This window comes from Brachyhypopomus gauderio, unplaced genomic scaffold, assembly GCF_052324685.1.
Source record: "Brachyhypopomus gauderio isolate BG-103 unplaced genomic scaffold, BGAUD_0.2 sc268, whole genome shotgun sequence".
Classification (NCBI taxonomy): Eukaryota; Metazoa; Chordata; class Actinopteri; order Gymnotiformes; family Hypopomidae; genus Brachyhypopomus; species Brachyhypopomus gauderio.
The window spans coordinates 1-62,500 of NW_027507089.1; the positions used below are offsets into that span (position 1 = coordinate 1).

Sequence of the window (62,500 nt, forward strand, 5' to 3'; positions counted from 1 at the left end):
GATAGCACACAATATCGTCCTTCGAAAGAGGGGGGAGGAGAGAGAGAGAGAGAAAATACATTTCAAACCCTGCACACTGATAGAAACTGCAGCTTTTTTTTAATTGCCTCAGAAACAGACAGGGAAAGTACATCTGCCCCGTTCCCCCCTGTAGCCCACCACAGAGTGAGTTCACGTTATGAGGGACGTCATCTTGTATTATTTTAATGATTCTGTACCACAGTAATTTTGTTTGTGCCGGATTTTCCTCTCATACTTGACGTTATAAAACATTGCTTGCGTGCTCATGATTGATCTAATTCATTAACTCATCGAGCCAACCATGTGACGTCTCCATTCGTGCTCCCGTGACAACCGCAGACAATGGGCTCCCTTTTAATGTTTAATCACAGCTGTTTTCTAATTGGTCAGAGAATGCCTGGTAGACACAATGGGCTCTGTTAGGGCACAGACCCCCCCCACCCCCCAGCCCCTGACAGTGGATCTGCCTTACCGTGGCTGGAGCTGACGTTCGATTACACAAGGTTACTTGGGGCGGGTGGAGTCGCTCGGGTGGTGCTTGTTAACAGCCAGCTGGCTGGCTCGCCATCTCTCTCGGTCGTCTCGCACGCCGGCCAAGTGAGCAGGGCCTCCTCCGCATTATTCACCCGGGTCAGCTGATCGAAGCCCAGCTCAATAGCACTAAACCAGCCCGTGCCCCGAAGACTTGTCTTACAAAACCTCGAAAACTGCTCTGAACATCCATACATTGATTTTTGTTGGCGGGGATCTCCAGGGCTTTCATGTAGAGACGGTCTCCATGCGGGAGGTGAGGAGAGGGCTTTCCCCCACTGCAGTGCACTCTGGGAGGGTGTATGTGTGTGTGTGTGTGTGTGTGTGCGTGTGTGTGTGTGTGTGTGTGTGTGTGTGTGTGTGTGTGTGTGTGTGTGTGTGTGTGTGTGTGTGTGTGTGTGTTGGGGGGGATTCCCTTTCAGTAGCCCAGCCAAAAGAATTAGCAGAGTGTAAAACCACTGAACCCCAGTCGTTTTGAGAGGGCTTCCTCACAACCCGTCCGCACCGTTTGGCCATTGGGACGGAGCTCTACACACTCCCAGACCGAACGCCTCTGTTGGTTCTGCCCAAGGCCCAGCACGCCTCCGTACGTACCCCTCCGTCCCTTCTAAAGTTCTGGCCGCTCGCCACGCTCCGTCTCCGCTGCCCCCGCCAGAACTGTGCGGCAGGCACACGCCTCCCTGATGGGCAACAAAGGCCCGTGGCCCACATCACGTGGAGCGCTGGATGTTAACGCGCCCGCCGCTCCGGCGTAAGACGTGAGCTACACCTGTGGCACGCAGCACGTCACAGCCGGTGACCTCGCTCGGTCGCCGATGAAATTATCAAAGCACCCGTCGATGTGGGAACGGAAAAAGACAAATAAACAACAGCAACACAAAAAAATAAAACACCAAAACAAAACAAACCAAAAAGCGAATTGTGCACGCCTCCACCAGCATTCACAAAGTTCCGTGTACAGCTCCGCCTCTTATTTTTGTCCCTCCCTTTGACATCCAAGCAAATGTAACCTTCCTCCTTTCACTCCTCCTCCCAGCGCCTTTGATGTGAGAAGGAAGTGTTAAATCAAAGGGAAGCCTAATTGCATATCTTGGGACTGGCTGGGTTGAAGTCATTGTTCATATTGTTAGGCGCTGTGGTGGGAGGGAGGGCTGTGTGTGCGTACATGCTTGCGTGTGTTTGCACGCAGGGGTGTATGTGTGTGTGTGTGTGTGTGTGTGTGTGTGTGTGTCAGCAGCAGAGCAGACAGGCTGGCAGCTGCCAACATGGTGCCACCTGCCATACATCTCCCTATTAGCATAATCATCTCTCCAGCAAATGGCAATAATGGTGTCACACACCTATGCGTAATTGCTACTGTCATAATATATGCCAAATGATTGTGTTGTACGATTAGAAGATGGGGAAGTGGAGGTCCCCCACGTCACATTCACACTCGAGTGTCTTTATTTGTAGGCGATGCGAAGAGTCCCGGGTGAAGAACCCTCCACCCACCCCCATCAACACCCCCACCCGCTCTGTCATTCCAAATGCAAATGCAGAAATGATCACTCACATTATTTGCAAATTTGACTGCCCCAGTATGGTTTGTTGTTTTCACAGAAGGTCATGTGGCTAATGCATGTTTGCTCATTTCTTCAACACGTTCATACCTGACTGGGGCTTTAAAATACCCTGCTAGAGTTTGTTCATTGTGGAGTGTTAATCAGAGACGTAGTACGATGTTAAATAGTCATTATGGCGCTCTATAGCATGTAAAGAGTACTTAAGGTTTTAGCTGTGTTAAAAGGATGGACTTCCCTTTTCACAGCTTGAGGACGGATTCTGGGCGTTGAATATTTGAACATTAAAAACGTGGCTGGGTATTATGAAAAGAGGGAGGGGGGGGCGGAGGAGAGGAGGAGAGGAGAAATCGCAGGCCTTCGCCAACGCTAACGTTTTACATAATTAGCCCACTCGCACCCCCCCTCAGAGGAGCAGCCCAGGCAAGCCAATGAATAGGCGATGATTGGAGTGGCCAGGGGCCGTCGGGCCGCGGGGTGACTGGCTGCCGTCACGGCCGAGCTGATGGCTGCGGTGCCCTAATTGGGTTTGGTGGGGGGAGGGTTGGAGGGAGGGTGGGACCGGCCAATCAGCAGTGGTCGACCCTAAACGGGGACCCTGATGGGCGGGGATTCTCCACGTAGCACTTTGCTCTGGTGGGTTTGGCACGGGAGGAGAGCGTGAGTGGATCTGAACAGACGCCCGGCGTACGGCCGCCCCGCCCCATCAGTCCCAGCCGGCCGGCGATGCCACGTCACAGCCGTGTCTCTGCGGCACATCCGGATGCTTGTTGTTGTGTGATCTTGGCGCTTCTTACATTGTTGCCTCTCGGTGCTCACAGGTGTCTGCGTGCATGAACACGCAGCGACACGTAAGGTGGCGTGCACGCCTTCGAGGACGCCAGCCACTCTCATCCTCCTGACTCTGGTGGCGAACGATCCGGCCCCTTCCTAATCGTCCGGAGCAGGGGGAAAACACACTGCCTTTTTAGAACGGCCGTGTCTTAAGACACCATTGATTAAACGTTAACTGATATACTCCAGTTGCAATCTTGTTAGGGCTTCCAGTAGCAAAGATAGACAGTTTAGAGGACCCAGCTGATCAATATTGCAGATAAAGATTTCATCCATCATTGAAACCCCCCCCCCCCCCCCAGCCAAAAACAAAAGGTGTGTGTTACCTGATGAGGTCCTCGGGGGGCTGCTACCCCCTGCAGCTGTTCTGTACACACACAGCATAAGAGTTTCAGTCGATTGGCTGCAAACATGGGGCACTGCGTAATTACCGAGCCAGACCCTCCTGTAGATAACGCGCTTTTGACTTAGCTCCGCATAAAGGTTAATCTCCCTCTCTGTGTCCGGCGAGATGACTCCTGGACTTATATATTTATTTAGGAGCAGAACGCGGTTCCATGGTGCCTGTGCCCGTTAGCGCGGTACCTGTGCGGCGCAGTTAGACCCCAGCGCATACTAATGCCAGCGCAAACGACTGAATCGATGTTGAAATGAGCTCTACTGATCGAGGGTATCAATAAATGTTCCTTTATTTTATCCTCGATGGATAAGTGTCGCTGTTAAAAATCTGCTGCATGTCTTAATTGAAAGTTAATTTTAAATCAATAAAAAGGGTCATTTAAATATTGATTCCTGCTCTTCGCCTAAACTGGTTATATGTCACAAATCCCCGCACCGACATGCCCACCACAGGCTCCCTGCATTTCCTTACTGCTTTGCAACAGGTTTGTTCTAAATGGGCCAATAATTAATTAATTAATAATTGATTAATATGTTGTGAACAAAAAGAAATCGACAGTTTGAGCTAAACATACCTGCTGGGGTGTTTTGTAAGGCATTGAAAGGACGCCTGCACTTAACATCACATTAGCTGAGCCAACACTCCATGTTCTAGTGTTAGACTGATAAAACATGGAAATATGTAAGCAGTGTGATTTGATACATTAGTATTACAGTCCCAGTGTCAGCAGTCCTTCACAGGTCCCCAGCTAGCTGACCACCACGCCTGAGCACCTGTTCTGAAGCGTAACTGCTCTCCCTGCCTTTGCTTTATATTAGCAGCCTGATTCAGGGCCTCAGCAGTATTCCTGTTCTTCCTGGTGTCTGACAATGAGGGGAGAGAGAGAGAGAGAGAGGGAAGGGAGGGAGGGAGGGAGAGAGAGACAGGCCAGGGAACAATGTCCATGGCTTCTGCCTATCAGCCCAATCTTATTTATTTAAAGCATATGTCTGCTGGGCCTCCTTTGTCAGGGTCTATTAGGAGCTGCTGTGGCCCATGTGACATTGTTTAAAGAGTAATGAAACAGACATTGTTTGCATGTTTGTATGGCGGGTCTGTTCCGCTCTTTTCTGTCCACGTATGCCGTCTCCCCACAGTTGACAGTAGATGTCCCCCCCCCTCATATCTCCCCACCATTGTAAACTCCAGCCGGTGAGTTTGGCCTGAGTCGTGGCCCAAGCAGCCCTAATTACTTCATGCTTGTTGTTGTTGTTGTTTTCCTCTCCACTCCCCCTCTTTTTCCTCCCTCTTTCTCTTTTGTAAATTGGAGTCAAAGCTGCTGCTCTCCCGTAGCCTGAACCTGCCGACCCCTCCGTGTCCCTCCGCGGCCCAAACCACCTTCGACGTCACGGCACCCGCCGGGCCCGCCGTCCTAACCGCCGTGGTGACCTCCTCCATTCCGACACTCCCGCTCGTGGGAGCGTTGGCGTTCGTCCGCGGCCGTCTGCAGCCCGGGGGGGGGGGGGGGGGGGGGGGGGCAAACGCAGGCCGCTGCGATCTCACCGCCGGGGTCCGGTGGTCTCGGGGCAGACGGGTGACAGATAGGTCTTATTTGTCTGATGGAGCAGAGCCAGGAAACGGAGCTACAGCTGGTTACTTCATTAGGTCCTCACATTGATTGAACCCCCCGCCGTAGTGATGCCGCCGCCTTCACCGATAACTGCTGGTAATAGAACAAAATGAATTCTTATCACAGAGATTGGAAAGGCCATTAACCCTGGCCTCCAGTGCTTTTTAGAAGTCACAGACAGGAAGCCAAGCAGTGAACAGGAGAGAACGGGGGGAAAAAAAGAGAAGCCAGGAGAAGAGGAAAGGGGGGAGAGAGGAGCGTGCTCCGTCGGGGCCGAGGTCACGTTGCCGGCCGCGTGTGAAGTTTCCAGGCCTCTTGGCTCCCGTGCGGATGAAGCGGCTACCCAGACAGATGTTTATAATCACGTCTTGAATAAATATTGGATGGAGAGAAAACTGAGAGACGAAGTGGGAGTGGTGATGGGGGGGGGGGGGGGGTCTTGGACGAGCACGAGTCCATTTAAATTATTTTCGAATAGCGCAATGCACCGGGCGGAGTGGCGTTTGATTGGCTGGCTGGGCCTCAGGACCTGGAGGCACAGCTGGTGGGTCCAGGTGCAAGATTCCTCGTCCCGCCTTTGAAGACGCACCTTTTCCTTTTTCATGGTGTTCGTGGCATCAGTTGACAGGGAGCGTTAATACTTTCCCTCACGCCGGCGGGGTGAGACACCAAACCCGCCACAAACTAGACGGGCAAAAATTTCAGTCGGCACAGCAGAAGGTTTCGAATCTTCATCATGTTTATTCATACTGTGGGTGGAAATAAGTTTGGGTGTGTCATCCATTCTGGCATCGGGGCTTGGGGCGGGGGGGGGAAGCTTCCTCACACAAAAGTCATTGAGAACAAGAAAGAGGATCCGTGCGAGTGCAGATAGCAGCCTTTCTCTGCTCCTACAAGTTTATGTTTCTCGACTCCTTTGATGGGTTCTGTGGGAGGGTGGAAAAAAAAAGAGAAAATGCTCTAGATTTTCTCCCTTGGGTTCGTTTTCACTTAAGAACACACTGTCATAACACACTGTTGTTCGGGATCGCGGTGAGCGGAGCTCCGCGCTGGCTTGCGAGACAGTGTCCTTATAACCTTTAGTGCTTCGGTGCTGAGGAACAGTTGGGGCCAAATGGCTTCAGTATGTGTCCCGGGGCGCATGACGTCAGGACTGCTTTCCCAGCGTGCGGGGTAGACTCTTGCTTTGTACTGGCCGGTTCACCCCAGACCTGCCCCGGCGGGGTGCCGTGTTTGTGTAGGCCACACTACAGAGGGCCACACTACAGAGGGCCACGGCTGCTGCAGAGCCACAGCGAGAGACTGTCGCAATGCTTTCGTTTCTGCTTAAGGGTGCCGCTTGGCTTCGACCCGCCGCTCATAACGCAGCAGATGAGCATCGGCACCGCGGCGGAGGGAACGCAGAGGAGCGCAGGGGAACGCAGAGGAACGCAGGGGAACACAGGGGAGCGCAGGGGAACACAGGGGAACGCAGGGGAACGCAGAGGAACGCAGGGGAACACAGGGGAGCGCAGGGGAACGCAGAGGAACGCAGGGGAACACAGGGGAGCGCAGGGGAACGCAGAGGAACACAGGGGAGCGCAGGGGAACACAGGGGAACGCAGGGGAACGCAGAGGAACGCAGGGGAACGCAGGGGAACGCAGGGAAACGCAGAGGAACGCAGGAGAACGCAGGGGAACGCAGGGGAATGCAGGGAAACGCAGAGGAACGCAGGGGAATGCAGGAGAACGCTCGCTCCACAGCTGAAGGAGGCCGTGAAGAGCCATGAGTAATGTTTTTACAAGTGGGCTGTTTGTTGTAAAACTGGCCTTGTGCACGTCATGTCAAAGAGTCTCTTACCCAAAAGAGGCAGTTTTGGAATTAGTGCGGGAGGATGTCAGAGAATCTCTTGGATGGATCATCCGGCCTGTAGAACAGCATGATGCAGCTTGTGCTCTGCTGCTTAGATGTGTCCTCAGCAGTTGTAGTTCCTGCTAATGATATTTTGAGTGCTGCTGTCTTGTTCGTGTGAGTCTGTGTGCGCATGTGTGTGTGTGAGAGGGAGAAAGTGGGTGTGTGTGCGTGCGTGTGAGCATGTGTATGCGTGTGTGTGTGTGTGTGTGTGTGTGTGTGTGTGTGTGTGTGTGTGCATGTGTGTGTGTGCACATGAGCGTGTGCATATATGTGTGTGCGTGCACGTAAGCGTGTGTGTGTGTGTGTAGGTGTGTATGTGTGTGTGTAGGTGTGTGTGTGTGTGTGTGTGTGTGTGTGTGTGTAGGTGTGTATGTGTGTGTGTAGGTGTGTGTGTGTGTGTGTGTGTGTGTGTGTGTGTGTGTGTGTGTGTGTGTGTGTGTGTGTGTGTGTGTAGGTGTGTATGTGTGTGTGTGTGTGTGTGCGTGTTCTCCCAGACTTCTCAGCAGTAGCTCCGTGGAGAGAGCATGCCCATTCACTGCGTTGATGTTTAGGATTTTAGACATGGTACATTAACGGCATCTGGTTAAAATCTAAATGCTTGTTAAATCCGACGAAATTTTGAAAAAAAGAGGCATATAAGGTTGGGGAGGGACCATGCTGAAGGCTCAAGGGGGGTGGGGGGTATCAGCTAGTCAGTAAAGGTTATTATCCCGAAAGTATTACAACTGGCCCCTAACAAAGTGGTGTGGGGTTTAGGATTTCAAAGATCCCTTTAACACAGAGAGACCAAATGAAAACCACGCGGGCAAAGAATGTGACATCACAGAGAGCACAGCCTGTAGGGAGGGGTGACCCCCCCCACCGCGCACAGCCTGTAGGGAGGGGGGAACCCCCCCCCCACCGCGCACAGCCTGTAGGGAGGGGTGACCCCCCCCCCACCGTGCACAGCCTGTAGGGAAGGGTGACCCCCCCCCCCCCCCCCCCCACCGCGCACAGCCTGTAGGGAGGGGTGACACCCCCCCCCCCCCCCCCACCGCGCACAGCCTGTAGGGAAGGGTGACCCCCCCCCCCCCCCCCCCCCTCAACGCGCACAGCCTGTAGGGAAGGGTGACCCCCCCCCCCCCCCCATCACTGGTGCACACACCTCAACTAGGAGACAGGCCACAAATGAAAAACATATCCATACTGCATTCCAGAAAACAGCAACTTTGCAAAGGCATTAAAAGGCTTTTATTTAAATTATAAAAATAACAATAATAATAACAGGAAGAAAATTATTATTATTATTATTGTTATTATTGTTATTGCTATTGGGCTAGAAAGGAGGAAGGCACAGATGTTTGATGTGTATAGTATGTGAAGTTGGAGGACCAACAGAATCTTAGTGGAACCTGTGGTGAACTCCACGCAGTGCCTGTCTCCTTTACCAGGCAGGTAATGAGCAGGTGGTGGCGGGGGTGGTGAACCCCGCGGGCAAGCGCCTGCATCCCGGCCTTTGTGCTGCCTGTGCTACCACGGGGATGAGGATGGGTACCACGGGGATGAGGATGGGTACCACGGGGATGAGGATGGGTACCACGGGAACCACACAACCTCACATGCCCGGCTCCTGCCGACTCGGGAAACCTGCAAGTGGCAAGAATGCTGATTGCCCTGCACTGCAGTGAGAGGTTTGGAGTAAAGGGCAGAGTATAGGGGGAGGTGGCACTGGGGGGGGGTTGTTGGGGGGGGAGGGGTTTGGGAGGGAGGGGTTTGGGGGGCCTGGTTGAGTTAGAGGCTCGTCAGGGCTGGGTGGGGAAAGCATTCATGATGCTGGTGGAAAGGTGCAGTAAAGTTGTCCATGGCTGTGCTGTTAGCCATTAAGTTTGATGGGTAAAGACTACAGATCCCCCCCCCCCCCCCCCCCCCCCAAACACACACACACACACACACACACACACACAATCACACACACACACTGCTGACATGCAGTCTCTGTAGCGCATGCAGATTACTCAAACTGTTGCTAGGGTCAGGCACGGGGCAGACACCGCCATGATGTATAGGAAAGCGTGTCTGGGAATTTCTCTTGCTCGTGAAACAGATACCAGAGAATCTGCAGAACACCCCACCTAAAGGAGAGGGGGGGGGGGGGGGGGGGGCGTGAGGGGGGGGGGGGCGAGCTGCGGAAAAAAGCCGTCTGATGGGAGCCAGATGATAGCAGCTTGTCTGTTTTTGCCCCTCCTCTCTCCCTTTACTACCTTCATAATTTGCCCTTTTCTTTTACTTGACACACCATGTTTTATTAATGCATTCCATGATAGCCTTAAAAATGTGATGCCCCCCTGGAGGTGGAGACACTCGCTGGAGCTCTGACACTTCATTTCCCAGCCAGAGGGAATGGGTCAGTAAATCCAGCCAGCAGAACAGAGTTCCATACTCTCAGGTCAGCCAGGGGAAGAAAAGGAGGGAGAGAGACAGAGAGAGAGAGAGAGAGAGAGAGAGAGAGAAATGGACAGGACAGACAGACACATACAGAAAGGAGGAGAGGAAACTAGGGACAGAGGGGCGGGGCAAATGGGAGGTGCCACAGATCTGCCCTATGTCCTTGATTGTACAACATTGTGCTTTTGTGTGTGTGTGTGTGTGTGTGTGTGTGTGTGTGTGTGTGTGTGTGTGTGTGTTAGAAAGGGAGAGTGGGACTGTGCGTCTTCTTTCTTATCTGGCTGGAGATCTGGTTGTGCTGAGAGGTTGTAAGGCTCCGTCTGGCTTCAACACCCCAGCAGGGCCCAGACCCGTCTGCCCCGGTGTGTCTGAGAGCCTCTCTCTGTCTCTCCCTCTGCCTCCCGATTGGGCCTCTGCACTAACACAGGCGGAGCCTCTCCTAGGCCCCGCCCACCTAGGCCCTGCCCACCCCAGAGCCTCAGCAGCCCGCCCTCCCTCGTCGGATTTACAATTCACTCACTCACACACACACACACACACACACACACACACACACACACACACACACACACACACACACACACACACAATGACGAGAAGCACTCTGTTATGACCTTGCATTTTTTTCACGCTTATCTATCATTTCACAACGGGGAAGGAAGCAGCGTTAACGTTGGTGCAGTTTGTAACTTCTGCAAATGTTTTGAGACAGCATGTGTAGTATGTACAACTTAAGAAACCCCACAACTACACTACACACATACACAATGCATTCATAAATGCATACACATACTGTGTATGGACACACACACAAACACACGCACGCGAGTGCATATGCGGAGACGCTGCCTTTGTTACAGGATGAATTAGAATACACCAGCACTGCACAAGCACCAAAATAGCTATTTTTGCCGGCAGCTGCCACCAGTGACAGGAGATATTTCATCCTGTTGTCAGAATATTATTAATAAAACATCAGGACTGGAGTGCTGCACAATTTCTCCTTTCAATCACTCCCAGCATCTGCCATGAAAATTTCATGCTGTATGTAATTTCCACTTAATGTGTTGCACTTAAAATGTCGGTGCGGGCTCTTGGGTGGGGATTTTGAAAGGGTTAATTATATCATGTATCCTCCAAGCAGAGGACCTCTGCTTACCAAACAATGACTTGAGTGATTGTATGCAAATGGGCCTCTGACCTTTATGCCACATCGCGGTCAATTTATATGGTTATTAAGGTTTCTGAAAACGGATGAGCGCAGCACTTTGAGGGGACCCCCACCCCACCACCCCCCACGCCTATTTATTTATTTCATTCCTTGCAGGATCGTCCAAAAATACTTGCAGTTTTCTGTACTTATAGCCCCCACCCCTCCACCAATCTCCCACAACCCCCCACCCTCACCCACCCCCACCCAGCGCTGGCCTACGCCCTTCTCCGCCCTGACATGCTGCGTGACGGCAGCAGCGTGGGGTGGGGTGAGTGAAGATGGGAGGCTGGTTATCTGGCAGTACTCGGCCTGCTAAAAATTCATTAAAATGTGACATCAGCGCTGTGAGAGACAAATGATCTGTGGATGAAAGGGAACAGTGGGCCTTTCAAGGATTAGAGGAGCACAGCCTCGACCTAGCGGCTAACAGCATAAACAGATTAATCCAGCAGCGGCATAGCAGAGATCTGCGGAATTATTAAACATGGACGCGGGGGGGAGGGAGCAGGTGTGGGGGGGGGGAGTGTAAGCACCAGGAAGAGTTCTGCGTAATCTACAAGCAGTCTGGGGGGGGGGGAGTTGTGATGTAGCCTTTGGTGGAGAATATCTGTCTTATGGGGTCCACCCTGATCTCCAGATCCGCTTGAGCGCTCACAGAGCAGGTTTCGTCGGGACGTGTGGACTCCGCCTCCAGACGTGCGGTGGGTAACGTCTGGGTCCTTCCTGTGCTCTTCTTGTAGACGAAGGCGTGGAGGACGCCGGGGGACCCCCACGGGCACCCTCACTGTTCGCCAGTGACGACACGGACGCGGGCGCCAGGGAGAGTCACGAGGGCAAGAGGAAGGAGAAGGACCAGAGTAAGACCTTCAGTTTCGGTCTTTTTCCTCCAGTACCCCTCCCCCTCTCACTCACTAACCCCGCCCCATTCTTCTGCACGCGTGTGCGACGTTCGGGCTCCCGCCTCACCCACGTCCCCTCCCCACACAGGTTCTGTTTCATCTCCGCCACGGGGCTTCCCCCCACCCCCCTCCCGCCTGCCTCGGCCGCCTGCGTGGGTTGCATGTGAATGCTATCAGTAGCCTTACATTGACCCATTTTAATCATAACCATCTGACAGCAGAGATGCGGATAAGTTAAAGAATATTACAGAATGACCACTGAGATTATTATTTTTTTTTATCAAATCAGTTTGCGTGCTTGTAATTTTTAAGCGCCTTTCATTAATCTTTGCTGTACTTGTGATTCCTCTGATGACATATTAATTTTGCATAAGCATTGGATTAGATAGCATCCATGTATATATTTAAAATATTGCAGTGTGCCCTTGTAACCCTTAAATTAGTTTTTTCTTCCCTTCTGTCTTTCTACCCTCCCCACGTTTTGCGGAGTAGTACAGCATCACGCTACACTCTCCACACTCTGCTTTAACTGCAAATCTACATATATGTGTGACTGGTAGCACATTAAGCCAGGCAACAATCCTTACAAAACAGTGCTGCGTGGAGATCAGGGAACAGCCCGGAGCTAGCATCTGGCAGAGCTACCTCCGCCTTTGTTACATTTGCCTTGCCAAATAAGAATTCATACATGCTTTTTATGTATGAGATGGAAATCTGTGGTCAAAATGAATATTACATTGGATGTCTTTCCATGCACGCCATACCTACCTACATAATGTTGGGTTCAATGGTGCAGAAGAAATGCTGAAACAGGGTGAAGACGATTAGTTTAGCTAGTCATCTATCTTTCACCCGCACACCCATGACAGGTCTGTCTCAGGCAGTGGCTGGAATTTGCACTTCGTATTATACGCAGCATCATTTAACAGCGGTGGGAACGCACCTCACCATCAGGCCAAACCTGCTCCTGTTGAAGCCTGTTTTTGCTTCGGTACTTTTAAGGATGCAACACTTGTGTCAGGATTAGACCCAAAATGGCTGCTGTTTTGATTTATTAAGAGGTTAATCTGTGACGTGGCATTAGAAGAGTCACCGTGGATAAAGAACGGGGTTTAGGGGTTTTCTAGTGTGGTCTATATTTTACCTATAATAAAATGCTGTAATTTTTCCAGACGTACACAACAATAGCAGGAGTTGTGATTTTGTGATTACACAGGGAGATATTCTCGAGCATTAGAATGCTCGAGAATATGCATTCTAAGACCTTCACACACAAGATCCTTCCAAACAAGCCATTTCCTCCCAGCTTAATTTACTTTGTCATTTTAATCTACTGTCACCATGGATTAATTATAATCCAAATTGCATTTTCCATGCAAATGTCTTAATCTGGATCAACTCCCGATTACTTTGTGCTTTGTTGAGATGTAGCATGTCAGTGCAATGACTTAGAGGTATAGAAATAAGACATTAAACAGTAAGAGAGATGAAAATTAGCTGTCATTACTACTAAGAACATTTCCTGCATACCTGCTCAAAATTTAACAAGGAATGTAGACATTGTTCTAAATTAAGATTTATATATATATATATATATATATATATATATATATATATATATATATATATATACACACACACACACACACACACATTTTTGTGTGACATTCGGATTTTGTTAAAGGCAGTTAACGAAAAGTATACAAAGCAAGCCCAGTGTTGGCTATTTTTACATTAGCATTTGAGTACCATTGCATGTTCTCCAGATTAAACATGAACATTACTCAGTCACTGCCTTTTGAGATCATCACATTAAAATATATTAAAGTCATTAACATATTTAATTGAGGCCCTGCGGCTATGTGTTCTCTTGCTGGTCTTGCCGTTGGACTGTGCGGTAATGATATGAAGTCCACCGGTCCCATGCCTGTTCCTGTCACATCTGAAACGCATGGCAAAGCAGATGAATTTTGGGGAGTGGGGGTTACAGGAGGAGGGGCTCTGTGGGGGTGGTTTTAAAGCGTGGATCCAGCGTGGGAGATGGAGGTTCACTGTGTGGCATTCAGACGTTATCAAGTGAACCATAGGTCACACTAATGCGTGACCTTAACCCAGAGTCCCCGTAAATCACTAAAGTAACTCCAAGAGTCCCAGGGCTCCTGGTTATTTATAGCCCTGTAACCTCAGCCAGACTGGCGGGTCCGAGAGCCCAGGAAATTGAATAGTAAATTCATGATGCCTTTATCAAGCAGCTTCTGTATAATTGACATTTTCTGGAAGAGTAAATGTGGAGATGTATTATACTGCTGTGTTCTCGTGATGTTTCCCTTGCACTCTGCATTACGGCCCTTTTATGTACCTGCTGTGGCTAAATGCGTGTGGCTGCCGTAAATGGAACGTAGTGCTGCGAATATACGAAATAGAGAAAACAGATCGAGGATGCGACGCATGATGGCGAGTATGCAGGCGGGGAATTATGGGAGAGTTTGTGTGACACCTGCCGGTACTCCTTTGAGGAGAAACGCAGCCAAACGGTCAGAAGTGTTTAAAGAGGCCATGTGGAGGCAGCGTGATTATACGATCGCCATTGACAGTTGTAAATAAAGATGGGTGGCCAGTCCGCAGCCCTTGGCTCTTACAATGCATACAGCTCGAATGTCATAAATCACTTTTTGATTTATCTAATCAACCAAGGTCCTGCTTCTCAAAGGCGTTTGTCATTGGGGGATGGGGACTGTGTCACAATTATTTTATCTACTGCTTCATTGCTTTGTCTGAAACCAAAGAACAAAGGGCGGTTTCATTTAATGGGATACACACACACACACACACACACGTTTGTATATATACATTTATATATATACATACACACACACGCACACTAAACCAAAGGCTTGTCTGAAAAACATTAGCTACCCAGGACATACAAAAGCATTATGAAAAACAGATAAGATGAAGGCCATAATTGTTCACATCAAATAGCCTGTGGTTATCATATTTTAGATGCAAGACTGAGTGTGTGGATCAGAATGATAGACATCTGAAACTGGCCTAGTGCTCTTTGTTCCAAGATATCAGTCTTTTTTGTATTTATGCGAATGTGTCCATCTGCAGTTCTTTTTAAGTGCTTATGAAAGCCGCATGTTGATTAAGAAAATAAATGATAAAGACGGATCTCATGTCCTGCACAAGCAGACTAGCCACAAGACATCACGTTTGCATTCAGCATGATGGCAATCAATGGACTGGACTCCTCGCATTGTGAAAGGTGTTTGCACCCAGTTGTCCAGCAATCAGCTCCTCACCCTGGAAATAATTTAGTTGCAAATTGACTGGAAGATGGTGAAAATTGAAAGTTAAAATTAGAAATACTCATAATAAACAGTGAGACGGGTGGAAGAAGAAAAGGGTCGTAGGATGCAGTGTGGCAATGAGATTTGGGCCGCCCGGCAAATGAGGTTTTCTGTTTGTCATGAAATGTATGTGACATGCCTCCCCAACGCTGCAGGGATATCAAAGCCAGGAGAAAAAAAGATTACCTAGCAATTTAAGGCTGCAGAAAATGCTCTGATGCTCTTGGAAATTCGCATTTTGCCCTTGTGGGGCTGTTTGCCTCCTGTGTCACTTTCCTTGACAGGCTAATATGTCAGCCTCCTGATATGTGGGATTACAATGAAATAAGCTAGAATGTGTCGTGGTGTGGAGAATTACATTGCATGAACATGCAACAGAAATTCATATGCAATCAAAACAAATAAAATGTAGACTAATAAAAAATACCTTTTTTCCTTTTTTTAGATCAGTATATGAGAGAGAGAGAGACATTTATGATATTTATGGTGCTTCCTTTACCAAGCTTTGATTCACAAGAGCAAGATACGCATTTAGCCTAGAGTGACCAGATTAGAGAGCAGCCTGGTGACTGGTGGCTGGTGGCTTGTGTGTGTTTTGCATACTCAGGGAGGGGATAAATTGCACAGGCTGAGCAGGCTGGGACACTGTCTGTATCTGGGGATGAGGGTAATGAAAGATTTATCACCCTGTGCAGCATTCTCTAAATACAACTGGGGGCTGGTTTTCCCGAATTGAGCTCTGCAGAAACGGTAATAACATTTTTGCCCTCTTCAGTGCACTGTGTGGTACATGGACATTTACAGTAATGCTCGGGAAGGTGATTTGGTAATCTATACACCCAAATAGCTTGTATAATGGTACCGTGACATACAGCCCAGTAATAATGCATTTCAGACTCTCCTTTTTCTTTTCTGATTTATATATATGTGTGTGTGTGTGTGTGTGTGTGTGTGTGTGTGTGTGTGTGTGTGTGTGTATGCATGTGTATATATATATATATATATATATATATAAACCAGAATTGCTTGGCTCAATTTTATTTTTGTTTTGTGCCGAAAATTAGTCCATCCAGAATATTGGAATAGGCTGATTCTGTTCAGTGGGTCTAGACTGCCTGTTCTTTTGTTTATGGAACAGCTTTTGAGGTTTTCTGTAAGACATTTACCCAAGCTTTTGAAATAATCCAAAGCATTTTTTTTAATCAAATGACCACCCTGTGCTAAGCCCACATCTGTGGCCCAGGGTTGAAGGTGGGGTCACCGCACTTCTGTTCTGCGTTGTCTGAAGATGTCTCGTCTCTGTTTATGCTCAGGAGTTAATACACTGGCTAAGGAAACCCTGGAGAATGCAGCTACGGGCAAGCGTTCACTTCAGCATGAGAGAGACAGCGACACTCCGCCCAAAAGATCCAAGTCAAACAAGGAGAAGCCACTTCCCAATGAGCAAGTGAGTTACTCCGCCCCGTACCCAATGAATGGTTAATGGCTACCAAAGAAATCCAATGTCGTCATCTTTGTGTTCATGTAAGGCAAGTGGAGAAGCCTCTGTCCTTTGCATCTCTTTAAATTATATGTGTTTCTAAATTAAATTATGAAGTATTAGTCTGCCTCTCAGAGCCCAGGGTAGTGCAAGACTTGAGTCATTTCTGAAATGGATTACATTAAGACAGGTGGTGGGAAGCAGCAATTTAAAAGTACTCCATGTAATGAGAGCCAGGCATAGTCTGAAAGGGTACACATCTTTGTCATTTGTAATCTTCTGATTAGAAATTCCAGCCAATCATGTTTTGCTAATAAAATTGCTCGAGTTGAAGACATAAGTGAATTACACGAAAAGTAGTTGATTTACATTTGTGGGGCCCTTTTTTTGTTTACCCAGAAACTCAGCTGATTTCCATGAGTCAAGATGCTGTAGCTTAACTGCACCAGTTGGGCCTGTGTGCTTGTTTTCAGCGCGGTGAATTATGAGCACGCTGTGATGAACTCTGTGGTTTCAGGTGCAGCAGTGCCCGTATTGTAACTACAGCAGCAAGGACGCTAACCGTCTGCAGCTGCACATCATGTCCCAGCATTCCATGCAGCCGGTCATCTCCTGCCCCCTGTGTCAGGACGTCCTCAGCAACAAGATTCATCTGCAGTTGCATCTCACCCACCTCCACAGTGTGGCTCCAGACTGTGTGGAGAAGCTGCTTATGACCGTATGTAAATCACAAGATTTTGGTTTTTCTATTTCTGTTTTATTCTTTTCATTCTTTGCCCCTTGAAATCTATACTGCTGACTTACCTGGGACAGTCACGCTGTCCTTGAAGTCCAAATGTGCTCTTAGCAGGATTGACGGGGGGGCAGCATGGGTAGAACATTTTCCCATGCAGTTGCCCTGTTCTCCAGAGAAAAAGCTATCCTCCAAGTGAATGACCTCTTACAACTGCTTTTTATAGCCATGCACACTTAGAATTCAATTTGTTCAAACATAAAATGTCAGGACATTGTTTTTTATGTGTGGTTTGCTTTATATTTACTCATAGCATTAGATATTTCTAATTCCTAACTGTTCCTTGGTTTATGCCTATTCCACTGGTTGGCAGTTTCAGTCCTTCTGACTATGTCTTATATTTGTTCCAGGTGGCCGGTTCAGATGTTACAATGCCAAGTAATTCACTTATACCCACACCAGTACAAGATAAAGTCCCATCTTTGATGGACTCTGTAGTCCCTGAGGGGTGTGTTAAGCCCATGGGTAAGTACTTGCTACATCTTCCAGTTTTTAAATCACTGAATGAACTCCATTACAAAAACAAATATTGCTATAAAATCTCTGTAAATAAAAAAAAACCTCAAGAACATTTATACCTATATACCTAATGTTCTCACCTTCTTTGCTACAACAGGAAACAGCTCTAAGGATGCGAAAAATAGCACAAGTTTGGATAAAATTGATCTTGAACTTGCCAGTGAGGAACTCAAGCCACCAAAAGAGGCTGCCGAGGCTCCTGACTGGAAGAAAGCGAGTGGTCAGGACCGGAAGAGCCCCGAGTCCTTGCAGGATTCCCTGAGCGAGCTTCAGAAGCGCCAACAGCTCTCCGTCTCCGATCGCCACGTCTATAAATATCGCTGCAACCACTGCAGCCTGGCTTTTAAGACGTTGCAGAAGCTCCAGATACATTCCCAGTACCATGCTATTCGGGCAGCTACCATGTGTAGCCTATGCCAGCGCAGCTTCAGGACATTCCTGGCCCTCAGAAAGCACCTGGAGACCGGCCACCCGGAGCTCAGTGAGGCCGAGGTGCAGCAGCTGTGTGGGAGCCTGCCGCTCAACGGCGACATAACCGAGAGTGAAGCCAGAGCACTGGAAGAGGCCCAAGCCTTTGAACAGGAAATGGATAAAGATGAGGAACTCGACCAAGAAGGAAAAGCCAGTCCCACTGGTAGTGACAGCAGCTCCTTGCTGGATGACTTGGGTTCCGAACCGAAGCGCACATTGCCTTTTAGAAAAGGTCCGAATTTCACAATGGAGAAGTTTTTAGATCCTTCGCGTCCGTACAAATGCACAGTGTGTAAAGAGTCGTTTACTCAAAAGAACATTCTTCTTGTTCATTACAACTCTGTCTCACATTTGCATAAGTTAAAGAAGGTTCTCCAAGAAGCCTCAAGCCCAGTTCCCCAGGAGACCAGCAACAACGTTGACAACAAACCATACAAATGCAATATATGTAACGTTGCTTATAGCCAAAGCTCAACTCTGGAGATTCACATGAGGTCTGTCCTTCATCAGACTAAAGCCAGAACTGCCAAACAGGACACTAGCAGCAGTGCTGGAGGAAGTGGAACTGTATCATCCAGTAGTCCTGTCCCAGTGAGTCAGGGAAACACGGATTCTCTGAGTTTACCGGTATCATCCAACAAAGAGAACACTGTAGATACCAAAGAAGTCAACATGAAGCAAACTACTGATCATGTTTCCGTTCAGTCAGCCCATCAACCCACCCCATCATCAGCTCAACTTCAGATGCAACTGCAGCACGAGCTCCAACAGCAAGCTGCCTTCTTTCAGCCCCAGTTCCTGAACCCGGCGTTCTTCCCCCACTTCCCCATGACACCAGAGGCTTTGCTGCAGTTCCAGCAGCCACAGTTCCTCTTCCCTTTCTACATTCCCGGCACCGAGTTCAACCTAAGCCCCGAGCTGGCCCTGCACTCGGCCGCGTTCGGGATGCCTGGAATGGCGGGTTCGTTCCTCGAGGATCTGAAACAGCAGATGCAGCAACAGCACCAACTTGGTCAGCAGCAGCTCCAGCTTTCTCAGCAGCAAGCCCAGCAGCAGGTCTCGCAGTCCCAGATACAGCAACAGCAGAAGTCCCAGCAGCAGAGCAGCAAGCCCAAGCCAGAGCCCAACCACGTCTCTGTGTCTGACATTCAGATGTCTAGGGAAGCGGAAGAGCACTTGGACAAGCAAGAGAGCAAATCAAAGCCCGAAAATATTAGTGACGGTGACGTCACTAAAGACAATAAAGACACCAAGAAGCCCAAGTTCTCTGAACCTCTGATTCCTCCACCACGCATCATCTCTGGGGCCAGAGGTAACGCTGCGAAAGCCCTGCTAGAAAACTTTGGCTTTGAGCTAGTCATTCAGTACAATGAGAATAGACAAAAATGCCAAAAGAAGAACAGGGAGGAAGAGATAAGTGACAAATTGGAATGTGGGATGTGTGGAAAATTGTTCTCCAATATGTTAATTCTCAAGAGCCACCAGGAGCACGTGCACGGGCATTTCTTTCCATATGTGGAGCTTGAGAAGTTTGCACAGCAGTACAGGGAGGCATATGACAAACTTTATCCTATAAACCCACCCTCCCCAGAAACCCCTCCCCCACCACAACTTCCACCTCCACCACCCCCAGCTCCAGCAACCGCCCTTCCTACAACCACTTCTGTAGGAAAGCCACAGACACCATCTCCAGCCCCCCTGCAGGCTCCACCACCACCACCACCACCTCCTCCTCCTCCACCCCCTCCACCACCACCCAGTGCACCTCCACAAGTGCAACTTCCTGTCTCTCTAGACCTGCCAATTTTCCCCCCATTGATGATGCAGTCCGTGCAACATCCTGGCCTGCCTCCGCAGCTCGCATTGCAACTTCCAACAATGGATTCTTTATCTTCTGACCTCACACAGTTATGTCAACAGCAACTGGGACTGGATCCAAACTTCTTGAGGCATTCGCAATTCAAGCGCCCTCGCACTAGAATCAACGATGATCAGCTAAAAATCCTCCGTGGTTATTTTGACATTAACAATTCTCCCAATGAGGAGCAGATACAAGAAATGGCGGAAAAGTCCGGCCTGCCACAGAAGGTCATCAAACATTGGTTTCGCAACACGCTCTTCAAAGAGAGGCAGCGAAGCAAAGACTCTCCTTACAACTTCAGCATCCCACCTATGACCACATTGGAGGATATTAGAGTCGAATCACATATGAATGCATTAGAATACTGTAAGAGTGATTCAATGAACAAGAGATCGTCAAGGACTCGCTTTACAGACTACCAACTAAGAGTTCTCCAGGACTTCTTTGATACCAATGCATACCCCAAAGATGATGAGATCGAACAGCTCTCCACTGTTCTGAGTCTCCCAACACGTGTGATTGTAGTGTGGTTCCAAAATGCTCGCCAGAAGGCACGAAAGACTTATGAAAACCAAGCTGATACCAAGGACAGTGAAAAGAAAGAGCTAACAAATGAGCGATACATCAGAACCAGCAACATGCAGTACCAGTGTAAGAAATGCAGTGTCATTTTCCCTCGAATTTTTGACCTGATCACACATCAAAAGAAGCTGTGTTACAAGGATGAAGATGACGATGTTGGAGATGAAGTCCACTGTGAGGATCTCATGGAAGGCAATGATCTGATCTCCGCAAAAGCTACCGACTTCACTAGACAGTTCACTACCACAGCAACCAGCTCTGGTTCCAGTTCCCCACTAATGCCATCACCTCGACCTGATATGGGGAAGACCTCACCTAAACCTGAGCTCCCCACTGAAAAATCAAAGCCAACTGAGACAGTACCTTCTCAAGCAACAAAAGCAATGGCTGATCCACGACCTTCCAAAGCTTCCACCCCTCAACCTCCTCCACAAAAAATCCCTCAGCCACAAATGACAAGACCCCACTCTCAACCTCAGTCTGCATCCATCCCGTCCAGCCCTCTTTCCATTGCGCTCTCTTCCCTTACCAATAGCCTCCCTCCTCAGATGCTACAGTACCAGTGTGACCAGTGCAAGATTGCTTTCCCAACTGTAGAACTGTGGCAAGAACACCAGCACATGCACTTCCTCGCAGCTCAAAACCAGTTCCTACATTCTCAGTTCTTAGAAAGGCCTTTGGATATGCCCTACATGATATTTGACCCCAGTAACCCTCTAATGACAGGCCAGCTGCTGTCTGGAGCACTTTCCCAGATGCCATCACAGAGCAGCTCTGGATTAGCTTCTTCTGCTGGCTCTGGTTCCATGAAGCGTAAGTTAGACGATAAAGAAGATGTCCCTCAAGAAAAAGATAGTGGAAATGGTAGTGAAGACCAACACAGGGACAAACGCTTAAGAACTACTATCACACCAGAGCAACTAGAGATTCTTTATGACAAATACTTGCTAGATTCTAACCCAACACGAAAGATGCTAGACCACATTGCTCATGAAGTGGGACTGAAGAAAAGAGTAGTTCAAGTCTGGTTTCAGAATACTCGTGCCAGGGAGAGAAAAGGTCAGTTTAGAGCTGTTGGGCCCTCTCAGTCTCATAAAAAGTGTCCATTCTGTAGGGCACTTTTCAAGGCTAAGTCAGCACTTGATAGCCACATACGCTCTCGGCACTGGCATGAGGCTAAACAGGCAGGTTTTAGTTTGCCTCCGAGCCCAATGATACTGCAGGATGAAGGAGGCGAAAGCCCCCATAAGTACAATTTCTTTGAATATCCACTATTACCACCAAAGACTGAAACAAATGAGTGTGAACTTCCAGCTGCATGTTCTACCCCAGTCAAATCATCTGAGGCACAGATAAAAAACTTTTTGAGCCCTTCATCCTTAAAAGCAGAAAACAGTGATGAGACTGAAGGGCTTAATATGATTTCTGCTGAGATCTCTTGTGACCCCAACAAAATTGATTTTGATGAGACCTCATCAATTAATACAGCTATCAGTGATGCAACAACTGCAGATGAGACTAATAATGAGGTTGAAAATCTCACAGCCAATGGTGGCGAGAAACTGGGTGAAAACAAAATGAACCTGGCACATATATCTGAGTTAAATGATGATAGATTCCCGTTCAACATGGTGAGCCCTGTCCTTAGCTTCTCTGGCAAAGATAGCGAGCAGTACTACAAGGATGACGACCTTGATGAAAATGCTGATAAAAGTGAGACCTCAAGCTTAGCTGATCCTAGCTCACCGAGTCCATTTGGAAGTGCAAATTCATTCAAGTCATCAAAAGGGGGCGGAGAACGACCAGGACACAAGCGTTTTAGAACCCAAATGAGCAACCTTCAGCTTAAAGTCCTTAAGGCTTGCTTCAGTGACTATCGTACTCCCACCATGCAGGAGTGTGAAATGCTTGGTAATGAAATAGGACTCCCAAAACGTGTTGTACAGGTTTGGTTTCAGAATGCCCGTGCAAAAGAAAAGAAGTTCAAAATAAATATTGGAAAGCCATTTATGATAAGCCAAGGTTCTCCTGACGGACCAAGGCCCGAGTGTACTTTATGTGGTGTGAAGTACACGGCTAGACTTTCTATTCGTGATCACATCTTTTCGAAGCAGCACGTTGCAAAGGTGCAAGAGACCCTGGGGACCCAGGTAGACAGGGAGAAGGACTACCTTGCACCTACCACTGTTCGCCAGCTAATGGCTCAACAAGAGCTTGACCGTCTGAAGAAGGCAACCGACGTCCTCAGCTTGCCAGCCCAACAGCAACCTGCAGTGGACAGTAATGCACTTCATGGCCTTAGTCTGCCATCTGGCTACCCAGGAATATCTGGCCTCCCACCAGTACTTCTTCCTGGTGTCAATGGGCCATCATCCCTTCCAGGTTTCCCACCAAATACACCTGGTGAGTTAGTAAGACGATAAGTGTACTAGTTCTGTTTATTGCTACTACTGTCCATTATCTTCACGGTGCTGTTGAGCACTGTGATTTGCTCTGATGCATTGAAGTTGTAATGCATGTCTATATTAACAGAATTTATAGCATGTTACTCTCGAGTTCAGATACTATGGGTGTGCTCTTATATATTTTAAGAATGATTCTATTGCTTTTTTGTGCTTCCCTTTTAACATGGGCCGTGTATGATGGTATTCCTCTTTTGTTTTTTTTAAGGCACGTTTTATGTCACATTTTTAAGTTTTGATTTCATAATCAAACCCCAAGGAAAGCTTCATGTAAATCTTGTTCATGCAGAATTACAGAGTACATTTGCAGTCATAAATTTCAATGTTTATCTATGCCACTGTATTTCAGCTCTAGCGTCTCCTGGTGCTGGCATGCTTGGGTTCCCCACTCCAGCCACCCCTTCTCCTGCTATGTCTCTCAGCAGCACCCCAACCAAGACTCTTCTGCAGACTCCACCTCCTCCTCTTCCTCCACCTCCTGCTCCTCCTGCTCCTCCTGTTCCTCCCGTTCCTTTGGCAGCCGGTCAGACTGAGCAGCACAGCAAAATATCTGAGAAAGAAAAGAAGTCGGAGAAGCCCGTGAAGGTCAAGGAAAGAGAAGCTAACACCCCCCGCCCGGACACCCCTAGCGTGAAGAAACGAGAGAAGCCCACACCGTCACTTTCGGCGATGGGCAAAGTCGGAGGCGACGCTCCGATGGACCCAGCGCAGCTGCAAGCACTTCAGAATGCCATCGCCGGTGACCCAAGCTCCTTCTTAGGGGGGCAGTTTTTGCCTTACTTCATCCCTGGCTTCGCGTCATGCTTCTCGCCCCAGCTTCCTGGCGGAGTGCAAGGGGGATACTTCCCTCCCCTGTGTGGTATGGAGAACCTGTTCCCGTACGGGCCTGCAATGCCACAAGCCATCGCGGGCCTGTCACCAACCGCCATCCTGCACCAGTACCAGCAGTATCAGCAGACCCTCCAGGACTCCATGCAGAAGCAACAGCAGCCAAAACAGCACGAGCAGCAGCAGAAAGCGGCCCCCACTAAGTCGACAAGTGCACACAGCAACTCCTTTAAACCAAAAGAGGCTACCGAAACTAGGGATAATAAAGGCTTTTCAACTGAAAGCACAAAAGAAGAACCACAGAAAAATACCCAAAGTTCAGACTTTCCAGATGCTTTTATTGTTCCATCCATCAAACATGAGTTTATATGCAGAAAGTGCCAGATGATTTTTGCTGATGAAGAATCTGCGATCCGTCACCAGAAGTCCTTCTGTTACTTCGGCCACCCTTTTACTGACCCGCAAGAGACGGTGCTTCGAAAGGCAGTGAGCAAGTATAACTGTGTGGCCTGCAATGTGGCTGTTAGTGGGAACGAAGCACTGGGCCAACACCTTCAGTCCAGCTTGCACAAAGAGAAAACAATCAAACAAGCAATGAGAAATGCCAAAGAGCATGCTAGATTATTACCTCACTCAGTCTGCTCCCCTAACCCTAACACCACATCTACCTCGCAGTCTGCAGCTCCTTCTAATAACACCTTTCCTCATCTCTCGCGCTTGCCCATGACGTCCTGGCCAAATATTCTTTTCCAGGCCTCGGCCAGGAAAGCTGCTTCCTCCCCGCCTGCTTCTCCTCCTGCTCCTCCTCTTTCCCTGCCTTCAACGGTTACCTCAACTTCATGCAGCACCTCAGGGGTTCCAACCTCACTACCCACCGAAAGTTGCTCAGACGAGTCGGACAGTGAGCTAAGCCAGAAGCTGGAGGACTTGGATAACTCGTTGGAAGTCAAGGCTAAGGCCGCCCCTGGCCTAGATGGCAATTTCAGTAGTATGAGAATGGATATGTTCAGTGTGTAGGAGTGAAAACAGGATCCCTTGCTTAAAAGAAAAAAATAAGACTTTAACTGCAGTTCCAAAGTTTCTCTAACCCAAAAAAATTACAGTACCAAATGATTGACTCAGGATTGTTTTTCCCATATTGATATGCTGGCAAGATATTGATTGATTTTTGTTATGGACAGAACTGTTGCAGATGCTTGACTGAGCTTATATTGTATACAAAAACAAGGAGTAGGAAAAAAAAATCTCATAAGTTCTTTTGGAACTTGTTTCAAGCCAAAAACTCTCACGATAGCAAATTGCACCTCAGCTGGATTGATTTCCAAATGCTAGCATGTACTGTATGGGATGATGATCCAGAACTTTCAAAGAGAATTTCTCTTAGTTGAGTTAGGTGTAATCCAGTAGCTTTAAATTCTCAGGTCAGAACATAACATTTCTCATTTGTTGAAGCAGCGAAGAAGCCTGGTGACACACGGCTTTTACCAAAACATGTCAAGCTTTATCGGACGCATTTTCTTGATGTGTGTAGTGTACCAAGAGACGATGTAACTGTTACAGGACAACACGCATATCCTTTTAGTTTGCCCTACAAGACAGTAAGGTTCTACCACTGAGGGAATTTAGAATGGTGAAGTAATGTGTAATGCCCCTGTGGTTTACAGTTTTTTTTTGTTTGTTTTTTTTTTGTTTGCCACAAGCTGTATTTATACTCAGCACCCTTTTTCTTGTAGAATATACTAATAATCTGTGCCAACGCTTACCTTCTTGCTTTTACCTCTGACCACACCCTTTTCTGAAGAGGTAATAATTCTAGTTTTGATAGTCTCTTGAGGATTATGTGAATAGGACATTTTTCGTTTGTGAATTGCTATACTGTTACGGTACTTGCTTGTGTCTGGACTGTGGTGCACTTATTTTTGTTTACTTTTTATCATTTTCGTAGGCCATGTGTTAATTTAATAGATATGTTTTGTTTGTTTGTTTGTTTTAATTATTATTTGTGTGTAGTGCAGCAACAGATTGGTCCACATTTGTTAGAAGTCTGATGCCTAACAATCCAGACCTGTTTATCGATTGGTGCATCCATGAAAGTAGTACTGTATACTTGAAACTGTTAAAGTGCAAATTGGACAAAATATTTTAAAAACGGTATGAACATTTGCTTCTTGTAAGCAAGAAAGCTGCTTTAAAAAATAGGGACAAAGCATTTGTTTTGTATAATGAAAAGTTTTCCCTGTACTTGTAGGAGTGAATACAGTGTTACCCCTATACACTGCCATTTAGTGCATAGGTTATGTTATTTCCATTGTACTTGGGGCACTTCTGTTCTGTCATACAACTGACCATCTTATTTTTCGTCATATTTTAGTCATATATGCATTACGAAGTATTATAACAACGTTTTGCTGCTACAGTGTGATGTTAATTTGCTGGCCATAAATTCTCGGCGTCCTAGCATACGGGACCCTGAACCATGAACTGCTCTGCTCTTTTCTTCTTTTCTTTTCTTCTTTTCTTTCTTTCTTTTTTTCGTTTGTTTTTTTGTTACCTTTCCTTTCTTTTTCTGTGGAACTTAAAGAATGTGAAAGCTGTCAAGGGTGTTCAAGTTTTACGAATCACTTTCTTGTTTGGTAAAGTAGGATAATGTGATTCATTCCAAAGTAACAGAAGGCTGTTTGTATGAAAGTAAAAGGCTTGTGAACACAGAACACTAAGCTGTTGTACATATTCGTAGTTGGCTGTGCATGGTAAAAATTTATTAATATGAAGAAATGCAAAACTGTATTGCTTTTGGTATTCCTATTCTGAGATGAACAAGTAGCATGTAATGCAACTGTTTGACAGGTTAAATCAAATCATGCTTAAAAATTGTTTCAAACGATGAAATCAAGTAACATTTCATTTTGCTTTTTATTAATGTACAGGTGTTTTCTTTTTGTTAAAGTTAAAAAGGCAAATGTCACGGTTTTTAATTCTCTTATGTGAACTTTTTAATGTTCTTATTTAGATTTTTAGTATTTTAACATTTATTTTAATCCTGAAGACACTTTTTGATTGTGTTTCATAAGAGACATCTTGGCCTCCAAAGGTGCAATCCTGCCTCTGTCCAAAACCATAAGGGACTGTCCTGATTCTAAAGGCTTTAGAACATGCTTTGGCCTTCTCCTGACTGTGGTACAGCATTACGAGACTGAGCTGTCGGCTAGCACCCTGCGCTAACGTGTTAGCCTGGACCAGAATGCTTCCCACACCAAGGACTGGTAAAGCAAATTAAAAAACTAACCAAGGATGGTCCAACAATATAACTGTACATAAACGTTGCAACTGCACAGCAGCCAAAAAGAAAAAAGGAAAAAAAAAACAAACAAAACAAAAAACAAAAAAACAAAAAACCTTTTTATGGATGGATAGCGTGAAGCATACGTGGACACCTTCTAAAGGTGGAAATTAGGATTGTTCTTCTGGATATCAAAGGGATGATCACTCATATTCTTCACAATATGTACTCTCAACGCCTGGGTAACACAGGAAATGCACCCCGAGGTTTTAATAAAAAAGAAGCCCCTATGGCTAAAACTTTAAATAAACTAAACCAAAAATGTTATTGATGTTTTATATATAGAGAGTAGTCTCATTAGTTTTTGTTACTGTAATGTTTGAGGTTTCAGCTGTACCGTATTACGGTAATAACATGGTTTTGAAACTTTTTTTATTTTGTCACAGACCTGTTGTCATAGTTGAAATGACGTTTATTGTAGATGGTATTTGAACAACTTCTGGAAATAGTTCATCAAGTATGTTTGTTGCTCATTGTTGTGATACATTAAAAACTGTATCTGCAAACCATTTCTGGGTGTGGTATAAAACACTTACTTCTGTCTGTGGTGTAATTATCTCTCATTTGCATAGAACTCACTCAGGATCACGTTAGACATCACGCCACCATCATTTAACAATAAGATGTCATAGTCATGCAGGGAACATTTTTATTTTTTTTCAGTGTATCCCTTTTTTATGTGTTATTTAGTTGTAATCTGGCTTTATCTACATGCCATGGATTATCTTTAAAAGTGTCAACTAATCTCAAGTGTCTTTGTGCAGGATTTTTGCTAAGCTTCTCTGGCAGAGACAGTGGATTATTCAGAGAAGTGTCATACGTTTGTTAGCTCCTGAACCATCACCTGTCGTGGGGTGGAAAAAAAAACTTTTTATTCTTTTCAATCACATGGGCCTAGGTCATCACGAAACAACCAATTAATAAATTAATGTTTATACATCCATTTGACAGTTTAAAAAATGTCAGTTTTATAAGACTAAAAAGCTTAGCTTGTAGATGCGTACATATAAAATGCTTTTTTGGTAAATATTTAAATTTAAACTTTTTTGGAAACATACCGAGGTTTTTTTTCCCGTTAAGCCCCATTTATTTTACTGCAGGTAGACATCTGCATACGTTTGTGTGTGTGTGTGTGTGTGTGTGTGTGTGTTGTAGGGGGAGGCGGTTGTGAGTATGTGTTTTCTTTATGTCTTTTTTTCCATCACTATTTTCCCACATAGCTCATTTTCAGAAATCGGGGCCGAGCGGGTTGCAGGCCATTTGGACATCATTCCTGTTATTCTTCCCCAAAGTATTCATTTCCCCTGCTCAGTGCAAGAGTCTCCCGTATTCTGTGACTGGATAGCACCTGACCTTTGTGGATACAATAGTGAGCGGCATTTCAGCCCTGTGTTCTCCTGATGCTGTGAAAACTCCCCTCCTGCCTTTCCATGGTTGTTTGCTGACATTTTAGACCCAGAATCCCATCCCAGTAGCTCCGTATGTATCCTGTGCACTGGGTCCTGTCTGATTGTTCTATTGTTTGGCCCCAGAGTGAGAAAAGACATCTGAATTTAATCCCCTGAGGTGCAGTAACGGGCCCCTCCACAGATACTGACTGTTTGTCTGACCAACACGGGATATTTGGACACCTGTACTTGTACATGGTACTCAAAACAGATAGTCGTCACTAAAAATATGTTTTTATCTGTAAGCTGCAGATGCTTGCGGGTCATTTTTATAGATTTTGGGCCAGAAGAATGGTTAACGTATTCCTGTTTTCAGGCTGGGTATTATTTCTTTTCAAATGCTTTTAATGAACGCTGTTGTGATTTCAGTAAAGAAGAAAGGGTCATACATTAAGACCTGCAAAGGTTTTCTTATGCTTTGTTGTGATCAACAGGATAGAAGATCATCAACAACAGCGCGTTGTGTTTTCTTTGTTCAGATGAATGAATCAGTAAGGCATGGCCCCTATGTTCCTACGGAGAAACAGATAATTAGCTTATACATATTGAATGTTCATCATAGTTTAATGATGGAGCATATACAGTCAACAGAACTAATGTAATCCATGGCCTATGTGTCTTGCTTGTTAATGCCTATTGACATATTGTTGATATTTTCTCTCACCATTTGTCAGGTCTAGAGTAGTCAAGTAAATGAAAAGTGATTGCATCTGATTTTTTTTTCCTCTTGCCAATGGAATCCCATGTGTGGAATACTAATTCTTGCATTTAGCTCCCTGAACCCAGGCCTTTCATTTAAACAGATCCAGTTCTAATTAAATTCTGCACGTGGGAATGTATCATTCCTGCCTAATCCCTAATTCACTGTCCCAAACATTGTATTATCCTGAGAAAATCCATTAGCTGAAGGCTGTAAAAGCAGATTTCTGTTTCAAGGCTGCACCAGCAAATCTTCCAGAGTTACCAGCAGAAAAACAATATTACCTGTTGTCACTTGGAATTAAATATTGCATGTGCACAAAATATTAACTATTATTATTTTTTAACTGATTTCAGAATGAATGTAGGAACGAATTTGCAGAAAAGCATGCAGTGTGTGGAAACAGATTGCATTTGGTATATTCAAACAAATCAAGTGTACATAGTGAGTGATGGGTATATTTTGGAATCCTGTTCTCTGGTATGATATGCAACATCTGGAAGACCACATTTATATCCTAGGTACAGAAGTGAGATCACCAACTCACTGGTGCCAGCAAACGAACTTTTTGAATCATAGGGTGCAGATGAATTATTCGTTATCATAACAAGTGCCAAAATGTGGGGGGAAAAAACACATTGTTCCACCTAACGGATGTGATTTAGGAATTGTTTTGCAGAAATACATTGACCTCATTTTAATCTATCTCACCACCAATCATAAGAGCTATTCTGGATTCTAGAGTTTGATTCATAAACTCACCCTGTTCCAAACACCTGTGTTTCATTTACAATAGTGCACCTGAGCACAAAATAACTATGTTATTTATGACTGTGTCTGCTCAGAAACTATTTTATTTATAGAATAATTGTGCATGCAGATTAGTTGAATAGTTTGTACCCCAATATGCTAATAAGTCTAACACAGCATAAAAGTAAATTAAATTGTAATAATTATTATTTTCTGTGTGATTAGTTTATAAATTATTGTATGAAAGGCACAGTGGTCTTTTGACGTTTTGCACACAGGATTGAGACAAGCGAAAGTGTAGAAAACGGATACGTTTTATTAAGACAAAATAAGATGATAGACAAGAAAGGAAAGAACAAATATAAGTGTAATTCAGTGTGTAATTCATGAAAAGGCTCTGTGAGCAGAGCGTAGCAGGCTAGACCGTGAACCACTGGAGATAGGCAGGTTAGATGAGGTTTAAATAGGGAGAAGGAGACATTGGGTGAACAGGTGAATGAAATGAACTAATAAATAGGTGATTAGGAGTGAGGGTGTGGTTAAGGTGGTGACTGACAGGAACCCGTGTGTGTGTGTGTGTGTGTGTGTGTGTAGGTGTGTTCCAGGCTGGGCGGCAGCAGGTGTTTGAAAGGTCTTTGTATCTGTTAACATTTTTCTTCCAGTTATATAATGTGTATTAATTTAGGCTGTATTAATAATGTGTAAATATATAATGGTGTTAATACCATACCACAACAATGGAGGATCTGATAAAACATTCATAATTCTATCATGAAACTAAAATAACAGCTCTCATTGGGCTCAAACAATGAATTAAGAAATAAATCAGAGGGCATGAAGGGAAATACATGCATATATGAGTGTATCTCACTCACAATGTAATAATTCCTCATGTAGCATACACAAACACACACAAATGCATATATGTGTGTGTGTGTGTGTGTGTGTGTGTGTGTGTGTGACACATGAGGAATTATTGCATTGTGAGTGAGATACACTCATAATATTGCCAATATCCACCCTAGGCTACGTAGTCAACAGAGCTGCGTATCTGAGGAATGAAAGCTGGGGGAAAATCAAAATAAGTCACAGTTCTCCACGCTGAAGTAAACGCACAGGGAGGAGGTGAGGCAGACTGCTGCCTCCCCGCCGGGACTTCCCAGCCTGATTGTTCTGTTATGTTTTCCAATATGTTCGGAAAACCGCACATCCCAAATGGTTCGGGATGAAGGTCGGGAGACAGCATTGGTTAGGACAGACAGAACCAGCTCTGTGATGCTGCGTCTCACAAACGTCTCCCTCGCTCTGCCCCACAAGACGCTCTCTCTGCTGAGAGTTCTGGTGGAGGCCACGCAGCCGTGCACTCACGCTCTGCAGAAACAAACTGAATCAGTCTGTCGTTTCGATTTAAAGCTCCGTGTCTTAATATATATGTGGAATGTAGAATGTAGGGAAAAGCGTGGTTTTCTATTCCAGGTGAGGATCTTTACATGCGGTAGTAGCTCTTACGTTCTCTGAAGTAGCTCCGAATGGCAGTATGTGGGCTGTGTTCATTTCCTAAAGGTGATCAAATACAGGAGGGTGGTGCGCATTCCTTTTGTGGGCTAAAATAGCATCTGACTTTGTCAACGTTTCTGCTTCGGACATGTTTGAATTACACCGAGCTGCTCAAAGGGTCAGACACACATCTGCGAGATGCTCCAATGAAGCTCGGTTATACCACCACACAGGAGAGATGCTCAGCCTTTTTACCAAGAATATTGTTTACAAGCCTGTGCATGTCACGGTAATACTGGTCAGGCAGACGCAGGAGAGGAGGCAGCTTTTCTGCAGGAGAAGAGCATATTGTTATGTATGCGGAAACAAATCATTTTCTGAAAATCGATTCCCTTGCAAGTCAAAAACTGCACAACGAAAAAGCAAATGACAGTCACATTTCATGTTGACCATGGTAACCTTATTAAGCTCAAACCCACTGCCGTGGAAATACGATGAGTACTACAAGTTGGATTAGTGGTTTACCACCAGCAGACAAATATCATGCAGTTCCAAATCAAACTAGCCTTTCCTGTGAATCACAGTCTAGTTCCCTGTACACTGATGAACAGAAGAAGCATTCAACATGTGTGCACCTGGGGATCATGAAGCCATGTGTGCCTAGTGCTTGACCTCTGACCCCCGGCCATGTGCGCTCCACACCAGCTGTTCATCTTCACATCTTTGCCCGAGTAAGGAGACGCCAAACCCTCATCTCACGTTGTATTTACTGGACTCTCGACAATGTGCAGATTTAATTGTTTCTTGGCCTGGAAACAAAACCATGGCAACAGCAGTAAACACATCGGATTTATAACTCCGCCTCAAGTTTGGAGAGATTTTTACATGGGTCTGAGCGCTGTGCCATGTGCGAGGAGGAAGTGAGGAATTGGTGCACAAGCCCCAGGCTTCACCCGCCATCCCTTACAGCCCCGGCCCCAGAGTGCAGCAGACTCCCACAGGAGTGTGTGTGTGTGTGTGTGTGTGTGTGTGTGTGTGTTGTTTCCTACTGGTGTTTTGATTGTGTCTTGATTCCCTTCTGTCTCCCGTCTCTTTGTAGGCACACATGGATCCTTTTAACAAGTGTTTGTGTCTTTTTCATTGTATATGGGAGTTACAGTGTTAGTACAGCTGTTTATTCTTATTAATGAATGTATTTTTCTCTTTATTGTATGAGTTTTGAGAGACAGGGTAAAGCCGGCATATCTCCCAACATCCCCAGACGCTGTGAAGCATCTCTGTTTCGAGCAAACTCTGTGTTTGCAATAAATATCACAGCCATCCACACATGCATGCAGCTGCCTTGTGGGGGGTGGAGAGTGTTGGTAATGCATTTATTCATTGGAATAGGTGTAGAACAAGAGAGTGTGTGTTGTATGCCAGAGGAGCGCGAGGAAACTCGCTCCTTCCTTATCGGGAAAAGCCGCTGCTTTATACCCCGCCGCCAGTGTTTACAAAGACATGCAAATGGCATGCGTGCAGCATCACAAAACGCCTTCTGATTTACAAACACAGGCCTGTGATTACAGCCGTGTCCTCGCCCTGCCTCCCGTGCCATCGGGCCCTCCGAGACGCCAGGGACGCCGTGGCCAGCGCATGTGGGTCAGGTGGGACACGCCAGCTGAGGCGTCGACGGCACTGTCTGTTGTCAAACATAATTTCCCTTGAGTTCTGAGTTAAGCAACGGGATATTTATTTAGCAAGGAACCTTGATATGAAATAAATATAAGTCTATTTTAATCATTAAACCTGACCAAACTTTAATTGTGGATTCTAGACTACACATTGAGACTTATGAATTGAGACAATGGCTGTATGCACATTAAATGCATATCAGAGTGTAATTTGTATATAGTGCTTGAAATGAGGTGCTGGGCATTATTGCTTAATCATTATGTGTGTTGAAATGGGTGGAACTCGTGCCTTCATAAAGGAAGTCAGCGTTACAGCTAGCAGCACGATTAAATAAAGACCAGTCATTTAGACATCAAGCCAGTGTATTCAAATAATCCCAATATACACTCCTTACAGGTCCACTCCACTGTCTCCTCTCTCTCTCTCTCTCTCTCTCTCTCTCTCTCTCTCTCTCTCTCTTTCTCTCTCTCTCTCTCTCCCTGTGTTCGCGTTCCACCCAAATATGCACATGCATGTGAGTAAGAAATAAGTGAATGTCGTACCTTGCAGACAAATGTCAGGCATTGTTTATGTAATCACATGTTGGGCAGAGGGACAGTGTAATTATGTTGTCGTCTCTTTGTGTGAGTGCCATTAGAATAGGCTTCAAGAAGAGTCTTTGTTCCCTGACAATAGTGCAGTTTGGGCTCAGTGGAAGAAAAAATCAAAGGTCCTCCAAAAACATGAAACTTGTCTAAATGCAGTGTCTTTTTGATAATATTATAGCTAGAACTCTGTGGTCTAATGAATGAAACACTGGCACTGCATACATACATACATCTATTTGTCTATCAGCTCCAGGATGCGAAGCAAATTCTACCTCACTTAAACTGGACTTCACCATCTGATGGGTGCTGAGAGAGGTCAGAAATTCTGAGTTTAAGGAGTAAAATTGGCTTTCTATGCAAGCCCGATACGTTGCTCTTTGCCTAAGACAGAGGCCTGTTTGTGCCTTTTACAATGCATTTTTATGAGCTGTTTATTGGGAAATACACTTTAAGCTGCTCGAGATGTAATCTAGAGGCCGGCATTTTGAGAAGTGAATTATTAGCCCCAGATGACTGCGCCACTCTGCTCCGTGCAGTGAAACAGCACCACGAAGACAGGGAGACAATGGGGGAGACAATAGAGAGACAATATGAGACTACAAGGGACACTGACTGACACTGTGCCTTTGTCTCAAGAACTTGTCCAGCAAGTCTCAACCAGTCTATTTCAGGCGTTGTAAAATTAAACCGTACTTGGTGTAAAAGGTGCGCTCTGACCTACAAATGCAGATGGCGTCGTCAGGGTACGACTGTTCTTTTTGCCATGGAAGCCTCCAGTTCAAGCCACACCCCCTTATGACCACACTCCCGCTTCACATGCAGCTCTCTGCTGAAGGCTAAAACCGCAAGATGGCTGCATATGACATTTAAGGGGCTCGCGCCATCTTCCGTAACTTGTCCATAACCCCATGCGTCATCCGCCAAATGGTTGGCCGCCTGCTCCCTGCTCCTGGGAGGAGAGGGTGCCTTTCCGCCTGACCTCCCTCAATGCCGCCCTGACGGATTTACAGCCAGGCAGGCCGAACACCTGACACACATTTCTTTACCCGCCCTTCCCCCTGTGTGCCTGGGCCCAGGGCAGGGCTTGTACATGGTACATGGTGCCGTGGAGGGTGTTGATGCCCAGGCCACGCCCATGGTGAACACTGACACTGTCACCATGGAGCTCCGGGTGGGAGGGGGGCAGAATCTGCTCCAGTCCCGCATCGAGCATTTCGCCAGCGTTTAACCCGCAGCTGCTGCAGTCCTACCCAGTGGGAGGTATTATTCGTGAATAGCAACATTTTTTGGATACATTCGGACGATGCGTCTGAGATCTTAAAAAAAAATACAAACACAAAAACAAAAAATGTTATTGCTGATTTCAAGGTTATCTTGTCAATTCGTACATAGTATTTTAAAATCACTTTCATAAAAGATGAATGGTGGGGGGGGGGGGGGGGGGGGCTTGCATGTCTGGACGGCCTTTAAAGGTCCGATTACCATCCCCGCAGCAATGCGAGAAGCAAAGAGCAGATTAATTCAGCAGGAATGAATGAATGAATATTGCTATTAAGGTTTAGCCCATTTGAAGGACAAAGGGCGGGGCTTTCTCGGGCGGGGCGGGGCTTTCTCGGGAGAGTATTCTACCATCATCGCTGCTTAACCCAAACTCCCCTATTCACAGCAGCATAATGACAAGTGTGCGTCTTCCTCTCCAGTTCAGCCCACTGTCGTATTCAAATATTCATCAGCAGGACCAGTGCTGGTGAGGGGGAATCCGGCAATTGTGGCACATCGTCTACACCCCAACCCCCCGAGTGGTGGAGAGGCGGGGCCAAGCGGCCGCCATCGCATTCCATTTGAATGGATGAAAATAACCATTAAAATGCAAAACCGCCAGACGCGTGAACCGTCTTGCGCCGAAGTCGGAGGGCCCGTCTATTTTTCCCCGTTTGATGAAGCGCTCGGCCCGCCGAGCTGAACTTCACAAATGGCTCCTGGCTGGAGCGGCAGTGCGGCGCGGTGGGCTCGGCCGGGCGGGCGGCTATAAATCACGGACGGGTAAAGGGTTTTTAATGCAGCACTCTGCGCTCACAGCCTCCATTTTCTGTCATGGCACAGTAAAAGATGAGCGCCCCCGGGGGAATCCCGGCCCCGCAACCGCTCTGCGCAACGCTGCGGGTCACGGCACCCGCTCCTCAATAGATAATACATAAATACATGCAAGGATACAGCACACAGCTCTCCAAGAAACCTGCACAGCAACGGCTGTCAATTATTAAAAACCATTGTTTCATCAATGTCTGATGTATGCATTTTTGAGCAGTACATTATATCTTTGTAAGTATATGTTATTTTTTTTTTGTGTATTTTATATGTTGTGTTTATATATGTGTTTTCAAATGTGATACTGTTCTCTACTAAAGTCTGACATTACGTTTGTGAAACAAAATTGCTACACTATGTCTATGAAATGTGTGTCCGTGTGAATGTATATTTTACATTTCATAAACACATTAAGTAAAGTAAAAGGTTTAAGTAAAAATTTAATTGTAAATCCAGTGCTATTTTGCTTTGTCTTTCTTTTTTCAGAAAAATAATAAAGTAATAAAAATGTGTATGTATTATATTGCTATGGAAGCACTTGGTGACAGGGAGGGTGGTCCAGTTGTAGAGAATACCAGGGGCGGGAGGCCCGCACACAAGTGCAATGTCACCACTCCCTAAAGGACAAGTCGGTGCTGGGAAGATTAAAAGATTCTCAGATTTGACTTTCATATTGGTGTATTCATAATGCCTTTCCGATACCGAGGGCTTCGGGCCGGGAAACGTGCAAAGGTGTGCTTATCTTCCGCCTTGTCAAAACGATCCCGATGCCTCTCAGAAATGAAAATGGGCCTGATTTTTTATTGTCTGATCACACGTGCTCGGCTTTGTTTCAGACAAAACATCATTTTGGCAGGCAAGGCCAATAATTTCAGGGCTATCTCTCCGGAATTCATGCTCCTTGTCGGGTTTCTTGCTGAGTTCGGTCAACACCAAATGATGATGAAACGCGTGATGTATGAGGCATCAGATGAACAGGAAAGGTTTGGACGTCCCTCCCTCTCCCCGCCACTGTAAGAAAATCACCCCCTCCTCCCCATGAAGAAGAGGCATGCGAAAATCAATTTCCTCACTTCTCAAAGTGAGCAGGATGTCCGTGTTTTCTGGGGTGGGGGGGCGGTTTGGGGAAATTTGCAAACAGAACAAATTCGGTTGCTCGGGTTAATCTCCGCAGACACGTGCGGTTCACTGGTTTTCCAGCAGGAGTTCACAAGCGGGCACCTTCGCAGTATGGTTTCCATGGAAACAGGAAGATGATTTTTCTCTGCGAGCTGAAGATCCCCGCGCTAAAACATCCAGCGGTGCGCCGTCGTTACGTTTCGGGTGAACCGTAGGTGAGGCGTTTTCAGCTAAGACTGAGATGGAAACCCGCACAGCTGTAATATCATCACCCTCTATTGTCTGCGCTAATTTGCAGCTCTACGCTGTGCATGCGTGCTATGAACATATGAGCCCCATTCATGAATTTTTCACTGCAATCAATCATTAATCTCCGTTGATATAATTTACAAAGGCACAGAAAACAATATACAAGCAAACGAAAAAATGCACGATCACACCCTGTAATTTGAAAAATAATCCATGTATTAGGTGTTTTTTGCATGTAAAATGTATAGCTGTACAGTTTTTTATCACAACAAGAGCAGCACAAATATCATTAGTGTAATCAGTCATGCTCTCCCCTACTGTGAAATAACCTGACTGACTCATGCATAGACTGATGTGCTGTCTTTAGTGGCCAGTGGGTTCCAGTGGGTTCCAGTGGGGGCCAGAGACAAGCCCCTCCAGAGAAATGCCGTCTGCATTCTGCTGCAAACACGTTTTCAATCAAATTTGCCAAAGTTATCCAAAGCACACGGGGTTGTCACAAAATTTAAAGGGGTCACCTGGAAAGGTGGGTGCAGATTTATTTGTGATTGTGTGTGCAGTAGAGCCCAGAATGAGGGCCGCCCAGGCCTAGCTGCACACCCACCTTACCCCGGGCTCATTACTGAGCAGACCGGCCCGAAATCCCCACTCCAGCTCCCGGCTGTTGTCAACGCCCCCCGCTCTGAAAGCTACTGGGCTTCTGCTCAGCCAATAGCGGCAGGAGCTTCCCATCCTGGCTCCTCCCCCCTGGAAGGCAGCCTTTCTTTGTAGTCGTCAGCAGAAGCGCACAGGACTGTCGCCCCCGGTACTGTGTGCTGCAGACAGCAGGCGATAACGCCCGGGCCGGACCCACTCCATTCATATTGACACTGCAAAAGTGAAACTGACATATATGTACTTGTCCGTTTACAAACGTGTGGGTTAGTTGTTTGAGCTTCTACACGGTGTTGTAATGCTGTGTTGGAATATTAGATGGGCATGTAAAGTGAGTTTATTCATTGAACTAACATAAAAACATAAAAGGTAAAATGAAAAAAAACAAATCCCTGCACTGATTGCCACATTCCCACCTTAGATCATACAGTACAAAAACAGCCACTGTTGACAAATTTGACTAAAGGTTGTTAAAAAGTTACTATTAGCCATGAATGTCTAAGTCCAAGGCTAAGTCGTAAAGGAGAGACTTTCTTTGACTTTTAAAGCAGATGAAGCATTTGTGTTTTAATGGCTTTGCCCTTCGCCAAACTAGCGCGCACACACGTGCATGCTCAAGCGCGAAAACACACACACGTGCATGCTTGAGCGCAAGCGGAAGCACACACACACACACACGTCTGGAAGAATGTCTTAACTGCTAATTGTGCCACTATCCATCTTGATTTCTATACATCTACACATCCAGATGCTTATATTCAAAATATATTTAGCCACAGAATCCTGGGACCCACAAACTTAGTTACTACAAAAGGAACCAAACAATGTGTTGTCAAGGAAAGACTAAGCAAGTGTTTAAAAGAGAATCATCAACTACGACTGACAGTAATGTTTAGTATATTACTGAGGTAAACAGTTCCTGATAAGTAAAATCTAAAAACTACACTATTGGCTGGCTTTTTAGTCATACCTCATCTGTTGGCATGCATTTATGTTACTGTGGTCCTCTGTGGCTTTCTTTAGGATAAAAGTACTATAGGTTGTAATCCCTGTCTTGTTGTAGACATCGATATACTAATGTTAGAATTAGTTTAAGAATTATTTAAGTATCGGAGAAAACATTAGGCAGCAAACAAGGCCTCATGTTTTCCAGATGGGGTTTATTTTTCAGTCTGTTCAAGAGCACAATTCCATTAAACTATAAATGGCTACACCAGTGAAGTGCCATCATTACGAGGACTAAAACAGAACTTTACTTTTATCCTCATTAATAAGAGAAATCAATGACCAACATCAAAGGATGCGGAATGCAGGCAGTAATGAGCAGAATCACTCATCAAAGCGAGAATCTCGTCAGGAATGTGTCTGATTTAATACCATTCTTTCTGCACCTGCACGGAAAAAGCACAGGGGCAATTTGCAAAGTAAATGGTGTCACAGTTTACAGGTTTCATAGCCAGCAAGGAGGTGGTACAGTTGAACAAATGAAGGAATTTACGAGAAGTACAGGGAGGGAAACGTATTCCTAGACAACCTGATCCAATAGTGCAGCTGCAGAAAAAGACTCATGTCTTAGTCACTGTATTTATAGCCTCATCTAGTGTCCACATAAGCCCGCGCACACACACACACACACACACACACACACACACACACACACACACACACACACACACACACACACACACACACACACACACACACACACACACACACACACACACACACACACACACACACACACACACACACACACACACACACACACACACACACGGTCTGTCATTGTGTAATCAGGCATTATACAACTATTGGATGAAAAATAAAAGTTAACTGGCATGTGTACATCTAGCTCTAGAAAATGAAATGTCAAAGTCATTTGCGATTCATCTGATGAGGGCTGAATCACACTCATTCTTTCATGCTGCAGTCACATAAACGCACATTAGCGTGATGTGCGCAGCGTCAAGTGCATAGCAGCATAATCTCCGCATGCATTAAAGGAGTGTGTGAAGGCGAGGCTCGTTACTACGGTAAACCACCTAGACGAACTGCAATCCAAGCAAACCATGCAACATGCTCCACGTGTAAATATTAGTAAGAGGAGAACTCAGACGTGATGATGTCTTCTGACTAAAGATGAACCCAAGACAGGGCCGCCTGCAAACACACAACCAATCGGGGAGAGTGGTGTGACCGCCAGAGCTGTGGGGTAAGCTGCTGTTTATGCCAACAGGCACCCAGGCAAACACTGGTGCTACACTCCAAGTTTCCCTCGACTGACCATTCGCAGGCGAGGAGCAGTTGGACGTGAGCAGAGCACACCGCTAACCCGGCTGCACTAGCCCTCTCCGTCAAAAACAAAACTTCAGCAGGGCGATTAGAAAGACGCAGGAAAACAAACAAACACAAAACAAACCAACCACAGGGGCCCATCACGCTCGCAGCCATGATTGATTGCCTCCGAATCCAGCAATTAAGGCCATGCGATCAAAAAGAGGCGTGACTCTGCAGCAGGCGCGAGGCGGCTCGCGTGGACCTCGCCTGAGGCGTGGTTCCTCGGAGACGGTTAGCGCCGCAGAAAATAACCATCAATGTGGCTATTATTAGGATTAGGGCGTAATGTGCCTCAAACGTGCACGGGCCTACCAGGGTTTGTTGCAGTTTTACTGCAGTCTTAGGAAGGGCCAAGGAGATTATGATGGGATGTCTGTCAATCTGCACCCCCCCACTCCCTCCCCACCCCAATCCCCCATCATGGTCTTGCCTTGATCTTGTGCAAATTCTGCACTTCTTAGGGGGCGGCGGGAATTGGAACGTGCGAGCAGTTGAGGATTCGGTTGTTTTGATGTTTATTCATTCACGCACTGCTCTACCCGGCAGAAAAGTGGACCTCTGATACTCCGTCTCCATCAAACTTTAATGAGGGAGAATAAAATTAGAGACACAAACAATGTTGATGTAGAATTAAACATAATTAAGTTTGTCTCTAGTCAGTCTTTGTACAAAATCTTGCATATTTCATAGCAACAAATGCGTCCACTTCAGCCGAGACACAAGCCGTAATCTTTCATCAGCCGACGTGCCACGAAGAGAAAACAGAAACAAAAATTCACATTTGTATCACTGACGAAAAAAAAACTCACGCAGGAGTTTGTTTGTAGTTCGGTTGCATTTCGGTGAGTTCTATCTGGAGCTTGACGGGCTCCAGCGTGGCCACCTCCGCACCGCACCTCGGGCAGGCGAAGAACATGTCAGCGATTGTGTGGCTCTTCACGCAGTAATAGCAGAAGAAATGTCCACAGCCGATGGAATGGGGCATGGTGGGCCACTCCGTGCATATCGCGCACTCTGTAGCCCCGCCCACGTCCCCGCCTCCACCGACGTCCCCGCCCGCCGCGGCCGGGAAGGCAAACAGCGTGGCGGCCGCCGCTCTCAGCCTGCTGGCGCTCACCAATGGCAGCAAGAAGATGAGGAACTCTGCGAAACCGTGCCAGAGGAGCTCGCGGTTCATGTAGCTGAAGTTGAGGAGGCGTGGCCCCTGCGACCGGCTGTACACAGGCTCCACCCCCAGCAGCCTCTCCGTCAGCGTGGGGAAGCTGCCGCTACGCAGGAACAGCAGGAAGTTGAGCAAACTGGCCGCTTTAGCCACGCCCTCCACGAGGGCGAGGGCGCCGCGGGTCCGCTGCATGCCCAGGTCGGGGGCGTGGCCTAGGAGGAAGGTGGGCGTACGCTCTCTCAGCCACCTCCCACCCACGGTGAGCAGGGCGTACCACAGCTTCTGCTGCCGGCTCATGGGCCTGGGTCGGGAGCCCGGGACCGGCGTGGCACGGTAGCGGATGTGGAGCAGGTCCTGGCCCACGGTGGCGCTGTTGGAGTAGACGGTGAAACTCCAGACGAGGAGACGGAGCAGGGCCCTCAGCTCCGGCTCACCGGGGGTCAGCAGACCCGGACGCAGGTGCTGGAAGCAGCGGGCAAACTGCCCCCAGACGAGCTGCTCCAGCGTGGCGTCCAGTTCAAACGCATCCAGCTGACTGATCCTCAGGACACGAGATAAAGGGCCCGGGCGGGCCTCCGCCTCACCGCCGGCTCCGGCTGGAAGCACAAGAAGCAAACGGTTATGCGTTTTTGCATTTCACTTGAAATCACTTTTCACATGTAAAACCCATCCTAAATTCCTTTAAAGCAGCGCAGGGCAGAGGCACAGGAGGTCTTATACTGTCCCCTCTGGAGATTCGGTTTGTGGACAAATCACATCAGAGGAGATTATCCCAACAGCACAGGCTTGGCAAGGCAGTAAACATCCACCATGTGGAACTACTTCACTTTGATGGCTTTTATATGGGATCTAAGAACTGTGATGTTTGGCAATTTTTCACAGCATACGTTTGTATCGGGCCCAGCTTATCTCCTTAAATGCACTGGTTAAAAAATGAAGGCCAGCACCAATGGTGACCACCTCTTAGCCTTTTGTGTATTAGCGGGCCAGATTTGGACAATCTCAGAAATAAACTGGCTTATAGAAAATCTTAGAAGCGTCTTCAAAGCTCAAAAAAAAAAAAAAAAAAAGAGTCTCTCAAGTGAATCATTTAGGTTCATTTGGTGCTAATACATTCATGCATCCGTGATGTGCTGGGGACAGCTGGGCAGAAAGGATGACGGTCTGTATGAAAGTGAAATAGGGACGAGGTGTGTGTGTGTGTGTGTGGGGGGGGGGGGGGGGGGGGGGGACAAAAGTGTGGCATATCAATAAGGCAGGTGAATAAGGTGAGCACAGCTCAGGCACAGAGCTGCCTTGTATTTTCTTAAGACGGCCTGCACTCAACCTGAACATACGGCATAAGCAGCTGACATGTTTTATACATGCGCTGGTTTTACTGCTCTCCGTCGGGAGCCGTCTGGCCGCGCCGTCTGTGCGCCGTTCGGCCGCGTGGGGTAACGGGAAGCTCGGGGGAACTCCCGCCGTCTCCGTATTCTTTTCAAAGGCTTTTATCGAGTAGTTTACAAGTTATGAATGAATATGTTATATTTGAGAACATACTATTGACAGCAACCTATCAATAGTAATGTGACTATTGTCAAGAGCCTGTCAATATTAATGTAATTATGATTTAGAAGATCACATGGATGTTAGCTGAGGCGAGTAACATCTCCTACAGGGTTGCTATCAATACCAGGATTGCTATTGACATCTTCCCTCAGACTCATAGCAGTTGCCAAATATATAACAACTAGACACTTTTGTCAATGTGTGCTGCCTATAAAAATTAAGCGTTTGAATTTACAGGGCTCCAGTCGCAGAGCTGGAAATCTGTGTTCTTATCTAATCGTCAAATTTTGTAATCAATAGATGTGTTTACCTCTATTGTAATCGGAGGACCTGTCCTACATGCAGGAAGCAGTGATTCATACGGCCACTGACCATACTGAGTCCGACCCTGGCGTGCTTCCACGGATCGGCACCAAAGACAACGAGCCTGAGAAACTGAGGCTTAACTACAGCTGGAGAAGACGTAAGCTAGTTTGGAAGAATCCCCCCCCCCCCCCCCCAGCCACAATCAGCCTTATTTTTAGACACGTTTGCAAAGCTGCAGTTTGCTTTACAGACAGACCAAATGCAACACTCTTCATAAGCTATTTTTTTCACATTGCAGATTTATCAATTGTACGTTTAAGCGCAGGACGCACACTGCCGTTTGTGATGCAGAACCAACCCTGCTGACAGATAAATTGCCCCCCAAAAAGCTGAATTTTGAGCAAATGGATCCCATCACCAGCCGACAAAATGGATGAGGAACACATATATTAGGGTCTACTAGACACACTGGAGCCCTGACAACTGGCATTACATGACAAATGACTGGCACCAGCGCAGGTCATAAAGCATTCCTTCCCCAGCCAGCGACTCTGGGCTGCAGCCCGTGGTTCTACACCCGATAGGGCCACTAACAGTGTGACCTTGGGTCTCTGCACCACAGCGGAGTCACCACACTCCTACAGCCAATGGCCTCTCTGGAATCTGCAGGGTGGGGGTGAGGAGGTCACACACATTTCCTCGACTGCAGGTTTAGCTGCACCTCGTGGCCTTGGAGACCTCTGGCATAAGTGAGGGCATCTTAGCTGAAAACACAGCCAGTTTCTCTGAAGAAGCCATTTACACGCTAGATTTAGACGGAGAAGAAAATGCATTCAAAGACCCTCACAAAATTAAGAGCACAAGCAGTTAGCTTGTCTGCTGTTGCTGCAATCTGCACGCGTCATGAAATGCTGGGGGTTGCAGGTCATTTTGCATTCGACCAATAGTATCTGCCAATTAGAAATATGACTTTTAATCTGTAAGAAACAGCTTTACATCTAGGCTACAGATATGGATTCATGATTACGTCAGCTGAGAATCTTTTTTTTTATGCGCGAAACTTTTAATCTACCCCAGATCCAAGCGGCATATCAATTTCACAATGAACTGATTAAGCAGTCAGTTCAAAACTTCATAGGTGATGTCATCCTAAAGTGGAATTAAAAGGTTGGTAAAATTACTCACCATGTGACCATGTGACTACACTAATTGTGGCAAGGCTGCATCATAAAATATGAATGTCTGCAAATGTATTGGGGGTCCGAGCCATTCCCACTGCCGTCACACTTTACCTAATGCTTTATCAAGGCAGTCCTATTTCCCTAATCACCCAAGAATTGTACAAGCTCACGCTTGAGCAAAGTTAATGTCTGAGAAGCAGCTTTTAAAGTAGGTCTGACACAAAGATATGGGCTTTTCCTTAATGCAGTTTGCACAGAACATAAATTATTTAAGAGAATTAATTGATTTTGTGAGTATGAAGGTGAAAGATGCAAAGCCTGTATAAGTAAGAAGTACAGAAGTTTGCAGGAAAACAACTTAAAAACTCATGAAACATTTAAAGGCTGAGGCAGCGAGAATGACTGGAAAGAACAGTTAATAAATGAGAAAAGTGCGAGGTCACATTTATAGCATTACAACATTTTATGGGGTTCACTCTATCAGAACAAAAACGTGTCTTAAAGGGCTGTATGAGTCCAATTCCCATCTTTACTGATATCACTACACTTTGCTGAGGAACATAATGTGCACAAGCCTTTTCTTACATGTAGCTCACTAAAAAAATTAGGCACAGACATTTAAAACAAATCAAAAAGATGCAAAAGGATACGTCCTGATGCACTGGCCTATATATGCCTATAAAACCGTCATGTGCTGATTAACGTTTAAATACCGATTATTAGAAGTGCTACTTTTGAAGAAAAATCAGAACATTGGCAGAGAAATTATACTTCGCATATTCTTTTAAGTCTACTCGCTATTTTGAGTTCACTGTGGCCCACTAACACGCCCAATATCACTCAAATCAAACCCAAAGCAATCAGCTGCTTTAATTTCACTCAAATAACACTGGAGAATCTTAATTTTAAAGGACTGTAGATTGATGTCAGTAAGAAAGCGTCCAGATCTCCATGTTGTCAGGGGGCATTGCCAGATACAGTCAGGGTGTGGCAGGATCAGGGTGTGGCAGGATCAGGGTGTGGCAGGATCAGGGTGGAGCAGGATCAGGGTGGAGCAGGATCAGGGTGGAGCAGGATCAGGGTGTGGCAGGGTCAGGGTGTGGCAGGGTCAGGGTGTGGCAGGGTCAGGGTGTGGCAGGGTCAGGGTGTGGCAGGGTCAGGGTGGAGCAGGGTCAGGGTGGAGCAGGGTCAGGGTGGAGCAGGGTCAGGGTGGAGCAGGATCAAGGTGGGGCAGGATCAAGGTGGGGCAGGATCAAGGTGGGGCAGGGTCAGGGTGGGGCAGGGTCAGGGTGGAGCAGGGTCAGGGTGGAGCAGGGTCAAGCTGCTTCCAAGACCAAACGAGGAAGGGGGAGAGGGACAGGGGAGGCAGGCTGCGACTGCAGAGTGCACTCCACAAAATCAATCACATCGACCACACAACGAGCCTTTAAACCGGGTTAAGGACCTATTTTAGCTGTAGCTACACGTGATGTTTGTCCTCTCAAATAGCGCTATAACAGTCTAATAACACTGTTGTTCATTCACATCGAAACAACAGTTATGGCTCCCACGTTTGATCGCTGCAGAAACGATTATAGCTTAAACTATAAGAACATGCACATGTTGTCTTTAAAGACTAAAATAATAATAATAAACACCCCGCGATAGAAAGAGACTATCCGTGTTTTTTGTTGTTTTTTTTGCACGGAAGTGACCATGAGTACATTTCAGAGGACTGGGTATTGGATCTGAGTTTTTCGCTACGTCGTTAACAAGTAAATAAATTCAAACATATTTACCCATTTTACGACTGACCGCAGCCTAAAGTCAAGCCACGCTGAGACCGCTTGCGCCCATTTCCGCGTTGCTCTGCCAGAAGCCACGCCTTTTAAACAAACGCACCAATCGTAAATTGGTCTTTGTTCGCGCGATTGATCAGATCCATCCAATCGCGTGTAACCATCTGATTCCGCGAGGCAAACACAAACCCGCGTCATGAGGCCGTTGGAGGAGGGGCGGTCTGGGTTAACTGAGGATCAACCTAACTCTGGTACGTTACACGGACTATCCAATCAGAATGAGGGATTTATTTTGTTGAAACGACTTGTCCGCCAATCCTGTTTTGATAGAGGCGGGCTCTAAACAGCCAGCACGTGTCAAACAGCTCCGCGACGAAAGGCGTTTATAAAACGTGGTGCACAACGACAGAGTGACGTGTGTGAGAAAAACACTCACAGCAAACACACGACACACAGTAAATGCAGGACGGCCGATGGACTCCACTGTGAAATTGACCTTTTCGTTTGTTCGAGAGAGTAGGATATACACACTCAGTACCAGACACACGCTGATAATGGACGTTTTTAAACCAGAACTGGGCTGTGTTCATTCATTTTGGGTTTCGCCACAAGGAGGTTTTTTTTGCTCGTGTTTAGTGTTTTTGAACAGTTAATTCATTTGTTTTGGGTTCAGACAGGATTAAAATGATGCACACTGTCTTGTTACTAAATCTTTAAAATTTGTTTCCTTTTCATATGCACACGTTTGAAGCGCCGTATGTGCAAAATCAAAAGTGGCTCATGAGATGTGTGTAGATGTGTGTAGGTGACTATCAGAAATCATACGGCATTTTTCATTTATTTCCATCCACCCCTTGGTTGAAAGGAGAGAAATAAAGACTTGTGTTCTTTGAGCTAACCTTTGGAATAGGTCAATATTTCTCCAGTTGTACCCAGTAATCTGAACAATTAACAGCCTAGATATTACACCCATATCATTTGGCTAATCCTAATCCATCTTTCCTAAAATTTGCTAGAATATTAATTAAAAATGATTTAGCACTTGTAGCCTACATTTTGAAGTGCATCAGGTTTTTTTTTTTTTTTTTTTTACATAGAACTGCACTTAATGTCAACGATAATTCTAGAAACAAAACAGCTTGACATGACATGATCAGAGTAAAATCTTAGTCCAAACATAGTTGAAGAAAGAAGCACAAATGAAACTACAGTAGAAAAAGTGAAATTTTCAATTTGGTTTTCAGATTAAACCATTCATGTGAGAATGCATGTGTTTGACAGTGCTGGTGTTTATGTATGTTTTTTGTATGACTTAGCACACAAAGACTTAGAGAGTGGAAGGCCGTGTGTTATGTAGTGCTAAAGATAATGCCCCTTTAAGTGACACAGTCTATTCATGCTCCTGTCTGGGAAGGATAATGTCTTCCTGTTACACACCATATGAAGTGCATGCAGTATGTTAATAATTTTCCCTAAAAGATTGTTAAAGATGTTTAGCGGTTCCTACACAACACCTTTGGGTGTAGGTCAATGTGTGTCTTCTTCCATGACATTTTTTGTTTGGTATATATGGCTAATGGTTAAAAAAACAGGTTAACATTCTGATTTCCTCTAAACGAATTCTCACAGTCCCTTTTAGTCATGTATAGCAATAGCGAAAGGCTTTTGTTGAAGATAAAACATCATCTGAGTATGAAGGAACAACCCAAGTGAATAGGACATTATTTTTACCCCCCCCCCCTTTTTTTTTTTTTTAAGATTATCATTTGAGTTGATAGCCTGTCGTTCACTGGCTTGGGTTGTGGACCAGAAGCTGGAGGCTTGTGGGTTTGATCCCAGGTGGGTTTGGTCCCTGGCTCTGAGCACTCTTTTGTTTGAGCAAAGCACTTATCCCAGAGCTGCTCCAGTCTCCTCCCCCTTCCCCATCCAGGGCTTAAATATAAAAAGCATGTGAAATAGAGGCTCCCCTCCCTCTCAAGCGAGAGGAGTAGATTTGGACCACTATGGCGCATTTTTGTGTTCAACAGATCCCCTCACGTGTCTTTAAAAATGGCTGCTTGAGGACGTAATCTAGACAACATGTTCTAGAAATTTTTTGGAACACTCTCTTGCTTGACATATAGTATACGTGCTTCTTAGCATGTACTTTGCTGATAGATATTTTAATAATTTATTAGCGTATTTCGTAAATTATTCATCTCTGCACGATGATTGATGCTGTTGTACTTAACCTAGTTCAAAGTCATTCTCCATGCTGATGGGGATTGGGCTTGCAATTGGTGGTTTTACTGTACTTAAGCAATAAGTACTGAATTTTATGGATTGCACAGTTATGTATTGCACTGCATTGTTCTGTCAGTTAGCATGAATTTAGGGCAATGTCAATATTTGCAGACGACTTCTCAAGAAGAAATCCAACATGCAAGATATTGAAAGGAAAAAAAGACGTTCATTATTAAAAGTGCATTATTCTGTTTACACAGGAGTTCATTAACTGGATCACTCAGTGCATGCGTTCTGCATGAATTCTGTCTATTTTCTTCCTTTCAATTTATGCTTTTCCTTCTCCCATTCCTTAATCAGCAGAGTTAGACTGAAGTAAGGACGTTCTCTCTAGTGTCCCTGAAGCATATTATACAGCTGTCCCTTGGCTGCAGTCAGTATGGTTGTAATGTACATAATTGGAAATTGAATAGAATTATAGCATTAAATGCTACTTATATGCCTCTCTGAATGTAAAGAATGCATTGCTCTTTGTAACTTGAGGAGCAGAATGCAGTGATTGAATGGTTGCAATGCATCTCAGATTTATTAACTCACTTTGTGATGTTGTAATTGTTTTTAAAGCAGTGGGCTTTTCAGTAATATAGCAGTTATTGCCATCATTTTACACTTAAAAGGTACTAAAGGGAATTATTTAAAGTGGTAGTAATTTAAAACACCAGTGATTGGGTTTACATTTGCCATTTAATCAGATGAACTTGAAATTGCGAATAAAGTTAGATATAATTTTTTGATGTAATCATCCACAACAGCCACAGAGGCAGACTGCAGAGTTCTCCTGGATTCACGTTGGACTTGGTGCTGTATATCGGATTTGGGCAGGATTTGGGCCACCAGAGGCTGGAAGCTGACATTCGCACCATCGCACAGGTGATCAAATGGGCTCCGTCCATATGGCCTGGATGTGAGCCATATGTTTGCACCCCCACTCCCCCCAAAGTTACAGTACAGTCCCTCATTCATTTTTCAACACTCATTTTCCGCCCTTGAGCTCAGGATTGTTAATTCCAGCTTCACCTTGACTGGTGGCCTTTGGGCATGTGGGATCTGCCACGGCCGGCTTTGATCCAGGGAGTCGACATGGGGCCCATTTCCAGCCCTGCTGCCCCGATGTGACTCGCCGGGATCCACTTGACCTCCCCGCTCCAGTGGGGCCCTCCAGCCCCAGCTGACGAGACCTCTCCTCCACCCCCCGCTCCCTGCACCACATGGCCGAACACCTCCACAACTTCCTCCCAATCAGGGCTCGTCCCAGCCTTGCCTTTGATCTCCACACCGCTGCTCCTCCCCTCCCCACACTCAACGTAGCACATGGGCGGAGCATGCTAGCATGTTAGCATAAGCTCTCGTGGGAGCAAGCGGTCGGGTGCCGGGCTCTGGGCCGCCCTGATAAGCAGCTGCAAGGCATCTGGGTAATTCTCAGCTCCGGGTTGGGCTGCACCCTGTGCGCGACATCACAGCTCTGCCAGGCACTCTGTGGGATGTCATTGCTTGTAATAAGTGCCTGAGCCCACACCCCAAAAGGCCCGGACGACCCTTCCCCCAAAATCAGGCCCTGTGCCGTCAACGGTGGATTTCCTTTGTCAGTCTGGTGGGCTTGACAGTAATAGGTGGTGAAATCCTGGTGGAGCAAAGAGGCAGTGCAGCCTGGCACTAGGCCCAGGCAAACGTGTGCTGACAGTGCCTGCCACAGCTCTGGGAGGCTGGGGCTACTTGCAGGAATGATGAGGGGGGGCACCAGAGGGGTCACGAGGGGTTATTGGCAGGCGCCATGGTAGTACTGTTGTTAATGACTTCCCTTTGAGTGATAATTGATCAGCTTCATTACCATATTAAGTCTGTAATCCAATGTCACCAGAGCAGGGCCTTCTGTAATTAATGTCTGGTTTGATTTCTGAAATAATGAACTAATTAGACTAATTAAAATCAATAGAGGTGCCAATACGAGGTTAGTCATCAGCCTGCCGTCTCTATCTCAGTGGACCGGAGTCACCAGCTCAGTGGTAAAGGAACCTAATACTGATTTATAGCCGCTTGAAGGTCGTTAGATGGAATAAATTGCTCGTAGGAGCCAAGACAGCATTATTCAAGTGCAAGATACTAAGTGCATGGTAAGGTCAGCAATAAGGGCAAACTTACATATGTAGTTGAATGCCCTTGTAAACCCCAGCTAATATATCAGGCCAGAATCATGGGCAATGTTGTACAGTGTCTCTGAATGCACACTTATGGTGGTAGGGCCTACACTTCTTAAGAAAGCAGCTGCCCTGCAGAAAGTAATATAATAAGAGTAGATTAACTGCATTGGAAACCCATTTGCTGCTCCATAGCCTACATTTTCAGGTGTTTCAAACAGGAGCAAATTGCACAGATCCTTTGATGTTATTGGGGAAAGAATGTTGCTGATTTTAAGGGCTTCGGTGAAACAAGGTCAGAAACAGCATGTTTAGAGCAGCACAGATAGAGCGATGAATTATTGCTCTGTCGTAACATTTTTTCCTCCTCAATTGTCATGGGATCTTCATTATACTGGTTACTTTTTTAGGACAGCATCTCCTGTCCTCCTTTTGTGATTAGAACCGCCTCAACCTTCAGGAAGCATGTGGAGTATACTGAGTAAAAATCACAGGTATGGTTTTGTTTTTGTTTTTTTTTTAACAGAGTAAAGCGTTACGTGGGTGCCACCCCTGACCCCACCTCCTGGGTTATCCTGAGGGCTCACTCATGCTTCCCAGGTTGTTTTGAGATGTTCTTCTGTTGGCGGCCACGGTGGGCCACACACACACACACACACACACACACACACACACACACACGGACGTAATTTTGATTTCAAAAGTGGGGGGGGACATGAATTCGTCGCTATATAAATATTTGGTTTTAACTGTAAAAACTGGAGGGGACTTTTGAAAAAGTGGGGGGTACATGTCCCCCCGCCCCAAATTACGTCCGTGCACACACACACTTTTCCTGATCCTCCTATTGATTATCAGCCATTCCAAGCATATTCACACTCAAAACGCTCCTGCACCATCGTTTGTGTGGTGTTTGGCCCTGTTGTATTTCAGAGAAAACCTCAGCAGGCTGTGTTGGGGGCTTCCCCCTCTCTGTAGGGCACTTGACCATCACTTTAGTAGTGTTTTCCCTCACCAGCTTCAATGATGGAGCACTGTTTGTGGCAGCGTTTGCCATTGCTCTAACAAATTAGTTTGCTGTGGTCTTAACCTTCACAAAGCTCATTACCATAAATTGCATGGCTTTTCATAAAGGCGGAGCGCAGGGCTGACGTATCACGGGTGGGACCTTACTTCGGACACTCAGACCCACTAGTAAATTAGAAGCTCCATTTCCTATGCATTTCTTAATCAGCTAATGTTTTTTCGTGCACATTATTAATTCCTCTCCCATTTTCTGATTTATCGAAATGGATAAAGTCATGCACAAATTTGTATGAGGTATTACAGGCCTAGGGGCTGTCATGCCCTTAAAAGTAACAGGAATGTGTGCTTACGAAATTGCCTCTGCATTTTCCTGCTCTATGGAGAATGTATGAGCAACCTTGCTCTGCTCTCTGAGTCCGAGGCTGGGGGCGTTTGGAGGGATGTCCCCCTAGTGCCCTGCTACCATGCAACAGCAAGCGGTTCAGTCGGTAGTTTTTATATTACTCACAGACAGAAAAAGATGCGAAGGTTTAAGTGACAGTAAAACATACAACAGTAAGAGAAATGCAACAGTAAAACGTTGTTTAACCTGCACTGTTCCCTCTGTTGCTATAGTGCGATTTTACTCATTAGCAGTAGGTTACAGGTAGACTGAGCTTTGTTCAAATGTCGTCAAATAGTCCCTAACGGATTACCTTCTGGAAGTATGTTTTTAATGAAATTATGTTTAACGTCCAGACAAAAAAAAAACGCAAGAAAAAGCAATTTAAGCGAGCGAGTATTTGTTTTGCAGAACCACTGGGTTCTGCTGGTTATCTTTGCAAGTTCAGAGGCTGAGGTTGTGTGGAGTTTAATTTCGGTTATTTTCTCGGTGGCCAGAGTTTCGGTGTGAGTCGGAGCGCATGGGCGGCTCGCGAGCGCACCGATCACCCTTCCGTTCGGTGTTTTAAGCGCGCGCTTCACGGCCCCGCCGCCCACTCCGCTTTTACTGTCTCTTTCGGAGCTCAAGTCACTCGGTGCGTGCAGCGCCTGCCTGGCTCGCGCCTCTGGGCGCTAATATCAATTGTGAGCCTTCGCTGAGCAAGACGAGCTCTCGCTGCATATACGGTTTGCTTAATTACTCTCTCTCTCTCTCTCTCTCTCTCTCTCTCTCTCTCTCTCACACACACACACACACACACACACACACACACACACACACACACACACACTCGCACGCGATCTCAGAAACATGCACACACAAACCCACCGCAGTACCTACAGCAACTGTAGCCCAGGTTGGTATCGATCCAACTGTATGAAATTGCGATAAGTGTTCGCTTTCATCATTGCGTGTTCTGTTATGAAACGCGAGCGACGCACCAGGGCCGGAGATATTGCAGCACTCCAGGCCTGAATGCTCCAAATGCTGAATACATTTGAATGGCGTCTCACTTGTAGCTAGTCAAGGGTTCAGGTGTCCGCCGCTATTTCGCCTCCCATACCAACTTGTTTTTGTTGACCTAGAAACCATTCAAGCATTAGAGCAAAATAATGGCGAAGACCCCCCTTATCTCTGGATCATGCATGAAATATTGCACCGGTTTTAATGGCCCTGGGCCCTGCCACATTTGCTACTTAATTCACGTGAGCTGCCGATCCCGATTACGGATCTTGCAGCCGTTAAAAGGAGCGGGCCCGCTCTCCAACAGTGTTTTATTCTCGCAGAGATGCTGGAGCTGAAGTGGAGGTGAGACTCGGAGGAGCGCGCTCTGCTGAAACAGGTCGCGAGCGAGGGAACAGGGATAAAAAACGGACCTGATGGGACGGGGACTTGACCTGTGAGTAATTAACATCCACATCGATTTCCTTTTTTCCCCCAGAGTGACCCCTGTCACCGCGCCCTCCAAACACGCACGCACGCACGCACGCGCCCGTATTTCAGTCCGCACGCGGGGCCCTATATTTCACTGCAGCGCACGCGCGCACATATTTCACCGCCACCGCCGGCCTCAAATTCCCAGCTCTCCAAAGACAACACCAGACCAGGCAAGAGAAGACTAATAATATGTAGTGTGGTCTGACCATGTTGGCTGGGGGTATGTTTTATACAGTGAATTTATTTATACAGCGAAGTCTTTGCTTTTCTATTTCTATGGTTGTTTGTTCTGTGACTTTATTATTTGTACAAATAATTATCTTCACTGTTATCATGTCTTGGTCATATGTGAATATAATCATTATTTTTTTGGAGAATGGAATCTCCTCTTTAGGCCTATACCTTACATTTGTTTCCAGATCAAATCAGACAGTTAAGTTTTGGAAAACACAAGTCACACCATCACACGACTCTATCACTATTAGGATAAGACATGCTTTGTGGCTCAAAAGGGCCTTTCGAGCACTACCCTGTCACACAAATATATAGGCTATATATATATAGTTTTAGTTTTGTATTTTCTCTGAAATGGTGATTGAAGTCTGGTGATCACAGCCACGCGGGACTAATTTTCATAGGATTGCATTCTTGTCAATGAACAACAAAAAAGTTATTTGCAGGGTTTACCCTGCTGGGAGGGACAAGCTACAACCAAGCGTCTGTCCCCAGTCACTATAAGCAATATACATTTTCCTTCCCGCATCATATATGACTAGTTTGCGTTTACTGTAAATTTGTTGCTAGAGCAAACCGAGAGTAACATCCTGCACGTAAACATGAAGTTCGAAGTTCAGTTTGTTTCCAGCTTAAAGACCTTGGATGATTTTACACACTGCATATGTTTTTTTATAAAGAAATCATTACTGTGGCGTATTAGTTATCGGATAGTTATCCAGATTAAGCATGTATGCGCGTGGCTATTTTTTCCTGCCTGGTGTGGGCTTCTTCCTCGAGCCCCGTACACCTGCTGAGAGTTCACGACTTCCCTGTTGCACTCTTACGTTATTTGAAGTTCTGCTGCTGTAACATTTTCACCTTTAGCTCTCATTAGCAATCTTAGAGAAAGTTTTTGGAACTTTTCCCTCGCCAAGCCGAGCGCCCTCTCCGCGAGCGACGGGGCGTTCGGGCGTTCGTGGAGAGGAGGAGGAGGGCGGTTTTTGGTTCACCCGGGGGACACGCCGGCTCCCGGGGAAGAGATGGTGTTCAAAGAGAAAGGTGTTGCACCAGCCTGTGCCAGGGGGCGGCTGTGCCATTCAGAGCGCCATGCTACCGAGCTTCTGGGTGCCGCGGTTACGCTCTCCCACCCAGCTCGGGAAAGACACTCCACACTTCCAACCAGAAATAAAATAACAATATTAATAGTAATAACAACAACAACAGTGGCTTCGAATCATGTAGATACGAGATGGAGGCAGAGTCACGACATCAGCGTCAACATTAAAAGGAACAGCTTGAGATGATCCTTAGGGGTAGTATCGCTGTGGTAGGGATGTGAATTTTACAACTTCATCTGTTTTCTCATTTTTTTTCTTTTTGCTTTGTTTGTCTACAGACTTATTTATATATTTACAAAGCTAGAATAAGTCAAAATAGAAAAACTGATTTATTGAAGTGATTTTTTTCACGCTAATGACTTTTCATTGCTTTTACATTTTTCATAATCTCCAGCAGAGATCATACTGTTATGTAAATGAGCAATGTGTTATTTATGTTGTTTTTTTTTTTGTTTTTTTGTTTTTTTGAGCTGCAGAATAATGCTGACTTTGAGAGGTGAATTTCCATGTATATCATTATTTGACCTTTCAATGTAATCCTGCAAGATTATGCCTACAAATTAATACCAAGTGCAGAGAGTCATGGTGGACAAGGGAAAAATGTAGAAATAAATCTTCCCATTATTTGCAGGAAGTGTATCATTGTCTGTGAAACTGAAAAATTTTACTTTCAAGAGGGTCTGCTTTGTGGGCGGACACAACTCTCCCTCCTCCTCCTTTTATTGACTTTTTCAGGTTCTGGTCTTCTGTTATTAGGGAAGCAAACAAATCAATATGCTACACAGTGGCCAAGTGCAGACAGGAGAGGTGCGGCCCACTGTCACTAGCTCCTCCACCAATCATCTGGCCCGCGGCTTGTCCGTGCTGTCGGCCCACATTTGCATTGCAGATCGGCAGAGCCAGTTGCACAACAGTTGTTTTTTGCTCATTACTCACATAAATCAAAGCGGAGGGCTACCGCCAGCCCTGGGCTACACACTCAGGCCCGGCTAAATGCGAAATAACACTTCAGTTAAAGAATCATTTTGCCTGCATTTGATTTTTGACTTGATTTATGTATGGATTAATGTAATGTCTATAAAAATCATGTGGGTTTTAAAAGTATTTATAAAATGTAAAAAAAAGAAAATTCCCCCGTTCTCTCTTGAAAGATGAATTGATTATATTAACAAGTTTTAATTTGTTTTAAACCGCCCGTGCGGTCTCATCTGGTATAGGCCTCCCACGCCACTCACACCCCCACTCGCACCCTGTGGTCTCCAGGGCCGTTTTCACTCCATGGCAGGCCTGTGCGTGCTTACGGTTTGATCAAATGCGAGCAGATCCCGTCGCGAGGCAGTGCTGCTGCCGTAGTCCGCCCTCACCCCACGACCCCCCCACCCCGACACCCCCCACCCCACGACCCCCCCACCCCGACACCCCCCACCCCGTGCCCCTCCGGTCCTCCCCAGCTGGAAAGTTTCGACATCTGCCGGTCTGCGCTGCCGCACAACAGCTGTCGGCAGTACGGGATCCTGGCTCGGGCGGCAGTTGGCGGGATGGCGGGGTGCCAGCTTGTACCATCTGCGCAACTGACATTTCCTTCTAATTAACAGAAGGGTTAATTGTTCTGGCAGCTCAAATGTAGTGTCTAACATTCCCCAGGGGAGACGCTCACAAGTGGTGGAGCGGGAAGGAGCCGCGAAGCACGCTTAACATCGCCCGCCGCCGGCGTGCCACAGTTAACAGTTGCCGATTGGTTACCCAGCCAGCATTAGGGCTGTTTATTCCCCCAACCCCTCTCTCTCTTATGAATTATGCCAAGCGGCTGTAATGATGTAGAAAGAATTGGGTTTGGAGAGGCAAAGACCACTGCCTAGGGGCAATTGGGAGGGAACAATTTGCATGTTATTACTGCATATTCATAACTAATTGTGTTAGGCTTTGCTAATAGAGCAGAATGACAGTATGAAATATTGAGAAGCCATTTTTACAGCCAACAAAGCACACTATCTGCCCCCCCCTCACCCCCCTTTCCCAACACAGGGTGCTGAATGATCATTAAGACACTTAGTTGCTAAATATAACAGGTTGTATCATCTGTCAGCCTGACATGATGTAATTTATTAAGTGGTCTAATTTTATCTTAGTGTACGGAGGCCATTTTTTTTACACCACTTAACATGGCATGTCATAACACAGAAATGTTGTGAAATTGTGTTTCAACAACATATTAACCGCTACCATATGTGAAAATTCGCCCAAGTAATTATGACACATTTGTTACCACAGCCCTACTTTTTTTTCAAATAATACAGAAACAAATAATGGAAAATGTAAGTTTTGATAGCAGTTATGTCAGAAGATAATGTGGCTACCGCTGGTTTGTGGTAGTCTGGGTGAGCTGAACACGCCCAACCCTAACCACAAGGCATCCCGTAATCTTCCAGGTCGACACATGTGCGATACACTCAGTACAAATATATGTGTGTCACGATGAATGATTAATTGTGTATCATGTTGGTATCAGAGGTTGGCATGACCGTCGATATGCTGACACTGTGTGTGTGTGTGTGTGTGTGTGTGTGTGTGTGTGTGTGCGCCAGTGGGGGGGGGGGGGGGGTGTCTGGTGTTCTAGGCATGTTGTGCACATGCACGCAGCACCGTGATGGGCTAAATGGATGCCCTCTGGGTGCGGGAGTCAATTTGCGCGTCTCCCTCGGCCCTTTGCATTGACTGCCTGTCAGGGCGGTGTGTGGGGAAGGATCGGGCCCCTGGAGAAATGAGGAGGAGCCGTTTACTCAGCACGAGAGTGCCCCCACCAGCCCCCCGGGGGCTTGCTTTTCTTCCACAATGTCCCAGAGAGGAAATGGGACCGAAATTGACTGCAGTTACTTACCATTCAGAAAGTTCTCTATTCACCATGCTTTCAATCTCAAAACCTTGACTTCCCAAGTTCTCTCCCTTAAATGTCAGATGACGGATATCTGGACGATGGGCACCAAAGTGCTTAAGTATATCACATAATTGTGTGTAATTGAAACGAATGGATGCTTTTCTCAAAATGGGTCCAAAAACTCGACAAAACTGTGCAGGAAAAACTCGACAGAAGTCTCTCATAATGGCGGTGTGGTGAAGTGTTTTGGTAATGCTTGTAATTTTCCGTTGCACTTGGAGCCAAACTTTTTCATAAAGCAGAGTGGAGAATGGGGAAGACTTTGAAGAGCTCCTCCCTGACCACGCTTTGTTTAACTCTAGACATGGAAGATCAGATGGCGGCTCAGAGCAGCACCTCACATACCGTTTGTGCTCTGTCCTCGGATGTCCCCCCAACAGACAGAGTGTCTTGCCACATCCCCCCGTGTTCTGTATCTGATCCCTATTTCTCCCCTCACGTCAGTTTATCTCTTTTCACTTCTGATGAGTCAGGACGGCAGCGAGGGGAAACAGAGGCCCGCACCCCCACCTCACCCTTCCCTACAAAGCCTCCATTTACATAGCCAAATATAAGGGATGATGGCTTGTGTATATATATATATATATTTACGTGCTCGTTTGTTTGCGCTTTGCAGGGCGAAATGTTACGCGGCGTTTACGGGCTGTGGCTGGGATGCGGCTTGGCGAGCGTGCGCTAGCACGGCGCCTGACAGCTGTCGCTAGCAGCTTGGCAGAACTCCTCAGGAATCCTCCGCCGCCTGCCTGCTCTGTCATAGAGGTTTAGTGTGGGGGCTGGGGGAACGTGTGTCGGGCCGCGCCCAACCGGGCTGGGGGAACAGACAGGAGGAGAGGCGGACTCCCCCGCCCTTTAGCTAACACCGTCACATGGATCCCCACTTAACCACATCCCTGCTGGCTCGGCGTGGCCGTCCAAAACCCCGGCCCGTTTCTGCCATGTTTTGTGATGTTGCCATAAGGGTCTCCTGTCACACCGGGGCTCAGATACCTAATGGCGTGTTTGCTGCATGGGTCTGCGTGGGTGGATGGGTGTGTGACAGAACCGGTCCTCTAGTATTAATGCTGACCACACATTTCAGGCTACAGTAAACACCTCTTTTACTGGTTTTACAATAAAAAAACATTTTGGCGAACATCTCACCAATGTCCTACTAATATGCCACGCTGGCTTCATCCACCTGTGAAGTTTATGTGCACTTAAAGTACATAACACGTGCAGACTTAAAGAATGTGTTGGCAGGATCACATCTGAAGAGTGAGCGCACGTCATCACAGTGCCACACCCACTTCTGTACGCCACGCCCACTTCTGTACGCCATTTACGCCTCCGCTCGTTCATGCTGAGATGTCATCAAGGTCCTTCCTCCAGGTGTATGATGGAGCCACGTCTCCTCTCACAGAGACATGGGACGATGGTAGTGATGCACGCTGGAGGGGCTCAAATTTGTTCCAGGAAAGAACGCCCCATAATTGTGGCGCTCGCCAGGGGGTTCCTGAGCAGCAAAGAAAAGAGAGAGAGAACGGAAGAAAGGAGGAACGCACAATGCAGATAGGAAAGGTTCATTAAGACTTTCTCATTAGAGCCCCATCACAGGCGTAGCTGTAACAAAGCCACAGAGGTGCCATTAGGGACAGAATGGTGTCTGGAGCAATTTCACTTAGCCTCTTACAAGGACAACTAATGGTTTCTTACAAAGGTCTCCGGCAAATTACAGACAGCTTTAAAAAAAAAAATCCCAAAACCCACAAAACAAAAGAGGCATGTGTGTTTTTCGTTTCTGTGTTTTGGAACTGGTCCAGTGTAATATTCATTTCAAGCTTATGATTTTTGTTGCTGATGTTTTTTTCCTTTTCTTTTATTATTTTATTTTATTTTCAGTTTGCTTTGTCCTCCACAGACGTTCTAGATCAAACTACCTCACTGAATATGACTGGCCTGTTTGCTTTTTGGTCTTTGCGCGTTCACGATCCGTGGGGCTTCCCGCCTTGTGCTTTATAATCTATGTGGCCTCTGCCATGCAGGCCCAAGACTGCGGACCTCATGAAGGTTCAGATACAGGATCTACAGAACCACCTGAAGGCCAAGAGCAATAGCGTTCAAAGTCCGCAAGAGGAAATGAAGATGCTTTAGTTCCACGGAGCTCTGAAGAAGTATGATGAGAAGTAGCTAAACCCACCACAGACAGGATTGTTTTTGTTTCGTCTTGTCGGTAGCAGAGTTTTGGAATGGTGGACATCACATGGCGTGTGACCTTTGCCCTCAGCCTTTGCAGGTGTTTGTGTGTTTGCCCGGTGATCTTCACAAGGGAGGAAGGAGAATCACTTTGCCTTCAGTGGGCTAAGCCGGTGTTCCTGCTGAAGCCGTGTTTCATCCATTTAATTGTTTGGTTCATTATTTCTTTTCTTTACTGGATCTCACACTTCCTTATAGTGTGTCACCCAGATAAACCCAGTGCTGGTTTACTGTTTTTGTGCTCCTTCTTTCTCAAATACTCGGCGTTGCTAAAAAACCTCATGCGTTCTCCATCGAGGGACTTTCAACTTTAAATCTAAATACCAGGCAACTTATTGGCCTGTAAAAATGTAAGTTTAGTTGATTATTATTTGTTTAAGTATCATACTAAACCGTGGCCATTTAGTTTAATTGAGAATGATCTGTTTATGAGCCTGGAAAATAAAGAAGCAGATTTTCCTTTGTGTGGTTGTCCTCTCTTACGGGCTGTGAGTGTGTAAAGGTCAGGAGCTGAACCCTGCCACGGCGTCCTGTCCGGCGTGGCAGGGGTGCATAAGGCCTCGCTGATCCCACACACACATGCTGGGGCCACGCAGAAACTGACCAGGCCCCCTGCTCCCTGACCGAGAGAGAGAGAAAGAGCGCAAACAGACTTCTCACCTTTCTTACAATAGACATCGCATTCTCCCTGCAGGACTGTGTGAATAAAAGCAGGAACAGCTGATTGGCCGGCGTGCACAGGCCGTTTGAGGTATTCACCGCATGGCCACTGATTAGGAGGCAGCGTGAAGAGGGAATGAGGGGCTGGTGCCGGTCGTGTACCATACGGCTTCAGCGCACACAGCTTCGCCTTTGTCTGTGGCCGGCAGGCTCCAGATTGGCTCCGTGTTCATTAAAACAGTACGATGAGACACAAACGGTGCCCGGCAAGGCGGTCTTATTGTCAGCGCCGATGTGAGGCCGCGTTTTAAGGAGCTTTTAGAACCGGGTTTCTGTGGGCTTCAGCGGTGGGCTTACTGAGCAGTGAGAACAGGTTCAGGATCCGAACATCACCTGTGGGGTATCAGTGGGATATTAAGGACTCTTCTTCTCATTCTACCCCAACACCAGCCTCTGACACGCAGCCTTTCACCGAGAGCGGATTTATTTCTGTGTTTTCCAAAGGCCAACAGATAAACATTTTAATGCTGCTTCTGGATGTTAATGAGAGCAGGAGGTATAGAGTCCTGGAGGTGAATGATAGGATCGTTTCCTTTATTCGTCTTTTTCTGACCTCATCAGCAGGACTCCTCCTGGCTTTAGGTAATAGGCGCTTAGTGACACATGGACCGAGCGGACATAAGCACTCATTAAGTCAGAAGCCTAATCATTCCAGCCCTGACTGGACCTGGTGTAATTACTTTGCCGTAAGTGCACGGCGCAGGCGAATGTTGTACGTGGAATTATTCCCCCTTTTATGGTTCTGTTACTGGAATGTGGCTTAGAATACATGTGGAATGATGAATCAAAGTTCATTACGAGGATCGTTATCATTATGATTACGCTTGATGGAGAGAACAGTCAAGATCTTGTTACAGCAAAGCAATACACCAGTGCCTTAATGTCGCTGTAAAAATTGCAACCATTTTGTCGAACTGAATACATTCATTGTATGCAAAGTATCCACTTGACTAAGCTTGTAATAATTCGTCTTTGTAAAACGAGTGGATTTGTGGCAAATGATCACAGAAATGAATGTATTAGACTTCCATACACTCCATTTAGTGAATTCAGTCTGAACTTCATTTTGTCTCATAATAAACCTCCACAGCATCGTACATTAGAGACGAGGCCCATGCGAGGGGCAGAGGTGAGCGTAACTGCTGAGATTCATATTGGAGTAGCAGGCGTGTCATGTGCCGTCAGGGACCGGGGGTGCTCGGGGAGGTAGTTGGTCATGTTCTCATTAGGAAGAGAAATATGGCAGCATATCTCTCTCTCTCTCTCTCTCTCTCTCTCTCTCACTCTCTCTCTTTCCCTCTATCTCTCTCTGACAACCTTCACACACACACAGATGTGAACTTCTGTTCAGTGATGTGAAAGTGTGTCAGTCCGTAGGCTGACAAAACGTGAGGACCAGGTCAGATGACGAGCTCCTCCTGTTCGTCCCAGCGATGCTGCCTGCCCCTCTAACAGGCGCAGAGCCCGTAACAAGTCACTGACGAACAATTTCCAAAAAGGAACCCTATTTTTTCTCCACTACTAAGTCCCTCTAAAACATAGTATTTTATAAATACTCTTGTGTGTCAGACATTGCGTGTCATCCTAGCGCTGAGCACTGCACTGCCATCCTGGGACTTTGCCCTGTCTGAACTGAGTGTCATACAGCACGTTTTCTTCATCTGTTAATACTAATAGGGTCAGCGCTTTGAATGGAAGGTCTTTATTCCCCGTGTGTCTCTGAATGCCAATAAAACTTTAAAAATGCATTAAAAACAAATTTGAGCGCCACAGGGTTCAAACCAATCGCGCGCTGTTCGCTGCAACAGTCCCGTGTGTCC

General features: G+C 46.3%; 2 protein-coding genes across 2 annotated transcripts; one reads left to right on the top strand and one right to left on the bottom strand.

The window, feature by feature from the left end:
* Positions 1–1,165: 1,165 nt before the first annotated feature.
* On the top strand, positions 1,166–27,156 carry LOC143504347 (zinc finger homeobox protein 4-like; the record flags this gene model as incomplete). The annotated part of the gene is made up of 10 exons (XM_076995895.1): positions 1,166–1,303; positions 4,681–4,809; positions 6,199–6,712; positions 8,282–8,423; positions 11,229–11,345; positions 16,054–16,187; positions 16,738–16,938; positions 17,364–17,478; positions 17,630–22,849; positions 23,258–27,156. Coding segments are annotated over 10 exons (8,206 nt in total), but the record flags the coding sequence as incomplete, so codon positions are not given.
* An 11,826-nt stretch (positions 27,157–38,982) lies between these two features.
* On the bottom strand, positions 38,983–46,307 carry pex2 (peroxisomal biogenesis factor 2). Its single transcript, XM_076995897.1, has 2 exons — positions 46,158–46,307; positions 38,983–41,937 (listed from the first exon to the last, which is right to left on the bottom strand). The coding sequence occupies exons 1-2, from the start codon at positions 46,159–46,161 to the stop codon at positions 40,985–40,987; spliced, it is 957 nt and encodes a 318-aa protein (XP_076852012.1). The 5' UTR covers positions 46,162–46,307; the 3' UTR covers positions 38,983–40,984.
* Between the last annotated feature and the right edge of the window lie 16,193 nt (positions 46,308–62,500).